At 39.9% G+C, this 72,089-nt stretch overlaps 1 protein-coding gene across 2 annotated transcripts; it reads right to left on the bottom strand.

The window, feature by feature from the left end:
• Positions 1–19,458: 19,458 nt before the first annotated feature.
• On the bottom strand, positions 19,459–64,781 carry NET1 (neuroepithelial cell transforming 1). Of its 2 annotated transcripts, XM_009245090.4 has the most exons (12): positions 64,509–64,781; positions 50,714–50,780; positions 48,225–48,284; positions 25,992–26,099; positions 25,415–25,582; positions 25,024–25,086; positions 24,599–24,695; positions 24,385–24,461; positions 23,423–23,680; positions 22,827–22,997; positions 21,644–21,830; positions 20,209–21,324 (listed from the first exon to the last, which is right to left on the bottom strand). In XM_009245090.4, the coding sequence occupies exons 1-12, from the start codon at positions 64,634–64,636 to the stop codon at positions 20,918–20,920; spliced, it is 1,791 nt and encodes a 596-aa protein (XP_009243365.3). In that variant the 5' UTR covers positions 64,637–64,781; the 3' UTR covers positions 20,209–20,917.
• Positions 64,782–72,089: the final 7,308 nt, after the last annotated feature.

Raw genomic sequence — 72,089 nt, 5'->3', positions numbered from 1 at the left:
TGCAGGAAGGCAAGTGATTTTCCCAAGGCTGGTCCTTTCTCTCTGCATCTTACCTGCCCGGGTATGCTTCCTGCATACAGAGGCCAGGAGCTTAGTGGCTGAGAGGTGACTCTGGCTCTGGTGGAGCCCTCTCTGCAGAGACTGCAGCGGGAGCAAGGACTGGCCCCCAGGGCGGGGTGGTGGGGGCCCTGCCCAGGCCCAGGGCAGTGGGTAGCTGAGTTTAGGGGTCCCCTGGGGACCACCGGGTGATACCTGCAGAAGATCACAGAGCCTCACAGGTTGGGACTTGAACCTGGGACTTTGGTGAGGTGCACGAGCTCCCCAGAGGGGTCCAAAGGACAGATGGATGAGGGAACAATGACTGTCCTTAGAGACTAAGGATCCTCAGATGGCAGGACTCGCTCACTGGACAGTTTTCCAGGCCTGTGCTTAGCTGAGTAAATTAACACATCTAAGGACAGAGCGTCTCTTTGTCAATGGGGCACGTGGATGAGGGGGCTACCTGAGATACGGACGTGGGAGAGGGAGAGCCTGCAGGCAGCTGCGCATGCCAATGTGCGGGGAGATGGCATCTTGGCTTAAATATTTCAGTCCCAGCGGCTGATACCTTCTCTCGTGGTCTTAGCTGAGCAGCTGAGAAACTTTTCTTAAATCCGTGTAAATTCCTTTCATTTTGGTTATGCTATTTACCATTTCCATGAACTTCAAACATTTCAGCACTGAAACACTTAAAAAACATCAGGTCATATGAGAAGGACCCAGAGAGAAGTGGTTATGGGTTAGTATAAATTCATTTTGCTAGAGGTTTTCAAAAATTCTTTGAGTATAAATTTATTCTTAAATTCAGATCTGGAACACGGACTTAAGATAAGCAGCCTCCCGGCCTTTCCTGGGAGAATTGCTCAGCACAGTTAAGTCAGTTAATCCCCATGACTTCACCCCGTGGGAGTCGGAGCTGGATCACAGCCGCTCTGAGCAGAGCATTGGGGTTGCAGCTTCTGACTGGGGGCTAATATTTGAAGCCCCCATTTGCTATCTCTGTCCATGGCACCTTGACATGTAATCCTCATGTCCCCATCCCAGTCACTTGGCAAGGGACTGGGGTGCTCAGCTGCGGAGGGTTACTGCCCATCTCTTTGAGGTGTCTGCTAATGCCCTCCAAGCTTCCCAGAGTAGATTTCAAAAATACCCAGCCAGCAAGTTCAGGTCAGACCATTCCAGCCCGACCCTGAAACTCAGGGAAAACATCTCTCTGGCCATTTTCTTGGGATGCAGAAACAGAGGACAGGAGCTTATTTATTTCCTGCGCGTCCGTGTGAGGAGACCACCAAACAGGCTTTGTGTGAGCAACAAGGCTGTTTATTTCACCTGGGTGCAGGGGGGCTGAGTCCGAAAAGAGAGTCAGCAAAGGGAGATAGGGGTGGGGCCGTTTTATGGGATTTGGGTAGTTAAAGGAAAATTACAGTCAAAGGGGGGTTGTTCTCTGGCGGGCAGAGTGGGGGTCACAAGGTGCTCAGTAGGGGAGCTTTTGAGCCTGGAGAAGGAATTTCACAAGACAATGTCATCAGTTAAGGCAGGAACAGGCCATTTTCACTTCTTTTGTGGTGGAATATCAGTTGAGGTAGGAACCGGCCATCTGGATGTGTACGTGCAGGTCACAGGGGATATGATGGCTTAGCTTGGGCTCAGAGGCCTGACATTCCTGTTTTCTTATATTAATAAGGAAAATAAAACGAAATAGTGGTAAAGTGTTGGGACGGCAAAAATTTTTGGGGATGGTATGGAGAGAGAATGGGTGATGTTTCTCAGGGCTGCTTCGAGCGGGATTAGGGGCGGCGTGGGAACCTAAAGTAGCAAAGATTAAGCTGAAGGAAGATTTTGTGGTAAGGGGTGATATTGTGGAGTTGTTAGAAGAAACATTTGTCATTTAGAATTATTGGTGATGGCCTGGATACGGTTTTGTATGAATTGAAAAACGGAATAAGAGAAGGAGAAAAACAGGTATTAAAGGTCTAAGGATTGGGAGGACCTAGGACATTTAATTAGAGAGTGCCTAAGGAGATTCAGCATAGTCCTGCCAGCAAAGATTATTTATTTAGTTTAAGAGTTAAGAGTGGCAGTTTGGGGATAGCACCAGGAGATACCAGCTGTGATGGCTTGGAGAAACAGTGTAAACTGGCAGTGTAAACAAGAGCAGGGCATGTATGAGTAGTTGAGAACGGAGAATAGGAGTATGACTAGACGGAAGATAGTAGGGATAATAAGTTTTTGGGGCGCAGTCCAAGTTGGTCTGGTGTCTGGAATGAGACTGAGGCCTAATAAAAACGAGTGTCCATACAGGAGCTCAAATGGGCTGTACCCTGTAACATTCCAAGGACAGGCCTGAATTCTGAGAAGGGAAAGTGGTAAAAGTATTGTCCAGTCCTTTATAAGTTGGTGGCTGAGCTTGGTGAGGTGTGTTTTTAAAAGACTATTAGTCTGTTCTACCTTTCCTGAAGACTGAGAACCGTGAGGGATATAAAGGTTTCACTGAATACTAAGAGCCTGAAAAAATGCTTGGCTGATGTGACTAATAAAGGCCGGTCTGCTATCGGACTGTATAGAGGTGGGAAGGCTAAACCGAGAATTATGTCTGACAGAAGGGAAGAAATGACTGCGGTGGCCTTCTCAGACCCTGTAGGAAAGGCCTCTACCCATCCAGTGAAAGTGTCTACCCAGACTAAGAGGTATTTTAGTTATCTGACTCGGGGCATGTTGAGTAAAGCTAATTTGCCAGTCCTGGGTGGGGGCAAATCCTCGCACTTGATGTGTAGGGAAGGGAGGGGGCCTGAATAATCCCTGAGGAGTAGTAGACTAGCAGATGGAACACTGAGAAGTTATTTCCTTGAGGATAGATTTCCACGATGGAAAGGAAATGAGAGGTTCTAAGAGGTGGCCTAGTGGCTTGTACTATAGCATAGCCTGCCTTTGCTGGTGTGTGGTGATTAGGCCTGGTGAAACTGCCATCAATAAACCAAGTGTGATCAGGGTGAGGAACAGGAAAGAAGGAAATATGGGGAAATGGGGTGAATATCAGGTGGATCAGAGAGATACAGTCATGAGGGTCAGGTGTGGTATCAGGAATAATGTGGGAGGCCGGATTGAAGTCCGGGCCAGGAACAATGGTAATTGTGGGAGACTCAACAAAGAGTGAGTACAGCTAAAGGAGCCGGGGAGCAGAAAGTATGTGTCAGGTCTGAGGAAGAAAATAGATTTTGGAAGTTATGAGAACTGTAGAGAGTGAGTTGAGCATACTTTGTGATCTTAAGGGCCTCTAAAGTATTAGGGCAGTGGCAGCCGCTGCACGGAGACATGATGGCCAGCCTAAAACAGTAAGATCAAGTTGTTTGGACAAAAAGGCTACAGGACGCGATCCCGGTCCTTGTGTAAGAATTCTGACTGCACAGCACTGCACTTCGGCTGTGTGTAGTGAAAAGGGTTGGGATGAGTCAGGGAGAGCTAGAGTGGGGTCAGTCTCTAAAGCTGTCTTCAAAGAACGGAAAGAGGATTGGGGAAAGGATTTAGGATCTATGGGGTCAGCTAGGTTTCTTTTTGTGAGTTTATATAATGGTTTTGTTAGGATGGCAAAACCAGGTTATCTAAAGTCGAAAGTATCTAACCATGCTTAGGAAGGAAAGGAGTTGTTGTTTTGTAGAAGGTGTTGGGGTTTGAGAGATCAGCTGGACATGATTGGCAGGGAGAGTACGTGTGTTTTTATGAGAATTACACTGAGATAGGTAACAGATGAGGAAGAAACTTTGGCTTGACTGAAGTAATGGGGGATGTCTGTGAAGATTTGCAGCAGTACAGCCCAGGTAATTTGCTGAGCCTGATGGGTGTCAGGGTCAGTCCAAGTGAAAGCGAAGAGAGGCTGGGATGAAGGGTGCAAAGGAATAGTAAAGAAAGCATGTTTGAGATCTAGAACAGAATAATGGGTTGTGGAGGGAGGTATTGAGGATAGGAGAGTATATGGGTTTGGCACCATAGGGTGGATAGGCAAAACAATTTGGTTGATAAGGCACAGATCTTGAACTAACCTGTAAGGCTTGTCTGGTTCTAGGAGAGGTAAAATGGGGGAATTATAAGGAGAGTGTATAGGGTTTAAAAGGCCATGCTGTAGCAGGCGAGTGATAACAGGCTTTAATCCTTTTAAAGCGTGCTGTGGGATGCGATATTGGCGTTGAGTGGGGTAAGGGTGATTAGGTTTTAATGAGATGGTAAGGGGTGCATGATCGGTCACCAAGGAGGGAGTAGAGGTATCTTATACTTGTGGGTTAAGGTTGGGGGATACAAGAGGAGACGCAAAGGAGGCTTTGGATTGGGAAGAAGGGCAGCAATGAGATGTAGCTGTAGTCCAGGAAGAGTCAGGGAAGCAGATAATTTAGTTAAAGTGTCTCGGCCTAATAAGGGAACTGGGCAGGTGGGGATAACTAAAAAGGAGTGCTTAAAAGAGTATTGTCTAAGTTGGCACCAGAGTTGGGGAGTTTTAAGGGGTTTAGAAGCCTGGCCGTCAATACCCACAACAGTTACGGAAGCAAGGGAAACAGGCCTTTGAAAAGAAGGTAATGTGGAGTGGGTAGCCTCTGTATTGACTAAGAAGGGGACGGACTTACCCTCCACTCTGAGAGTTACCTAGAGTGTCTGTGATGGTCCTGTAGGCTTCTGAGGTGATTGGGCAATATCGGTCTTCAGCTGCTAAGCCAAGAAGATCTGGGAAGAAGTCAGTCAGAGAGCCTTGGGCCAGAGTTCCAGGGGCTCTGGGAGTGGTTGCCAGGTGAGTTGAACAGTCTGATTTTCAGTGGGCTCCTGCACAGATGGGACGTGGCTTAGGAGGAATCCCAGGCTGCGGGCATTCCTTGGCCTGGTGGCCAGATTTCTGGCACTTGTAGCAAGCTCCTGGGGGAGGTGGGCCTGGAGGAATACCTAGCCACTGCTGTTTAGGCGTTTGGAAGTTCTTGTGTGCTGGAGATGTGGCTGGGGTTTGTCTCACAGTGGAGGTAAGGAATTGCAACTCAGAAATATGTTGCTACTTGACTGCCTCTACTCTATTATTGTACACCTTGAAGGCGAGGTTAATTAAGTCCTGTTGTGGGGCTTGAGGGCCGGAATTTAATTTTTGGAGCTTTATTTAATGTCGGGAGCAGATTGGGTAATAAAATGTGTATTGAGAATAAGATGGCCTTTTGACCTTTTAGGGTCTAGAGCTATAAAGTGTCTCAGGATTGCTGCTAAAGGGGCCATGAACTGGGCTGGGCTTTTTATATTTAATGAAAAAGAGCCTAAACACTAACTGATTTGGGAGAGGTGGGATAAAGAAAAAGGAGCATTAACCTTGACTATGCCTTTAGCTCCAGCCACCTTTTTAAGAGGAAATTGCTGGGCAGGTGGGGGAGGGCTAGTCACGGAAAGAAACTGTAAGCCGGACCAGGTGTGAGGAGGGGAGGTGATAAAAGGATTATAGGGTGGAGGAGCAGAGGCTGAGGAAGAATTGGGACCTAGTTTGGCCTGGCTAGCAGGAGAGAGGTCAGATGGGTCTATAGAAAAGGAAGATTAGAAAGACTCAGCGATGCTTGGGGTTGGGACTGAAAGAAGGAAGATTTGCGATGAGTTGCACTGGGAACAGAGACTAGGGAGGGACCAATGTGTAAAAGAATGCCTGGACGTCAGGCACCTCAGACCATTTGCCCATTTTAGGACAAGAATTATTTAGATTTTGTAGGATGGAAAAAATGAAAGTGCCGTTTTCTGGCTATTTAGAGCCATTGTCAAGTTTGTATTGGGCCTAAGTGGTGTTGCAGAAGAAAATAAGACACTTAGATTTTAGGTCAGGCGAGAGTTGAAGAGGTTTTAAGTTCTTAAGAACACAGGCTAAGGGAGAAGGAGGAGGAATGGAGGGTGGAAGGTTGCCTATAGTGAAGGAGGCAAATTTAAAGAAAAGGGAGAGTAGAGACACGGAGGGAAGGGGTTTGGGGGTTCTTACCCTCTAGAAAAGCAGGAAAGGGGTCAGGGCATGGAAATAAGTGGTTGGGGCACAGAGATAAGAGGTTGGAGCACAGAAATAAGGGGTTGGGGCACAAAGATAGGGGGTCAGGGCACAGAAATAAGGGATCGGGATGCAGAGATAAGAGGTTGGGGCACAGAAATAAGGGATTGGGGGTTCTTGCCCCCTAGAAAAGTGGGACTTGCCACTAAGGGTGAAGGAGAAGGGGTTGAGGGGTTCTTGTCCCTGCCCCAGAAAAGTGGAGAAGGGGTAGAGACACAAAGAGAAGGAGTTGGGGTTCTTGCCCCTCCCCCGGAAAAGTGGGACTTGCCGCTAAGGGTGAAGGACCAAGGCAGGCATCCCCGTGTGGTCAGACACCTCTGAAACGTGGGTGAATTATCAGAGAGGCATCACTGCAATGATTAAACACCAAGGGAAGGCTGCCTTCCCGGTCCGTGACCAGCGCCGGAGTTTTGGGTCCACGGATAAAACATGTCTCCTTTGTCTCTACCAAGGAAGAGATTGAAGTGTGGTGCCAAGACTGAAAAGAGAAAGAGGTTGGGGGATAGTGAGGGAGGTTGGAGAAGAGAGTAAAAAGAGGCCGCTTACTGATTTGAAATTGGTGAGATGTTTCTTGGGCTGGTCGGTCTGAGGACCTGGGGTTGTAGGTGGATCTTTCTCATGGAGCAAAGAGCAGGAGGACAGGGGATTGATCTCCCAAGGGAGGTCCCCCGATCCGAGTCACGGCACCGAATTTCATGCATGTTCATGTAAAGAGACCACCAAACAGGCTTTGTGTGAGCAACAAGGCTGTTTATTTCACCTGGGTGCAGGCGGGCTGAGTCTGAAAAGAGAGTCAGCAAAGGGAGACGAGGTGGGGCCGTTTTATAGGATTTGGGTGGTTAAAGGAAAATTACAGTCAAAGGGGGGCTGTTCTCTGGCGGGCAGAGTGGGGGTCACAAGGTGCTCAGTGGGGGAGCTTTTGAGCCAGGATGAGCCAGGAGAAGGAATTTCACAAGACAATGTCATCAGTTAAGGCAGGAACAGGCCATTTTCACTTCTTTTGTGGTGGAATATCAGTTAAGGCAGGAACCGGCCATCTGGATGTGTATGTGCAGGTCACAGGGGATATGATGGCTTAGCTTCGGCTCAGAGGCCTGACAACTTATATTAATGAAAATAAAGTTAGTAAATGGAAGCAATGCAGCATCATGGGGAATGCATGGAATTAAAACTGGGAAAAATGTGTGATGATCACAGGCTCCTTCCAGCCACCGTGCTGCCAACGTTTGCACCAAACACTCATGGGTCCTCCCTGGCACAGGCTTGGTGGGACCCACTCACCACTGTCCACTAACACATGCCCTGGCTCCCAGCCGCGTTAGGCACAGGCAGAGGAGGGTGTTCTGGCAGGCGGTGGCTGTCGTTGTGGACCCTGCAGATGGGGGTGCTAGTTTCCTGGACTGTCCTCTTGGGCTTTGTCACTGCAGCCACTGACGCAACTCTGGGCCTTCCAAGTAAGGCAGCACCAAGCAGGGCCCTAGAAGGGCCAGAGATGCTGCTGCTCTGTCACCTCCAGGGAGCTTGCTTCTCCCTTCTAGAGCAAACACACGGCTAAACCACGGAGGAGTTTCTCGCTGGAGGCTGGCGATCTGGGGCCTTGCAGATCAGTGGCAGGAGAAAGCCCAGGAGGGCCTCCATGAGGGGGACCCTACCTGTCTGCCCCCGGCCCAGTGGTTGCCCACGCATGCTGAACTGGGATCTGAAGCAGAGTGATTGGTAGCAGGATGGGCCAGGGGCGCTAGGCCTGGGCTATCCCCCCAGTATCCTGGCTGCCTGCTTTCCTGGCTGAGAGCCCTGTCTCTGGCCGCTCTGTCCTGATCCGTCCTGGGACTCTAGGCTTGAATGGCATGGTAGGGCCTGGCAGTGACTCCACCCTAAGCCTCTTTCTTCTCCTCCTCTCCTCCCTTGTGGGCATGGGCCGGGCCGCCTGTCCCACTCCATTGGTCTCAGCACCTGGAAGGCTCAGCATCTGGACTGCCTGTGGGACCAGGTGGAGCTGTGTGCCCCCCCTGGCTCTGCCGCCCACCGGGCAACCTTGAGCACATCCCTGAAGCCTCAAACCTTCAGTCATCATGAGGATTAAATAAAATAGTGGGTTGTGTTTAAAGTGCCTGGAAAAGTCCTCTCCTGAGACCTGGACGTTGGGCCTCTGCTCCTGGTGGTCCTCACTGTGAAGGCTGCAGGAGCCTCTCCAGCCCTCCCACATCTCCTGAGGCCAGGGCCTGCTGGGGCACGAAGTCATGCCAGCCAGAGCATCCACCCCACTTTTAGAATGTGTTTCTGGCGGGGGTTGAGGGGAGCTGGAATTCCCTTCCTGGGTTTGCTTCTGACTGTGGGACTAGCTGTGTGGGGTGTAGGGTACATGGGCAGACATGGGGTTGAGGGCAGGGCATGTGCGAGGCCTCTCCATGCAGGACAGAGCCGGGCTGGGAGGAAGGGATGGACTGTGGGCTGCTGGCCTCTACTTACGATTCTTTTCCTGCACCTTGCAGACAGCAGGAGCAGGGCTGGGTGAGACAGTGGGTGTGCATCAGTGGTGGCTCTCACTGTGTTTCTATTGAACCATGATGCTCATGCATCTGACAAAGCCTATACTGTTGTTATGCATGGGGATTAGGATGATCAGAAGCATTCTGGTGTGAGAGAGATGAGGGGGAAGGAAGAAGAGACAGAGGAAGGAGGAGGGAGGGAGTGGAAGGAGAAAGGAGTAAAAGCTACTGAGCCCCACACTGTTCATTGTATGGCTAGGGTGGCAGTGTGACCAACACTGAGCTGGAGGGAGGAACTGTGCTTGTCCCCACGTCCGCAGCCACCCAGGAGCTGTTGCTAGAGATGCATTGATTCCCTCCTGGGTCTGTTTCCCCTGCCATGAAATGAAGCAAGGTTGAGTAAGACGGGGACGTTCAAGGTCAGCTTATTTGCTGGTGTCCCCTGGGACGTGGGATCCAGGGACAGAGGGCAGCCGGCCTCAGGCCTCAGACTGCAAGCAATGCCTGATGAGTGTTTATGTGGCCTGCTTGGCCTGCTCCTCTGTTTTGGGCCTCAGGGGATGAGGTCTTGGTGCCTCTTCTTGAGATTTGCTGCTTCTTTATTCTCTCTGGTTTGGGCCAAATTCGAGAGCTCTGATGAGCTCCTTCTGGCCTGGCTTTCCCAGTGGTGCACACCATGGTGACAACCCAGCCAACTTTCAGGACTTGGAGTCCTTACCCATTGCTGCACAACAGACTACATGAAAATCGAGGCTTCAAAGCACAATAAACAGGCATTCCCTGCATTTCTCTGGGGGCTGCTCAGCTGGATGGCTGTCTCAGCATCTCCCATGAGGCTGTAGCCAGAGAGCAGCAGGTGGGGCTGCATCATCTGAAGGCTCGACCGGGGCTCCCTCCTGCAGCAGGCAGTGGGTGCTGGCTGTCTGCAGGAGGCCTCAGTTTCTCCTGTCTTGGACCTCTCTGCAGGGGAGCTCAAGTGTCCTTATGAATACTGGCTTTCTCCAGAGCTGGAGGTCCTGGACAGGGTAAGCAGGGGCAGAAGTGTCTCTTATGGTGTACCTCTGAAGTCACATTCTATCACTTTTGTCTTACTCTGTTGGCCTTGCTCTAAGGTACTGGCCCCGACACCTTGTGGGAAGGGTGTGAATCCTGGGAGGTGAGGTCCTCTGAGGCCTCCTGGAAGGCTGGCTCCTGGAATGCTGGGTCTGAGAGGCTCTGAGTCCCTGAGCAGCTTGTTCACTGAGCCATGGACTCTGGCTCATGCAGAGCTGAAATCAGTCAGTCTTTACAGTTCACTCAGCAAACAAGTTTGAACACATTCTGTGTCACACAAAGTGGTAGTTTAGGGGGACACACAGACCAATAGACTTGGAGACTTGTAGAGAGGGCAACACCCAACCTGGGAAGTGTTCGATGTTGGGGACAGGAACCTAAGACTGGAGCATGGGGTGGGGCCCAGCAAGTAAAGAATGGGCTTCCCCAGGGACTCAGCGAAGGCTGCCTGGGAAACGGAAGGCTCAGCTGCATGTGGAGGGGTACAGGGGATCCTGGCAGAGGGCGTTGGGGAGGGGGAGGCACAGCCCTCCAGGCAGGGGGACCACAGTGAGCAAAGGCAGAGCCGGCCTGGCTGGTCAGAAGACTCAAGGTGCTGGGCACTGCCGGAGTTAGGGTGTCATTTCTCCAGTATGCCCAGATTCCAGAACCTTCCAAAACAACAAAAAATTTCTCCTGCTTTGTAAAACTCCTGTTAAGTCAATGGTTAACTTGTTTGTTACTGCAACCAAGAAGCTCATTAGAAAGTTCTGGAGAGACTCAGCCCTGGAGGACCTAGGTATAATGTTGGGCCAGCCAGAATGAAAGAAATAGTTTCCATCATGGAAAAGATTGTCTCATGCTCCTTCGCTGCAGGCGAACATAGCTTCGTGGCTTTCGGGCCCCCTCCCCACTTGCTCTCAGCTAGGGTGTGCATGCATCTGTATTTATAGGCCCATGTGTCATTTTCCTTTGTTTTGGAAGAGTGTATTACCCACAGGGATCAGTGGAGGCTGCAAAAAACCTGAGGGACTCACGGGCCTGCCGGGGCTGGAAAGTTTAAAGGCTGCTTTGAGCTTTCAGCTCCATCTGCCACCCCATAAAATGCACATCTATGCGCATTTGATGGATGGAAAATAACACACCATCTATTCATTTGTACGCATGGTGTGTGAGCTGCCGAGGCCTCTCCCTGTGGTCTGTCTGTTTCAGAGCTGCCTGTCTTGGATTATATATTCCTAGTGGGCAGAGACATTCTGCTAATCCTATCCCTCCTGCCTGGTGCACAGAGAGGCACGCATGAGGTTTTGCAATGTGATAGAAAACAGGAGAGGCCTGCAGCCTATGTCAGCCCCATTGATGTCTTGTTCCCCTTTATCAGAGTTGCCCTGGGAGGCCCTGGCCCTCCCGGCCTCCCCCTCTCCCCTTGACAGTCCCTCCTGGCTTCTTTCCTTCCCTTCCCCCACCTTGGGTAGGGAGCAGAGGGCTGAGCTCACACCTGGAAATCGCCCAAGACAAAGAGAACCTGCCTAAGAGTCTGCTTAAGGGGTGGGGACAGCGAGGCCTGTGATTGTAGTTGGCAAAGGTAAGTGATGTCAGACAGCAGACGTTTCTCCAGCCCTGCAGCAGTTTCCAGGCGTGGAGGGAGGCCTGGCGCCAACTTCTCAAGTCACATTCAATGAACAGCTGTGGTTTGAACTGTGGAGAGTGGGGCCTGCAGGGGAGAGAGAAATGCACCAGCCAAAGGCTGCAGCCCGGCTCTCCTGATCTCATCGCTCAGCCCTGCTGGGGAGGAGTCTGGGGCTGCAGCTCTGGGCGACTTCATAGTGGACGGAGAGAGGAGAGGGCTGTGTTTCTGACTGCAGCAGGCGGCCTGCTTCCTCTTTGCCTTGAGGCTGAGAAGAGGAGATAAAAAGACAAGGGGAATCTGTCCCCAGGTTGGTTGACTCCAGGTTACCTGGAGCAGAGCCCAGGGACACCCACAGACTTGCCTGGGGGAAGGATGGCGAGGCTGTAAGTTCCCTCATCGCCCAGATCAGGGTGCTGCTGCTGAAGGCTGTGATTTAGGAAGACACCAGTCCTTGCCTTTTACCTGGTTCTTTTGCAACCCCGCTCCCCGCCCACCCCAGTGAAAGGTTCACCTGCACAGGCTAGGGTGGCCTGGGGTTGGGCCCTGAGGCTCCTGGGCCTCTGGATGTAGAATTTTCCTAAGTAGTTATTGTCTGAGAGTCAGAGGTTGCAGCCCAGACCTCCAGATGAAAACAGCCTGGGCTGCTTTGCTAAGCATTTAAATTCAGCGTTTGTAGAATTTGCATGGTATCATTCCAGTTTTGATCTCCATAGGTATGACTTGAAGGAAGTGTACTAATGCCATCTATTTTTCTGGGTCTGGATACTTTTTAATCGACTTTATGTTTTAAAGAAGTTTTATGTTCATAGTTAAATTGAGCGCTAAGTACAGAGTTCTCAAGCCTCCTCCGCCATCAGCATCCCCACCAGATGGTGTGTTTGTTACAATCGGTGAACCTATATGGACACGTGATTGTCACCCAGAGTCCACAGTTCACCTGAAGGCTCGTTCTTGGTGTTGTACATCATGTGGGTTTGGACAAATGTCTAATGACATAGATCCACCATGATAGCATCATACTGATCGTACTGAATTGTTTCACTGCCCTAAAAATCCTCTGTGCTCTGCCTACTCATCCCTTTCTTCCCCCAACCCCTGGCGACTACTGAGCTTTGCACTGTCTCCATAGTTTTGCCTTTATCAGAATGTCCCATAGTTGGAGTCTTATAGGAAGTAAGCTTTTCAGATGGGCTTCTTTTGCTTAGTCATATGCATTGAGTGTTCTCTGTTTTTGCACAGCTTGATAGCCCATTTCTTTTCAGTGCTGAATCGTATTCCATTGTCTGCATGTTCCACAGTTTGTTCATCCATTCACTACTGTCTTAGTCTGTTTGTGCTGCTATAACGAAATATTGGAGACTGGGTAATTTATAAAGAAAAAAAATTTATGTATCATTGTTCTGGAGGCAGGAAAGTCCAAAATGAAGTTGTTGGCAGATTTGATGTCTGGGGAGGGCTGCTGTCTTGTTTTCCAAGATGGTGCCTTGTTGCTGCATCCTCTGGGGGAGGTGGACACTTTGTCCTCACATGGCAGAAGAAATGGAAAGGAAAGAACCTTCTCACTCTCTCCAGCCTTTTTATAAGGGCTCTAATCCCACCTGTGAGGGCTCTGGCCTCATCACTTAATCACCTCCTAAAGGCCCCACTTCTTACTACTAACACATTGACCATTAAGTTCCAACATAGACATTTTCATGGACACATTCAGACCATACAGAGCACCTGCTGAAGAACATCTTGGTTCCTTCCAAGTTATGGCAATTATGAATAAAGCTGCTGTAAACATCTGTGTGCAGGTTTCTGTGTGGATATAGGTTTTCAACTCATTTGGGCAAATACCAAGGAGCAAGATTGCTGGATTGTAGGGTAAGAGCATGTTTAGTTTTTTAAAGAAGCTGCCAAACTGGCTTCCATTTTGCATTCCTACCAGCAGTGAATGAGTGTTCCTGTTGCTCCACATCCTTGCCAGCACTTGATGTTGTCAGTGTTTTGGAACTTGACATTCTAATTGGTATGTAGTGCTATCTCATTGTCGTTTTAATTTGCAATTCCCTAATGACATATGATGTAGAACATCTTTTCATTTGCCTATTTGCCATTCGTATATGTTCTTCTTCTTTTTTTTTTTTTGGTTTGTTTTGAGACAGAGTTTCACTTTGTCACCTAGGCTAGAATGCAGTAGTGCAATCTCAGCTCACTGCAACCTGTGCCTCAGCCTTCTGAGTAGCTGGGATTAGAGGTCTGTGCCACCATGCCTGGCTAATTTTTGTATTTTTAGCAAAGAAGGGGTTTCACCATGTTGGCCAGGCTGGTCTCAAACTCCTGGCCTCAAGTGATCCACTGCCTTGACCTCCCAAAGTATTGGGATTACAGGCGTGACCCATTGCACCAAGCCTGTATATCTTCTTCGGTGAGATGTCTGTTCAGGTCTTTTGTTCGTTTTTTAATTGTCATTTTCTTATTGTTGAGTTTTAAGAGTTCTTTGCATATTGTGGATAACTGCCCTTCATCAGGTGTGTCTTTTGCAAATATTTTCTCATAATCCGTGGCTTGTGTTCTCATTCTCGAGGTAACTTCTTTTTTATACTTTCCTGAATTTTCCTAATTTTCCATGACAAAAATATATAATTTTAGCATCAGAAGAAATATGTTTAAAGCTCTAATATTTTACTAAATTGATATTTTATCATTATCTAATTTTTGCTTTAGAAAGATCATTTGGCTGCTATATGGAGGATGGATTGAAGAATGGTGAGAGTTTGGGGACCAGTTAAAGGCTAATGCTGTTCTTCAGGCAAGAGCTTTCTGCAGCTAATACTGTTCGGAACAATGAAGGCAGTGGGAAGCGGTAGAGTTCTGAATGCGTCACAGAGGTGACACAGCCTATGGATGGAGTGGTCAGGGAGCATGAGTGAAGTAGAGGAATCAAGAATGGGTGGAGTGGTGCCACTTACTAAGATGTGGAAGACTGGGGGTGAAGAGGATTCAGGATGGAAAAGCTAGAGTCCTCTCAGGTCCTGTTAAGCATGAAGCACATTAGACTTGAAGAGGACATGTCAAGTAGGATCTGGGTAGCAAGTCAGGAGCTCAGAGGGGTGGTCAGAACTGGAGATGTAAATTTGGAAGTTGTCAGGTATTGGTTACGTTCAAGCCATGGGATGGATCAAACTCCCCAGTAGATAAAACAAGATGTCTGGGAACTGAGCCATGGCTGTCCAACATTTAGAGGTCTGGAAGAACAGAAGTCCAAAGGGAGAAGAGGCAAGGGCGGTAGGAGATGAGGAGAGTGTGCTGGCACCCGAGAGTGGAGGAGAAGGTGTTCCAGGTGCTGCTGAGGTTGAATCTGATGAATTACCCCTGGAAGCTGCTGGCTGCTGGAGATGGGAGCTGGGGTTGAGGGTGGCTTAGAGGAAGGTGGGGGTGGGGGTGGCCTAGAGGAAGCTGGGGAGTCAGCGTGCAAAGGGAGCAGGGTCGTCTGGGCAGGAGTGCAGTCGTGTGAGCTGATGATGGAGGGGGAAGGAGGTGCAGGTTTAGGAGGCCGACCCTGGATACTGGTACTTGGGGGAGAATCAGAGGTGGGGAGCATGCATGGTGAAGAGCTGCTTTGCCCTGGGAGGGGGCCGCTGAGCCGAGCATTTAGAGCATGGCCTGGGAGTTTGGGGTAGGGTAGAATGGGGCAGGGGGGCCACATCTCAGGCTGGAGGGAGGGCAGGCTGGACAGGAGAGGAAAAGCCGGTGCCTGGTGGGACAAGGTGAAGGAGGGGAGGAAGAAGAACAAATACAGGGGCACTCAGATGCATTTAATTTCAGCTTTGCCACAGGCTGGCTGCCTGATCTTGGGCAATTCACTTGATGTTTGTAGATTTCAGGTTCCTCAGCTGGCAAAGGGGATCAGACTAAGTGATCCATGTGGGTTTCCAGGTCTAACTTGATACATCTGTCCCTGCTTGTCCTGCCCAGTGAAAGAGGAAAACAAAAGGCTATCCACCCGCCCCCAGCAGCAGCTGTTGAAGAATCTCGATTCTATGGGAGATTATCAGATTCCTATGAATCTAGCTAATTTTGCCTTACTTTCTGGTCTACTCAACAGCAAACATTTCCAGGTATTGTAACGCTATCTCCTTTCTTAGAAGACAGTAATGCAGCTAGTGCACTGGCCGTTGGTGACATTCTCAGGGCCAGGCTGGGTGGATTGCTTCCTGGGGGGCCGAGGAGCTTCCTCAGTGTCTTCTCATTGCCTCAGCTCACACGGAGTGTGGCAGCCACGTTTGTGTGGCAGAGAAAAAGGTGTTGGCAAAGGAAACAAATCATGGTAGAGAGATACAAGGAGGAGAGGAGAGGGAGAAAAGGGGCTGTATTAATGAAGCCAGAATCCAGATTAGCCTAATATGACTGCCAAGTTGTAATGGAGAGAACAGCAAGTGTGAAATTCAGGCAAAAGGTCTGAGTTTCTGTGAGATAGTAGACAGCAAATGCAGTATTTTGAAAAGCAGAGGCTGAGGGTTTGGGGGAAGTTAAGAGGCTGAGGAGCTGGAAGCATTATAGATACCTGGAATTCCACAAGTTCTGTTCTTCCTTTTCGTTTTTTAAAGCAGTGGTTTCTTCGCATGTCACCCAGGCTTAGTGTAGTGCTAGTCACAGGCAGGGTCATGGCTCACTGCAGCCTCAAACTCCTGGGCTCAAGCGATCCTCCCATCTCAAGTCTCCTGGGTAGCTGGGGCTACAGGTGTGTGCCACCACACTTTCTTTTTAACTTCTGCTTTTTTGTAAAGAATCTCCAATATACACACACATGTGTGTAAAGAGTATGATAAATTCCCTGTGTGTCTGATCCAGCTTCAGTGAGTCCCAACTTATGGCCAATCTTGTTTCATTTTTGTCCCAACCATTCTCCTGCCTCGTAATTTCAAAGAAAATCCCAATTGTCATTCAATTTTACCCATAAACATTTCAGTAAATGCTTCTATGACTCTAATCAAAGTGCTATTGTTAAACACAAAAATCTAACAGTAACTACTTGACTTTAAACATACACTCAGTGCTGGATATTTTCTTATTTAAAAAGTTTGATTTAGCTCTAAATGAGGGCCATGCATTGCAATTGTCTCTTAAGACACAGATTCCCCTCCATCTCTCCTTTTTCCAGTTTCTATTTCATTGAAGAAATTCTACTTGTCTTAGTTTCCTGGAGATCAGATTCACGTGTGACCTTGGCAGGACTTAGCTGGGATGCAGGTCCCTCGGGAGATAGTGGCTTGTGTGTTCTGTGCCCTTGATGATCCTTCAATGCATCAGGGCTATGAGATGGTGATACTCTACCATTTATTAGCTGCGCTACTGCTCCGCAGAGAATCTCCCCTTTGTTAGCTGTTTGGTTGCTCTGATAGTCTGTAGATGAAATGGTAGGATAAATGCCTGATTCTTTTCCTTTATTTACAGTTTTCAAAGCCCTACATTGGTTCCCTGAGATACTCCAAAGGAAATCAAAATTTTTATTTTGTAAAGAATCATTATGTAGCTATGGGCTTAAATGTGTCTGATGTTTCAATCCATGGTAGTTATTATCCTAATGAGCTCTAATCATCTCAAGCACTTTTAAATTAATGCCCCACTTGTCATGAGACACCTGTGCATCTCTGTACAGGACCGTGTCATTCCAGGTTTAGGAAGGGCACCTGCTTTCACTCAAGTCTGCATTCATCCGTCTCACAAGCAGCCCATCTTCTAAGAAAACAGGCATATTTCTTGATTGAACAGGTCTTAGAAGAGAGAAGTATTCTGAAGCTAAGGCTATGTGGTATCAAACTGAAAGTACTTTACAAAAGCATACTTGATACTTTTATATTATCCCGAAGAAACATATTCAGCACGGTCGAATGTGTCACAAGTGTGACTTAGCAGACCAGAGAGAAGTGTGAAAGATTGATGTTTTTGACTCTTCTTTATATAACAAATGTGATGTCAGTGCACGGAGAACCCAAAAGAACAAAGTGAATCCGTGTTCCCCAGCAGGTTCCCTGGAGTCCTGTCAGGACAGACAAGAGGATCTCAACTTGGCATCCGCAGGGTGGTCTGGGGAATATCCCTGAAGTTCCAGTCATGTGGATGTGGATGTACATACATTTTCCTGGGGAGAGGGTCCAGAGCTTTCATTAGAATCTCAAATATGCATGCTGTAAGTGTAAGTACCACTTGACTCGAATAACTGTCCATCCGGGAGAAGTCTTTGGTCTTGCAGTTGGTCCTGGGGATTGCTGAGTGCAGAAAAAATTAAAACTTCTCTGGGTCTAGGGAGATTTATTTTTGAGGACATTCCTCCCACCGGAGTTAGATTCCATGGACAAAGGGGTATTACTCTTTTATCAGTGTTCTCTCATGCCAATTTTAAAAAGCCCATTTGGGCCGGGCACAATGGCTCATGCCTGTAATCTCAGCACTTTGGGAGGCAGAGGTTGGCTTATCACCTAAGGTCAGGAGTTCAAGACCAGCCTGGCCAACATGGTGAAACCCTGTCTCTACTGAAAATACAAAATTACCCAGGCGTGGTGGCACGCGCCTGTAATTTCAGCTACTTGGGAGGCTGAGGCAGGAGCATCAGTTGAACCCAGGAGGCGGAGGTTGCAGTGAGCTGAGTTTGCGCCATCGCACTGCAGCCTGGGAAACAAAAAGCAAAACTCCGTCTCAGAAAAAAAAAAAAAAAAAAAAAGCCTGTTTGAAGGCTGAGATATCATCTACTTTGAACCCCCAGGACTCCTAAGTGTATACTTCTTAGCCAGTTTCAGCTCTAGGGACAGGCAGGAATTTCAAGTGAGGAATATGATGAAGACCAACTGTAACATTGCCACTTTAGGTCTTTCTGCCTCTGTCATCAATATTTACAGATGAGGGCCTTAACTAGGCATTTTCTGATGCTTGTAAAATTAATTACTAGCATTATAGCCATATATATTTGAAACAAATATCATGCTGTCTGCATACTGAGAAAAGCATTAAATACAAAGCAGACCCAGCTACCACAAAAGTCGCTGAACACATCTGATGAGTCAGTTGTGTCCTGATAGATCCCAGGGTGATTTATCTGTGATCCACGGATGGCTAATAAGATGACCTGGTTTCCCTTACCACTGTGCGTACACACATCCTGAGATGGACCATGAAGTTTAAGAAGATTTTCAGGGCAGAGACTATTCTTCGCTGAAAATATGTAAGCACACCCACTGGAGAAAGGTAAAAAGGCAGGGAAATTTAGACTCTCTTCAGCTCTGACTCGGAACAGGTTAAGGCAAAAACTAGGAATATGGTGGATACATGTTGACTTATTATATATCAGTTACCCAAAGGGGGCTGATATATAATAGATGAGTGAATACTCAATGCTGATCCAAGGAATTCACAGCACCGGAATTGCTAGGAGGGATGCTTGCAAACAGAAACAATCAGCCCTCTACTCCAACGCCCCACAATCTGGATGCAGTAACATGGTGTATATGGGGTTGCAGTGGGTATGTTAGGGGGTGAGGCCCAGTTACTTTATTTTTAAGCACCTCTAGTGATGGTGATACCCAAAGAGGTTTGAGAACTAATGTGCTAAATCACTGAATGCTCTCAAACACAGGTGCTATTTCTGAAGAACATTCATTTAATATATTTACTTAGAATCTGGGTCTTATTTTTACCCTTGAGGGAACCAAAGGAAGATACAGTTTTAAATAAAACATCATTCCATTAACAACACTTGAACTACTACTTGCTTCTTAAACTTCAGAAGCTGATCAAGGTAACTCTGGAATAACTATTCTATACAACACCTCTGGAAATGATTAGAAATCTTGCTTTCTGGTGTTGCAGATCACAATCATTGGTGTAATATACACTTATGAATGTGAATTTCCAAAGACAAGAACCTGAGGTACTTATATTAAAATTAAAATCTGAAATTAATCAGGATCCTTTGCCACGACCCTTACTATCCTATCCAGAAAGTAACAGGTGTTCAGTTATTTTCAATACAATTGCTGTGTCTGATTACACCATGTTCTTAAAAGATTTCCTAACACAAGACTTATCTACCTTTCACTGATTCATCAATGAATTTCAAAGGTTGAACTACAATTTTTACTAACTTTTATGAGGCTTACCACTACCTCCTTTGCCACACCAGCATATTTTGCCAAATGCCCCCAATATAGCCACCAGGCAAGAAACCTTCAGGGTGATTATGTGTGTGCTTTTTTTTTTTTTTAATAGTATCATTCATTTGTACAGAGAAATCATTTGGATGGATCTATTTACAGTCTTTTCTGATTATCATTTCCACTGGCCAAATATATTTCACAGAATAGTCAACACTGACTTGAACTGATCACCATTATAATCGGGCTTTTACTCCTCCTCCCCCCTTTCAAAGAAGATGATCCCATTTTAACAGAAACATTTTGTAATGAAAGATTCACCAGTCTTTTTCCATCTTATGAATAAATCCACCAAAATTTATCTAATATGGTCAAATTTTTAACACATTTCATTATTTCTTTTCAAACTCATTATTTGCAGGTATTGCAAACCAAGGCAAATAAGTCCACGTCCCCTCGAGCCTTCTACAACTTACTACACGCCCTCAAGTTGAGCTTCTCCTATCTCCTTTCACACTTGTGAAATGTCTGGCACAACCAGACATTTTACTTGAAGACAAAACTACTCTCTTTTCCTCTCTTTTTCTTTTATCTCACTACCAATCACCTTCCCTCTTGCATTTCAGACAACACTAAAACTTTCAACAAAATCTTTGAAGTGGTTTTCTTTCAGTAGTCTAGAATACATCAAGTCATTTCATGGGTCTTTACCCTGAAATGCTACACTTTAAAAATGGCAATTTTCTTAATTGGCTCAAAAACAGTATGGCTTGGTTTCACTTGGTAAAATTAATGTGATTAAAAAAAAAAATATATATATATATATATACACACACACACACATACACACACATTTTTAATCAGGAAGAAAAATAAAGACATGCCAATTTGAAAAGGCATCAAAGTAAAAAAATAAAAGCAAATGCTAAAAACTACTTTACAATAAAAAAATTAAATAATCGGCAGGTTAAATGAATGTAAAATGAGGAATGTACAGTGAAAAACAAACTAATATAAAGCATTCCAGTTGATAAAAACCTCCTCAGGCTTATGGTTTGTTTTCCAAGGAAATCATGTTTCAAGGTAAAGTTTGAAATACTCCAGACATACATTCCATGTAGGTTTTGGGTGCCAATGTTAAAATTTCAAATTTTGCATGCAAGGCTTATCAAAGAAACACTGGCAGAATTCCAGTATTTGCAAAATTCTAAGTTTTGGTGAATATTGTAAATATTACAATTGGTATTAGAAAGCCATGATGAATCCAGAATTAAGAGAAAACCCATTTCATAAATATTTTGTTTGATTAAAAAATACCAGGCTTACCATGTTCTAAATAATTCAAGAAAATATCTTAAAAAAAAAAAAGGACTGCAATTTAACAGTAATCTGTATATCTTTAGCTGCCATTAAAAAAAGAAAAAAGAACAACCAAAAACAATGAAAATGTTACAACTGGTATAAAGTAACCCTATGATGCTCCTCTTACGAGAAAACAAAACTGTACACATTTATAAACAGTCTCTCCACCAGTTAACACACAGAGCCTTCTCTACACCAAAGTCTCTTTCCGTTTGCCACCAGACCGGGCTTTGTCCCTTGCTCTTCGGATGCCAGGCTGTGTCTGGTTTGTCTTTAAGCTCTTGCTGTCCTCTGCCATCTGCATGCCAGAGCCACATTTGTAAGCGTTTTCATCGACTTCTACCTGAGTAACACTGGAAACTGTGGATGCCCTCCTCTGGGCTGTGAGTTTCCTCGCAGAGGGGTGGTTCCCCTCACACTCTTCGTGTAGCTCTGGCAGGCCCTGCAGCTCAGGCGGACTGCCTGCCGACTGGAAGGGCGCAATGGCCGCTCGAATACAGTTGAACCACTGCTGCTTATGGAACACGTCATTGGCTTGCAGAGTGTGAGACTGGCCCGGGGAGGGGTCATGGAAGCCAATTCTAAAGATATTTTTAGCTGAAAAAAAAAAATTTGGAAAAAAAAAAGAAGAAATTAGGCTACAAAAAGGTTTATTCTAGACAAAGTGGTCATACAATCTTCACATGACTGTCAATTTATGGCAATTTATTTATGTCAATGTGAATACATTAAGCCTATGCATTAGTTCTTAGATACACCTGCGGGTGTTCGAGCTGGGAAGGCCTGGGCAACTCAATGGATGTAACAAGTGTAGGACAATGGAGCCATTTCATCTCTAGAATTCTTAAAGGCAAAACTAAATTCACTTCAGTTCTGAGCTTCTATTTCTTTAAATTATTTAAGGCCTACATTTTACCTTTCTCTGAGTTGCTGAAAGCTCCTCGAAAGGAGCCTCCCATTCTCACATCTCCATCCTGCAGGTCTTCTAGGACCAGCTCCTGGACTGGGATTGGCTGCCGGTAAACCTGGTAAGAGTGCCGTTCGTTCCGTGTGACGGGCCGAGTCAGAACCAAGATGTCTTGAAACAGGAAAATGTAAAGTTTCTGGAGAAATGGGAAACAAATTCTTTCTAAATATGAAACTTGTGTTTTTAAGTGACTGAAATATATTGCTAAAATAACTTGACATTATTAATTTCATCAGATTTATTTTTCGAAGACCTCTCTAAGTGACAAATCCAGTAATCCATAAAGATGGTGATTTCAAGGCTAAGCATGTTCTATTTGGAAAGTTTTTCCAATCTCAGAATAAATAAAACGTTTCTTATTGGTACGTAATATCAGATTAAGCAGCCGCTAAGTGAATGCTCTGCATCACAAAGACCTATTAGTAGTAACATGACTTGAAACACTAGTGTTGTATACCACAGTTTTCTCACACGAAGAAGGGATTAAAAATGCAAGCTGGTAAAATGTTAATGGTTCTATTTTGTCCCACACAAATTTATATCTTTATAAATTTTCCCCTCATGAGGGAAAAATCAGACATGTCAGATTTCAAATTTTTTTAAACACAACTCCAACTTATAAATTGGGCTTTTGAAAATGCATGATGAAACAAAAATACCATTCTGTGACTGCACTTAGTTCTAGCAGGTACTTTTATAATTAGCATTTAAAAAATAAATTTGCATTCATTCAGTCTGCTTCAGAAATTTATTATGTAGTGCAAAAAACCACTTTCATAAGCATAAGATAAACTCTTAAAAGTTTTTTTTGAAGGATGCTTTTTTATTAAACATTATGGAACTAATACTGTATTTAGACAGGAACCCCTGGCCAAACAAGTTGATTTATGCTTCGAAACTAAAATATAAAGTATTACTGATTCTTCACTGAGACATTTAAGGCATCTTCTTTATTCTGTAGTCACAGAAACCAAATGTTGGCTTTATGAAGCTGGTAATATAAAATTAAAATTGGCAACCTTCTTTTACTATGTCATGACTTTACCTTTACAAGCCTGCTTCATAATAAACGTGTAAAAGTTAAAGAGGCAGGAGGGAAGGCTGCTCTGCCACGGCAGCAAAAGTCACCTACATGTCCACTCTTGCTCCGCAGCTCCCCATGGCACAGCAGCACTTTGCTAGCTTCGATTCTGGGGTCCCTCTGCTTTTCATCCAGGTACTCCAGCTTGTTGATGTAATACTGGCACTCGGATTCACCTTTCTTCAAGTTGATATCAGAGAGGACTCCCTGTATTATCAATATCTGAAAGTGATAAATAAAATTGACAGAGCAGCTTCAGTTTATTAACTCATTCTGCTTCCTGCAGAGCAAAAATGTCATACGGAATGGAAGAACTTTAAAGCTTGAAGGGACTCTAGAAATCAGTTAATTCTGCCAGTCTGTTCATTTTATAGATCAAGAAACAGTCCTAGCCAAATTGAGTGATTTGTTCAAAGGTGACAAGGTGACATCAGATGAGAATCCTGTCCCTTAAGATACAAAATGTGTGAAGTCCAGCATATACATCTCCTTATTGCTTGGTGCACAGCGTACTAACGCACTGGGTACTTAAAACAACAAAACAATTCACTATGCTGATGTGAATCAGCATCTTCAGAAGATAATGTTCTAAAGCAGCCTAATGTATAAACTTAAAAAACAAAACAATCACTTAAGGGACTACTTACAGCATCCTCCAGAAGCTGAACATCAGGGTGCTCTTTTGGAGTGTGTTTAAGAATTTCTTTTAACAGTAAAGGGTATTTGACTAGGCGACTTCGAGGGATATCTAGGAAACTCCAAAGATCTAGTTTTCGACTGAAGGGAGACTCGAGACATCGCTGGAGGAAGTCTTGGACTCTTGGATCCTGTTTCTTTTGATCAAGAAGAGCTTTGGCTGCCAGCTGGTTACTACAGTAGCCTCTGTAGGCATTCAAGCGCGGTAACTGAAGAGTAATAAAAGAAAAGGTGTGATGTGTTCCTGTTATAACCGAGTGCATTAACAAGCCTGCAAACATGAAACACAAAATGTACAGCTATTCTTGAGAGTTTTAACAAGCTGTGGACATTTTCTGGCAGATAATAATGGAAGCTGAATAGCATTTTAGCAATCATCAAAATGCTCTTCAAATTTTCATAATTTGGCTAAATCCAAGTGAAGACTCATGACTTCTACCCCCCTCCAACCTCAGACACTGGCAGTCTGTGCTCCCAGGACACTTGAGTGTCCTCCATTTGCCACCAGCCCTGAGACTGTTGATGTGCTTGGCTATTCCTTCACTAGGCTATAAAGGCAGAGACTGCCTTTCATCACTGACTCCCAGCGACTCCTCCTCAAACAGTGCCCAGCATCTGGCACGCACTTAAACATACGTGACAGAATGCAGCGGATAATCACACATGATGTGGGAATTCATCCAAGCACGAACGTATTTGTAACACAAATGAACCTATAGCATTAATGAAGCTGTTTTTTTTTTTTTTTTAAGCAGACTGTAACTTCTTATGTCACTGTAAATTTGTTTAGTTTTAATGCCTTATGTGTTTGTAGAACAGAGTTATGGGATCAAATCTGTCTCATATTCATCAGAAACTGCAAGATGGCACATCTGTAAGAAACTATATCTGGGGTCAACAACTCACTACATACCCAGCTCACGAGAATGTGACCAATCTGCTCCACTGTTCCGTCGGGCTTGGTTGCTTCTCCTATTCTTGTCAACAAATCTGAAGTGATAAAAAAGCATAAACACCATTAACAGGTTTATTTAAAAAATAGGTCAGCACTACATTAGAAGTTTAGACTGAAAATTACATGCACTGCTGCTCTTTAGATTTAATGACAATTAAGTGGCACATCTAACCTTCATGCAGAGGTATGTAAGAGTCCAGATCACCAAATATATGTGTGAGTTCCTCTTCTGACATGATGGACAACTTTAACATGGGGTCATGGTAGGCCTGTCAGAGGGAGAAATGTATCACAGAGGGATCACGGGAGGAAAACATGAGGGATCTATACTTGGAAACAAAGAGAATTAATTACATAAAAGCTAGCGTGGATTCTGTTTGCTACACATAAAATAAATTAGTATGTATTAATGCCCAAATAAACTCTCTTACTAATACTTGTATTTGAGGATGTGTCTAGACCTCATCTAAAAAAAATGTATTCGCCAGTAGATATTTTCTATTCTTCTACTTCTAAAGGTTAAGAAAACTATCCTTTAGATTTTGTGAAATGTAATTTTTAAAAACTAGGGCATCTGATAAGAAGTTATTTACTGACCTTTCTTGCAAGTTTGAGATCCTCAATTAAATCCTGTTCACCTCGGGACATTTCATATATTGCCTAAAAACATCCAGCAAACATCAGAGGTCATTCCTTCCAGAAAGGAAAATTATATACAACTGATAATTACATTATTTGAGGTTTTGAACGGCATTTTAAAAAGTAACTCAGTCTGAAAATTGTAATTCAGAATGGAATCTCAAAAGGTTGCCATATATTTGGTAATTTTACCCTATTAGAGTTGTTTAATTTGACCACCATCCATCATTAGGTTTTGTTTGCCATGTATTAGGAATTGTTGCTCAAACACAAAAATCCAAGTAAATTTTGCCACGGGCATCAATTTGCTGTTCTTTTGAGAAAACATGTGCGCTGAGCGCCAGCATACCTCCTGCCGTCTGATCTCCCTGGTGGTGAGAGACTCCTTCATGGTGATGTCCAGCATCTCTGACCACAGTGCACTGCTCCTTCTCTTGGCGGGTGTCGGGACTGTTGACCTGCTAGAAAACTTCTGGGCAGAGGCTGGGGATCTGTGGTCACCACGAAGGGTAAATGACTTAAAAAAGAAAAGGTGAACAAAAGAGAAAATAAGATTTGGAAGAAACAGAATTATTCCCATTTTCTTTTTTTTTTTAAAGTGAAGAAAGACAAAGTTCTGAGAATTTCTCAATGCAGAAAACAATAATTTATCCAAGTTTCCACCTACCAATCTTAAATATTTATCAGCTAAAATTACATTTTTGGGAATAAAAACTAGCCAAGACTATGCATTGATATAAGAATGCGAATTAATACAATGAGGTTACACATTGTTCTGGAACAATATTCCTTACTAGCATATTCTAAAAAGAAAACTATGTTTAAGTATAATAATACAAACCTGTTTGTACAGCTCAAAGACAACTACAAATTCCAGGCTTCTATAAAGTCCCCTGACTACATTACTCTTCCTCCTCTCTTTTTACCTGTATTGTTTGACCAAAACGTCTGACAGCTCCATTTCTTACAGGAGAGATTAAATTTGCCAAGGACGTGACACGAGCCAGAGGTCGAACTCTTTTATTGCTGGGTTCCTATAAAAACAAACCAGATGACACTAAATATATGTCTAGGTGCAATGATTTCATACGAACTTGGACAAAGTAAAGCCCTCTCACAAAACAATTTTTGTACATTATAAAATACAGAAACATGAAAATAAGAGTTGTTCTTCATTGTCAAAACAATAAGAACTCTATTGAGTAGCAGTAACTTTTCAAAAAATAAGTGTGTAAGAAAGGCCAGTCAAATATTTCCATTAGGGGAAAAAATTAAAATTCAAACAAGGAAATTACATCCTAAAATCCAATAGAACTTTTTAGTTTAAGGCAGGGAATAACTTTTTTTTTAAAAAAGACTTATTATTATGAAAATTTCGGAACATACATGAAAGTGGAGAATGGCATAATGGATCCCATGTGTCTATCAAGCGGCCTCCATAGTGTCTGGTATAACAATTTGTTTCATTTTTGTCCCTACTTAAATATTTTAAAGCAAATCTCAGACATTGTATCATTTCATTCTTAACTACTTCCGTTAGAAAATAAGACCTTTCAATAAACATGTCTGACACTGGAATGGGCTGAAAAATATTGAAGCCAAGGCAGGGAGGAGTTAAAAGAGCACCCAGGCTCTGAAATCTGACTGGGCACAAATCCCGGCTCTACCACTTGCTAGGGCACACCCTTGGCGTCAGTTTTCTCATCTATAAAATGGGGCTAAAAGTAGCACTTCTCTTATGAAGTGGTTGTGAAGATTAAATGAATAATAGGGCTTGAAACAGTGCCTGGCACATACTAAGTTTGAGCTACTGCTAACAGATTTTAGGAATATTTCCATTTACTACATAAACACTGGGATTCATAAATAAATTAGATCCTCTCTCAAACAGTAATTTATTAACTTAAAGGAAAGGTATACACAAATTGAGAAGAAATAGTTATGATTCTACATGTTATTGCTTTTAAATAATAATATAGCAAACACATCACTTATTCAAGGATTTTGAAACTTTACAAAAATTGCATTATTCTAATTTTATCGCTAGAAAAATGGAGGCATATCAGTAGGTGACTCACACAGTTACTGAAATGAAGAATGCCAGATCATAAAACTAGCAGGTCTATTCTTTATAATGTCTATGGAGCATAACTGTTTGTATTTTGTGCTTCTGACAACTGTGGCATACTTGACAAAATTTTGATGAGAATCCAGGAGGACATATAATTTAAAATTATATTAAAATTATCACTGAAAAATAAGACATCATTTAAAAATAACAGAAGAAGCAACTTTTTCTAAAAATTCTTTGACATGACTAAAGTAATATAAAAAGGAAGGGGTGTAGAAAATGAGTAAAAATAATGCCTTTAAACAACTGAAGACTATATTGACCATTTTTGGTTTGGGTAAAAAAAAATTTTTTTTAAATATTTAAGAATAAACTGACAGGAAAAGTTAACATTATTTGGAAAGAAATGTAAATAATTTGAATATCCAAAGAAACAATTAGACTCATTAAAGCTCCTAAATGTATACATATGTATCAGAAAGGAATGTGAACTATTAAGGAAACTTGGTAGATAATCAAAGAGAATTTAGAAATTTGAAGGCTTTAAGAGGCAGAGTTGTAGATCAACCCCTCATACCAAATAATTAACTCCAAAGTAAAACTTTGAATATAAATGAACTGCAAAAGAAACCTTCGCGATATGTAATAAGATGGCACACGCTGTGCTTCTGAGGACATGTGTGGATGCCTCCCCCACGTACATCTGTGCTGACTGACTGACACACGCATGTGCAGGGGCCAGCAAAGGCATTCCTTTCCATTTAGTAAAGACAGCACAAAGAGTCTCATGTTGGACTGAAGATAGAATTACCTCACAGAGTAAGAAATGCTGACATTTCACTGGAACAAAGCAGTTGTCAGAAAGTTCTGTTCTGCTTTTTGGGAACAGAGGTTAACTCCTCTTCCTTGTTTCATGCATTAACAAATTTGACTTCCCAGAAAATATAATATTTAATTTCAACTTAAAAGGTCTTTGGAAAGGTGCTTTTCCCAGTGAATATGAAAGGAAAATTTAGTTAGCAGGAAATAAATTTTTGATATCTATTTTATCACATAAAATCAAATTAATGATAAAAATTTATTATCTTTATAGGACCAGTTACTGTACAACTACTAACCTCCTGGTAACTCAAAATTATGTGATATTTTAAAACTACAGAATTCAGATTTAGATAAGTGAATGTAAATATATCTAAAGCATACTTCTGAAATGAACACGGGTTTTGTTGATGTGGTCTCTTTAGGGTGGCAGCATATTATGCCAAGTGGTATTTGGTGGTTAAATATGTTCCACAGTCCTTCAAAAACCCAACTATAATCTCACTTCTCCACAAAGGAAATGCTGCTCTTCAGAGTTTATCAAATCTAGGATGTCTTGGGAAGTATGATGCTTACTCAGGAAATACAGGTTGGGAGAGGGAGAGAAAGGAGGAGGGCACTTTGCACTTTTTCACATGTTTTTGGGGACTGAATGGTGGGTAACTTTCCTGCCTCACTCAAAGGACATACATGAAGAATGCCAAATACAAAACAAACTTTTAGTATATATATTTTAAAAGTATGAACAATTTTAATGACTAAAATAACGAAAAGTGTGATTGTGAAATGTAAAGGTATAATGCTGCTACTAATTTCAGGATACATATACTATTTGAAAGCAGACTCATACATGAAACTTCTGTGGAAAAGTGACATGGTTTAGGCATTCACAGGCCACCTAAAAGGTTGGGACAAAAATTTGTGTCTTTCGGAATACAGGTTAGAAATTGGCCCATGTGAGCCGAAACCAAAAGTAGTTTTCTTTAGAGGTCCACATGAACTATCTTAATAATCTTGATTTGACTATTAAGAACCTAAATATTTGCAGTCACAAAACAGATTCCTAATACAATATTTAGATAGGCCAGACACAGCATTTGGAGGTGATGAAGGGTGAGTGGAATAGGCGCTTTCTATCTCACCACCACCAAATGGAACGCACCCATAGTTCCACTGCTAGGATTGTTTATTTTTACTTTGGAGTCCTGGAAACATGTTATGGCAAATTCAAGAAGCTTAAAGAACAGATATGAATACTGGAACCATACTCTCCTCAAAAAAAAAAAAAAAAAAAAAAAATCCAAAAATCCATGGGAATAAACAAAAAATGCCAACAAGCTTTAGACGCTCAATGAATTTTCTGCTGCAGGGAACCTTTCACCAGGGCTAAAGTTCACTTGGAGGGAAAAAAAGTCCAACACTCTCTAACATAAGTTTATGTTGTTAATTTAGGTTAATTTTTAATCAGACTAGGTTAGCTAGGCAGTCACATGCATTATTATAGGCAATCTGCCCACAGATCAGGGTATTAATTAATGTTAGTAATCCACTTGTAGTTAGATTTTATGCCTTAAAAATTTCTCGACATCTATAAACAGAAAATTGTTGAGAATAAGTTAAAGTATTTTTCAGGTTATGCCTTATACCTAACTGCAACAACATGGAAAAATCCTGTTGAGAAGTCAGCATTTTGTAGAAAGGCTTTTTCTTCTGATGATGCCAGTTAGAGAACATATTTTAGGAGGGTCTCTTCTATAACCAATCATATCAAGACACTGAATAAAAAAGACAGTATGCGCCTGGGTCTATTCCTTTGGGTTATAATAGTTAAGTAATCTCTTCTACTTAGCAAAAACTTTAAAATCAAAAGCAAATAAAAGTTATTTTTAAAAAGATAAAAATGAGTTATGATCACATGGGATGAATTCCTTTTCTAGAAATACTCAAATTATTTAGAGCTGTGTCACTAGATCTAAAACCCTGACAACATTCCTAGTGCTTGTAACTTAGAAATAAAGGTAAGGGGGAAACACAGCCCATGCCTGATACTAAACAAAGGCCAGTTTCTATGGGCCCAACAGATGATAAGCTGCAGGATTCACACTAGTGACTGTGGATGACTGTTCTACTCAAAGGAAATGCTTATACATTTTGAGAAAACTGACACATAGGCAAAGACCAAAACCAAGAACAAAAACCAAAGCCAAACCACACCAAATAAAAGTGTACTTCCTTAAGACGGCAGCTATTTTAACTACCAAAAGGTGTGTGTATGTGTACACATGACAAGCAACTTTGCTGGGGTATTCAGTAAGCTTTACATATTTAAAATGCACAATTAGATAAGTTTTGACGTGTGTACAGAGACGGAAACCATTACCACAATCAAGAGATACACAGTTAACTGAATGCAGGAACACTATTCCTAGCATATAAGTGACAATGTAGTATATATTAAAGTATATAGTATAAACAGAATATCACACAATATTAAATTAAGATTACATAAAATGGCATAATTTGATTTATATTGATAAATGTTCATAAAGACTAAAAAAAAATAACTTCAGACAAAGCAAGGAGGGTAAAAATAATGAGTCATTGGTTTAAATATTCGAACATGCCTCTTTCCTTCTGAAGAAAAAAGTGGCATACAATGAACTCATCAGATGGAAGAAAAATGCACACCAGGTCAGACTAAACATTAGTCGCAATTTGTTCACTAGCACTGATTTACAAGAACGGGATTCTTTTCCTCTTGCTCCATTAAGGTAGTTTCTAAGACTGGATGATATAAATTCAAGTTAAAAAAACAATTATATTAAGCATCAGAAACGTGACAAATGTAACCAGAGTAACATATACATTTAAAATCTTTTCCTTTTGTATAAAAGCTGTGTACTCAAGCTATGCTATGTATAAACTATTTAAACTTAGACCACAGTCCCTAAACACATTTCAAGCTTACACATAAATCAAGAACATACATTGTAATAATAAGATCAAAAGTTTAAAATTATACTGTTAATAACTTGTTAAAAATCTTAAAAGCTCCGTGGAGTTAGAAAACATTCCTTTTGCCTAATGTTTCTCTTAAAGTCTTACCTCTTGTTCTCTGAAGGACTGGTTATTGACATCTAGGACTCGTATGGTCCTTTTAATAGGTAGGAGACCTCCAGTCTCATCATGTGCCACCATGCTTCCCAAGTACTCCCTCAAACCTTTCCAATCAATCCACACCGAGTCAGCGCTGTAGCGACGCTACGCAGAGGCAAACGGGCTTTTCTTCCCAGAGCTCGGCCACCCTCGGCAGCCACGTGCCCATGCCTTTCCCCGCGGTGGAGCAGAGGCTTCTGAGAGCCGCAGGCAGCAAGCACAGACCCCAGGGCTCGGGGGCGGGGCCACAGCCAACCGGGCCCTGGGGGCGGGGTCCACCACCACGTGACTTCAGTTAACTGAGAGCTGGGCACACCTAGGCCTCTCAGCTTTCGCCCGGGAGGAGAGTGAAGCTGGGTTCAAGTAGGACAGAAACTTCTCTTCCTGATTTAAAATGCATTCCCGAAGGAAAACAAATTGTTACGTTATCTACTCTGGTGCTTAGTCACAGACAGGCAGACTTTTCCTATAAAACCCTATTGCCTGGGAATAAGTTTATTATGGACAACTTGACAACTCAAATAAGGAAATAGAAATTCTTATTCAATAGGGCTGAATCAACGTATATAATGAAGAAAAGACTAATTTTCCAGGAAACCTGCTTTTATTTTACAGAAGTGCAAGCATATTCACAATTATAAAATAGATGATCTAAGTCTTTAAATAGTTCCCACCACTTTTTCTTAAGACTAGCAGGGTAAATACAGCAGGTGCACTTCTGTTACCTCTCTTCCAGAAGAAAATCTCCCATGAGGTTACGGGTAAACTGGGCTACTTCAGATTTCAAAATCAGTATTCTTAGAGGTAGATATTTTTTCTGTATCTTTTTAAAAACTTGATTATCTGTGTACTAGATATTTTATAACAAAGGTGATTTGTTCTCTATATTGTATACATAGTATATAATTGTGTATATATTATAATAAGTATAAATAACAGGGTCCTTCTCTAAACTGAATTAACTGATCTTGATATAGCTTGAACAGGGTCAAAAGACTGCTTAAAAAGTCTTGCATTTTACAGGTGAAGAAATGAGGCTCACAGAGGTGAAGTGCCAATAGTGACAGTGACCAGTGACAGTCTCCAAATTTCTAGCCTAAGTCTTTTCCTCTAAGGAACAACACTACTTTTGTTGGCTTGGCAGGCCTGCTGTGAAGCAGATTTCCTTTTAAACACAAAATTCGTTATTCTATTTGGAATGGTAAAATTTTACACTATAAACTACTGTAATATGATGGTAGTATGTTGGAAAAATATTTCTATTCTGAGGATTTATAGAATCAGAGAAATCTATTATATAAAAGTCACTATTCTAGATACTTGGGTAATCAAAAAAAATAGGCTTCATATCTGCTAAAGAGACCATTGTGTAAAGGCAGGCCACATGAAGAGATAACAGAAGACAGCTTTTGCAAATTCAAAACTAAGGTGTGTAGCCAATAAGTGCTACAGGAGTTCTGGAAGAGAAACCACTTCAGGTAGTTTTCTAAGCTAAGACATGGCTGGGAACAATGCCAGGAAGAGGTTTAAGATGTTATGTCTGTGGGGCCTTGAATGTAATATTTTTCATAGATTTGAACAAGAGAAAATTTCAAGGAGGATGAGGGAGTGAGCCCACACTGTGAGGTCACAGGCTGTGTGTAAAGATGGAACAGATGGATGTACTCAACAGATGAGAGATAATGAGAGCTATGTTGTAAAAAGATATATGTAACTGGTGTTTAAGATGGTTGAAAGATGACTGAAAACATAATGCAAAAATCACAATCGGGCAACAAGAACTTTGCCTAAAGTAGGACCAGTAGGGAAAAAGGAAAAGGATATAAGCAAGAAGTCAAAGATGCCTAAAATTCTTTAAATAGGAGGGGTAACTGTTAGTGCAAATCAAGAAATAAGAAGGAACAAGCTTTGAAAGAAAATTCTAAGTTACATTTTAGATATACTGAGTGTGAGGCGGTGGAAGAACATGCAAATGAAAATATTCTGCTGGTAGTTGGAAATGTTGGACAAAAACCTGAAAAAGAGGCTGGAGGCTAGACTTAGACTGGAGAGTCAGATACAGAGATAAAAATCGAAGCTATGGGAATGAATGAGATGCCTGGGAGAGAAAATTTGGACAAAAAGAACATGGTCCAAGGATCTAACTTTGGAGGAAAGCCAAAGGAAGGAGAATTCTGCAAAAGGAATAGTTAGAAGGAAAGAAACAAAGCAAAAGCCAAGGGAAGAAAAAAATGTTAATTACAGCAAAGAGGTTAAGGAGGGTAAGAAAAAAGCCATGGATTTAGTGATTACAAGTTTAATGAGGATCTCAAGTGTGCTATTTCAGTGGAGTAAAGACAGAGGCAAATTACAGGGGTTGAAGAATGAATACAGAAGAATAGTGGGCGCAGACTATTTATAAAGACAATCTATAAAAAGTAATTGCCTAAGGTTTGCAGGAGAGTTGCTACTTCTTGCAGGAAGGACCACCACTGCCCTTCTGTAGCTGTGTGTGTTTTATATACGAGATGTGGTAATAATTCATCTTTCTGCTTTGAGTTTATTTTTTAAAGTAATGGAGATTGGCTCTGTTTCATCATCTACTCTATTGTCCAGTCTGTCCTGGGCAGTATGTGTGATGTGGTTGGCCTAAAGAGTGGATGACTGTAGAAGATATTTCCATATAGCATGAAAGTAGAAGCACCTGAGCGATTGTGGACTCCTAATTTTACTCTTAATTTTAAGAACAGTGATCTGCCTACATTCTCAGAGCTAATATGAACAGCCTAGGCTAGAACCCAGCAGTCTGGTTCAGTTAGCTTCATCAGTTAAAATACGGCGTAAATAAGGCCAATACTTTACGGCCACATAGTTTCTAAGGGAATAAAGGATTACGTGCAGTGGGAGTTAGGAAAGAAGCAGCTGGGAGTTCTCCTGGGATTCTTACCCAATGTCTTTCTTGAAACTGTTTTTCCACTTAGTTCCAACAGAAATGAGCCAAGATAATGAGGAGAAGGGGTATCTTTCATTCTCTCCTTCAGCTGGGGACCCAAGAGGTAAAGGTAGAAGTCTTTATATGTAAAAACAGAAATAGAAAACAAATAGGGTATACTGATGACAGCCATGTTCACAAAAGCCCCAGCTCACCAACACTAAAATCTTAGTTTCATTTTGAATGTGCAGGTTTGGGGTCTAAATGTAGACAGCATCTAAAAAAGGAATGATGAACATGTGGAAGTTCAACTAGACTCAAGAATCTTGAGTCTTGTCACAATGCTGCATAAAACCAGAGGACTAAACAGGCCCTCTGAGATCATTCACCCATCCTCTTCAGTTTTCTCATAAGGAAACTTAATGGATGGTGGTGAAAAATAGAAGAAAAATTTAAGGTCTTACTCTCTGCTAGAGTTCTATACGTTATCTTATTTAATCAACTCTATGAAGTACTTATTATTTCAATTACTTTGTGCTAGAGCTTTATACATGTTATCTTAATCAACTCTATGAAGTACTTATTATCTCCATTTTAGAGATGGAGGAAACTAGGACTGACCAAGTTTAGGAAACTTGTCCAAAGGTACCTTGTTAATCAGTGGCTTAACAGACCTAATGACTCCGGTCTGCTCAGCTGTTGTGACACTGTCCAGATTAAGATAACCCAGGTAAAACCTTTAGCACATGTTCTGAGACACACTAGGTGCTCAGTATATGTTAGCTGACCTAAGTTAACAGTAGACCTAAGTTTAAAACCAAAGTCTCCTGAGTCCCAGGCTAGTAGTGTTCACTAAATTGCCAATACTTTTATAGAGGAGGAAACCATAAAAACGGTTGAGAGATTAGCTGCCTTATAGCCTTTTTATAACAAGACATGGGGTAGGTAAAAAGATAATAAAATAGTTCCAGTTGTTTAAGTTTAGAGGAGTATTTTTTCTTTCTTTCTTTTTTTTTTTTTTAAAGACAGGGTCTTGCTCTGTTGTCCAGGCTGGAGTGCCACGGCACAATCTCAGCTCACTGCAACCTCTGCCTCCTGGGTTCAAGTGATTCTCATGCCTCAGCCTCCCGAGTGTGCCATCATGCCTGGCTAATTTTTGTAATGTTAGTAGAGACGGGGTTTCACCATGTTGGCCAGGCTGGTCTCGAATTCCTGGTCTCAAGTGATCCGCCTGCCTCGGCCTCCCAAAGTGCTGGAATTACAGGCATGAGCCACCCTGCCTGGCCAACAGCAGCTATTTATATAACTCTACAAATGGCGTAACTGAGGCACAGATTGGTTAGCGTCTTTTCTTTGTGTAGAACATCTAGAATTTATAAATGTAACTGAGTTATGTAAAGGTAAAGAGAAAGATAATGTTTCTCTTATGTATAGAAAAGGAGTGTTAGGTTACTTGTTCTCTCCCTTTCAAGTGAAAAACTGCTTGGAATTTAGAAATAAATTAGAGCTTAGGAATAATCACTACTTTTTTTGGTCTAGGCATTATTATTTACTTTTACCTGGAACAATAACAACCAGTTGGAAATTAGACTAGGGAAGCCATACTACAGGCAAAGAGAAAACAAAATCTAAGCTCTCTGCTGCCCTCTACATGAGATATTGTGAAATGCAATTGTCAACCTGTTTTTCAACTTTGTAATTATATTTGTAAGGACATTACATAGATGACTACATAAACAATCTCTTAATTTGTGGAAAAATATGACCAGTAAAAGCTCTATTTTCAGTCTTTGTACAGCCTTCATGTCTTATATTACTAAATTAAACATATATTTTAAAATGATACAAGTATATGAAAAAGATTCCACAATTCACAAGAAATATTTTAAGAACTTTTTCTAAATATAAGAAAACTACATTCCATTTTAAAACTCTAGAATTCAAGATTACAAGCATATACTCTGTATCTCACTAAAAATAGGTTAGTTAAAAATAAAATTTAAAATCTTACTAAAAAGGAAGTATTAATTGAAAAGTGGAACTTTTGAAAAACCATAGTTCCAAAATATCTAGTAATAACTTAAAAACAAAAAGAGTTACATTTGAATTGGATAAGTATGAAAGAAATTAGTAATGAAGTTATATGTGCTTTGACTCTCCAAGTTTAGTACTAAGAATTTGGTTTGGGGAAAAAACATCAGTTCAGACCAATTAAGTATTATTAGACACACTTTAAACAAAATAGTCTCATAGGCTAATAAGTTTGGTATTGTCAAAACAATGGTTCTTTTGTGCGATGACAACACAAATAGCCAATCAAATGGGGTATCAGCACTGTTAGTGGTGACTTTTTATCTCAGGTAACGAATAACTTCCAGTATAACGTAAGACCACTTATTCTTCTGTAACAAGCTGTTGAATGGGATTCCTCCCATTTTCCCCTGAACTTCAGCTTAAGGCCCCAAACTAAAGACAAAACGAAATTGTGTTTTGTGCCCAGCCTCCTGTTTTCTCAGCCCAATTTGACATTGCCATAGCAACTGGCTCCCCACAGGAGTGACCCCACAGTCCCTTGCCTCAGCTGCACTGGGTATCTCTTGCTTTCCACCCTGGGCTTCTTGGATGCTGCTGTGTGGCACATGCGCACGTGTAGCCACGAGTGTGTGGGATGGACACCCGAAAGGCCACTTGTTGACTAACGGAGCACAGGAGCTGCAGGATAAAAGCTCCCCTCTTCAGTCCCTTGAGAGGAGAAGTCTGTGGTGTGTTTTACACAGCTCTTCAGAGGGTTCCAGCGAGATCTACCCCACTGCCCACGGTAGTGACAGCTTAATTAGACACTGCATGGGCCTCCTTTTACTTCTCCAGCTTGTTCCCTGGGATCATACCTCAAGAAAGACACCTGTCAATGAGTCCTCGTTTTAGGCTTTGATTTCTGGAGGGAGAACCCAGGCTAAAATATGGACACTGAGATTGGTCCTAGAGATCAGAAACACAGGATGGGACTCTGAAACAGACTCACTCACTAGTAAAATGGTGATAAGGACTACAGGTATGAATAGGGATGAGACACAGAGTAGTGAGGCAATGCCTTACGTAGTAGTGGTGGCAAATGAACAAGAGAGGGTCAGTGGTAATTGTAATGATTGTAGTGTTGACTGGCTTTGGTTAATTGCTTTAAAAGATTTGAAAAAGCAGCTGACAGAACTTTCATAATGTTCTCAGCACCACGGTGGGAATAGCTAAGTGGGAGTCCCTGAAATTTCACCCCTTAAACCTGGGCCAAGATGGTAAGTCAGAAGCAGTATTGCACACCAGGAGAAAATGCAGAGATCAGCCATCAGAGTTACAGACTGCACAAGTGATAGTCTCCACTAGATCCTCATTCTGTTTATCTGAGTGCCTCTTACAATAATGAGGTGGACTGTGGTAAATGACAGTGGACCACTGTAAACTTAAGTGGTAGTTCTAACCTCAACTGTTGTGCAAGATGTAGAGTCTACTGGAGCAGACCAACAAATCATCTAGCATTTGTTACATGGTTATGGTTATGGTTACTGATCTGGCCTATGTGTTCTTTTCAATCCCCATTAGTAAGAAGGGTCAAAAGTAGTTAGCTTTTAGGTGGGAAGGACAGCAGCCTGTGACTGCTCACATCCTGAAGCTGTTCACTTTCTGTTTTCTGTCACGAAGTCAGCAAGGACCGGATATTCCACAGAACATCATACAGGCCCACTATATTAATGACATTATACCAAAAAGACCTGGTGAATAGGAAGTGGAAAGTATTTTGGATATCCCAGTAAATCAAACGCATGCCACAAAAATTCAGGGGTTGCCATGTTGGAAAAGTTTTAATAGATCCAACAGCCTGAGGCTTTCTGGGATCTCCCCTCTACAGGAAAGGACAGGTGTTGCACCTTGCATCTCCTAGGCACAGTGCTAGCAGGACTCTTCATCTTTTGGAGGGAGTATCTGCTATATTTGGGAATACTGCTGTGATAGTTTTGAGTAGGTCTCAGAGCAACAGAGGTCTCTGTAGCAGGTCCCCTAGGCTGTGGTGCAAACTGCCCTGCTGTTCAGGCCATAGGACCTGGTATATCACATCAAGGTTGGGGTATTTATGGTAGACAAAGATGCTATGTGATGCTCTGGCAAGGCCAGGAAGAGAACTGCAATGCAGAGCCTTAGGGCTCCAGAGCAAAGCTCTGCTTTCCATGGCAGAAAATGACTCCGGTTTGAAAAGCAGCCCCAGGTGTGGGGCAGACCTAGTTAGAGTGAGGCCCTGGCTATGGGACATCATTTAACTGTGCTATCAGAGGTGCCCAAAACAAACAGGGTCACATCAACTGAGTCAGAAGGCTGGGAGGTACAGCAGCAATCCGTTATACAAAGGAAATGGTCCATTTGTGATTGGCTTAAGGAAGACCAAAGGGCATCAGTATATAACATGAACAGATGGCCCAGACTGCCATGTAACCTAGTACATTACACTAGTACTTCTCTTTCAACTCTTCATTTAGGGGTAGAGTAGGTCTCTAAAACCACTAAGAGAAAAATTTGGCCCTCATTCACACATGAATTAGCTTCATATGTTGGTATGAGCAGAAAATGGACCACTATTGCATTGCATCCCATTCAGGGGTAATCCTAAAGAGAGCGGCAAAGGAGAACACTCCAGTGTCAGTAATGCACTTGGTTGTTCAATCTGTGTGAAGGGAGAAATGGCATGACATACAGATATACACAGGTTCCTGAGCAGTGGCAAATGGGTTGGCTGATTGGTCAGGAGCTTGGAAGGAACCAAGATTGAAAAGGCAGAAATCAATTTTGGAGAAGAGGCATATGGATGGGCCTATGAGAATGGCCACAAAGTGGAAGGACCCTTGTCTCTCATGTTAATGCTTACCGAAGACTCTAAGGTGCTAGTGATTTACGTTGTGGATTCCAGTGCTGGTGCAATAGACCCATGAGCACAGGAGCCATGATGGCAGGCATGAAGCCTCAGTGTACTCCAGCAGCAGGGGCGCTCTTTTACCAAGGCTGGTTTAGTCACTGCCACTGGTGAATGCCTAACCTGCCAGCAGCTGAGAAATGGTGTTGGTCTATAGTTTTCTTTTCTTGTAGTGTTGGCTTTGGTTATCAGGATAATACTGATCTCTTAGAATGGCTTAGAAAGTATTCCATTTTCTTTGATTTTCTGAAAGAGTATGAGAAGGATTAATGTTAATTCTTTTCTAAATGTTTGGTAGAATTTACCAGTAAAGCCATCTCATTCAGAGCTTTTCTTTGTTGAGAGGTTTTTGATTACAGAGTCAATCTTTTTACTAGTTATAGGTTTAGTCAGATTTTCTCTCCATGATTCAGTCTTGGTAGATTGTGTGTTTCTAGGAATTTGTCCATTTCATCTAGATTATCCATTTTTTGGCATACAATTATTCACAGTACTTTTATTAATACTATCCTTTTTATTTCCGTACAATATGGTAGTAATAGCCCCACTTTCATTTCTCATTTTACTAAGTTGAGTCTTCTTTTTTTCTTAGTCTACCTAAAGGTTTGTTAAATTTGTTAATCTTTCCAAAGAACCAAATTTTGGCTTTACTCTATTGTTTTTTGATTCTATATTTTATTTATCTCCACCATTCTTAATGAATTTCCTTCCATCTGCCAGCTTTGGGTTAAGACTGCATTTCTTTTTATTACCTCCTTCAGGAATAAAGTTAGGGTACTGATTTGAGATATTTCTTACTTTTTAATGTAAAGTGTTTACACCTGTAAGTTTCTCTCTCAGCAATGCTTTTGTTGCATTCCATAAGTTTTAGCATGTTGTGTTTTCATTTCCATTTGAACGTATTTTCTAATTTCCTTTGTGATTTGTTTTGACTCATTGATTGTTCAATAATGTGTTGTTTAATTTCCACATACTTATAAATTTTTTAGATTTCCTTTCGTTACTGCTTTTTAGTTTCACTCTGTGTGTTAAAAAAAAAAAATGGTCTGTATGATTTCAGTCTTTATAAATGTATTAAGACTTGTTTTGCAGCCTGACATACCGTCTATCCTGGAATGTTCTACATGCACTTGAGAAAAATGTATAATCTACTGTTGTTGGGTGAAGGGCTCTGTATGTCTGTTAGGTCCATTTGGTCTGAGTGTTGTTTAAGTCTTCTACTTCCTTATTGATTTCCTGTCAGGTTATCTATCCCAATTGTTGGCTAAAAAAAAAAAAAAAAAAAAAACTAGGGAAAATACAGAGTTGAAAAGGGTACTCGGGTATGAATATTATCATAAACCGATAGAAAAGTATCAATTTGTCAAACATTTTGGAAGACAAATAGACAATATTAACAAAACTAAAACTTGCAACCCACTTCTAAACATCTATAATAGAGACACAAACATGATCCCTCCTTGTGCACAAGAAGGTAAAATACAGCACTGTTTTTAATATGAAAAAAATTAGAAATATACAAAAATAGTCATTCTTAAAAGACTGGTTAAATAGATTATGGTACTTTAACACACTATGGAATACAATATAGCAACCAAGAAGAATTAGGGAGCCTGCTTTATATGTACCAATAAAACAAATTAAAAAAAGCAAGCTATAGCATATATACAGGATAATCACATATCTGTAGTCATTACACATACTGCATGAAAATAGATAAATAAAAAGAAAACAACCTGGACAAACATCAAATAATAACTGGATACTTCAGAGGCTGAAGGCAGTAGAAGAGGTCTTTAAAAAAACGGTTTCAATTTTTTGCCAGAACAATGTATTCCTATATTAAAAAGGAGACATAAGTATTTAAATACATTGCAGTCTAGGAATGATTAAGCTTAAAGATAAATAGCGCTGTATTGCTCAATGGCTTCTCAGAGCACTAATCAACAATAATTGTTTTGTATTTAACTTTTATATTTTTGGCCAAGAACACCATTTTCTTATATCAACAACTGAACCAGCAGTTGGCTTTCTTTTTTGGACCTCTGTCACAGCAAAACAATGTTTTGTTATCTTATAAGGCAACCAGTAGAAATCATAGCTAAATCAAAGTGCAGGTGGAGGGCAACAGTAAGCTAGGTAAGTCACTAGGTTTCACATGCCAGCTAGCTTCACACTATTCAAATCTGTGCCTTGCAACATGATCAAATTACCTGTCATGGTTCTAAGAGGTTGTTTCTCAAAAGTGGTATTTGGAATGTTAAATCAGAAACTGCCAAGACATTATTATAATTATAAACAATCACAATGCTTTTAAAATTATTTATCATTTATATGTTATTTATTAGGACTGAAACACTTATTATTATATTTAATCTAAAAATGGCAGAGTATACCAGTACTCAAAATACAACCCCCAGGCTGGGCACGGTGGCTTGCGCCTGTTATCTCAGCACTTTGGGAGGCCGAGGCGGGTGGATTATGTGAGGTCAGGAGTTCGATACCACTCTGACCACCAGGGTGAAACCCTATCTACTAAAAACACAAAATTAGCCCACTACTTGGGAAGCTGAGGCAGGAAAATCACTTGAACCTGGGAGGCAGAGGCTGCAGTGAGCAGTGAGCCGAGATTGAGCCATTGCATTCCAGCCTGGGCAACAAGAGCAAAACTCCATGTAAAACACACACACACACACACACACACACACACACACACACACACACATATCTCCTTTTAACTTCTAGGAAAATGGAAAACTGAGATCCTAAATTTGAAGCTTCAGAAAAAGAACATACTTTAAAACATTTTAGAAGTGTTCTAGTTTGTGTTATAATCATTAACTATCAGAGTTAAAGAAATTAAGTCACAAAAATATGCTCAGTATACTCATGCCAGTGTTATTTCACATTAACAAAGTCAACAGCCACTTTTGACTCTTCCTATCAAAATAAAAAGGAAAGGTTGTAGTTGCTAACATACATAGCTGAGAAACACATTTGGAAAACTAATACTGTGTTCTTTTAAAAATGAATAATTGTATATATAATACAGAAGCAAGTCAGCCAAGACAAGGCTGAAATTTTACCTAGAGAAAACAATCACAGCTTCAAGACAAAATAGCTAATGATCCATAACATGAAAATTCAACTGACATCAGAATTAAATTCTTCATATAAGATATCCAAAGTCCAAATACGTAATACAATGATCATGTTACATGCTTACGTAAGTCCAAGGTCTTATGTCATTCATTTGACCTGTATTATTAATATTTCATTCATTAATTCAATATTTATGGAGTATCCATTTTATCTATCTATCTATCTATCTATCTATCTCAGGCACGGAGGCAAATAAAGTAGAATGGCTCCTAGCAACAGGCATCAAATAATTGTACTAACATTATGTTTAGCTTATTACATAAAAACTGTTGTATTTAGATGTAAGTCCAAGCAATAATCAGGGGGAGGGAGGAATAACTTTAAGAATGTCCCATTCTAGTTTTTAACTCTGGCTATACATGAGAATCACCTGGTATCTTTAAAAAAGAAAAAGAAAAATCAATGTTCCTAGGTCCCAATGTCACTTATCCTCATTTCCTCCCCTATTCCTCCATTCATATATGGAATTGGTCTGGAATAGGTCTCATAGCACACTTCTGCTACACAAGCCACCCTCAGGTGACTCTGATCCGCAGCCAGGGTTGAGTATCTCTGTTTTAGCCAATCATTATTTTCAAAGTATAAATACAGCTTAATGCTACTGGGATCATCAGAACTTCAAGCCTTTTGTTTGATTCACTATTTGTTACTGAGCAGGCTTTTCTACAGCTCTGAAAAAGTAAAAGTTAACTCTGTAGAAAACTCATGGCAATGCAAATAAATTTTGTAGGTAGAGATGCAGATGAGGGTATTAATATTTTATATATAATTTGGTAATCTCAGTCCACAATTCTTTCCTTCAGTGATTAGTGTATGTCAGTGTTTCCTAGTCCTTTGATCAGCTTTTCTATAATGTTGGTTAACTCATTAATAAGTTAATTCTTTGACAGGTCTTTACTTTTAAAGAAAAAAAAAAAAAGAGCAACTAGCATAACCAAAGGGAAAAAAAAAAAAAAAAAAAGAAAACTCACAAATAAAATCCACAACAAAGAGAAAGATTCCCCTTCAACCTCAAAATATGAGCAGAGTGACAAACCAGACGGTTATGAGGCCCACAAAGTATCAGCATTTGTGCATGATGAGGCAGAGGGAAGGCACGGGGCTTTTCTGATGGCCCTGGGAATAGGAGAATCCCTTCAACCTCCCCTGAAGCCTCAATGGCATACTAGTCTCAGAATAGCAGCCTCATCTGGGAAAGGCTCTGAAGGATCTTGTTCTCAGGCTGCGAGCAAGAACAATGCCATGCGAATAGGTGCTGGAGCAGTCTGGGCCATGTAAACTCTTGACACTGATACTTCTTTTAGAAAAACTCCTAGGAGTAGACTCCAGACTGAGAAGAACAGGGCAACAGAAGCAAAGACAAGAAAAATTCCAAATAAAAGAGAAAGGGAGCAGAAAAGATCTCAGAAAGGATGAAACCATACTTTGAAAAATCACCTTGTGAACACAACACAAGAGGGAGCTCTAGAGTTATGAAGCTGAAAAGGCTATCCTGGCCTATTCCTCTCACCATACAGAAAACTTACTGCACTGAAAAATGAGCAACAGAAGTATTAAGAATTCCACTTAAAACTATTATAAGGAAACAGAAACTGGAGTAGAATCATGTCTCTACAGCGTGAAGTAAATTAAGAAAATTACAGAAGCTCTGAAGAAACATAAGACTCAGAAATTAGGTGACTGGAGAAGGAACTGAAATGAGAGGTGATAGAACTAAGAATTAAAAATAAAAAAATTATTTCAGAATGAAAAGTACAATGCTTAATGCATTAGGGAAAAAAGGAGGATGGCTTTAAAAATAAAAAGATAAAAAGTTTTGAGAAAAAGTAATAAATAGAAAAGATTTTAAAAGATGAAGATCCAACATAATATAAATGGTACAGAGGGGAAACAAAATACAATACATACCAAAAGGTATAATTCAAGAAAAAAAAAGTTCCTAAAACAAAAGATGACCTGAAACTACACATTTATTATGACTTTGAACAGACATAGTTTATGCCAGAACACAATGGAGTAAAATATTAAATATACTCAATGAAAGAAAAGGTGAGCCATGGGTTTCACATCCATCCAAATGAACCTTCAAGTATAAAGGTTGCAAACAAACTGAAAAGAACATGCAACATGCGAGTACTTGGGGAATACCATGAACACTGCCTGAGAATCTACTCAACTCCAGGGCAGGGGTCAGCAAACTTTTTCTGTGAAGGGCCAGAGTCAATACTTTTGGCTTTATAGGTCCTATGGTTCCTGTCACAACTGCTCAGCCCAGATACTGCAGTGTTTACGAAGGCAGCTATAAACAAAACATAGAGAGATCAGTCACATATGGCTTTGTGGGTCATGGTTGCTGACCCTTGTACTAGAGAATGAGCTTCAGAAACCAAAACAAACAAACAAACAAAAAAACTAGAAAGGACTCAACATGAGGACTGGTGCTGAGAATTAAATATATATTTACCAGTAGAACTAAGACTACCTGATGGTTATCAGGGTCTACAGTATAGCTTGTAATGGCTAAAAGCTCTGACAAACTATTTTTAAAAATGGGAGGAAAGTGGTGAATGTACATGAAAAGTAAAATAAGCTCACTTACTGCCTTAAATGCATTAACTACAAGTCAAGCAATAGTACTTCAAATCAGAAGAGAAAGAGGGTAGGGAGAAGTGCTAGTTAACTAAATGCTCATAGGAATTAACTCATTTATAGTAGCCCAAAAGGCATTACATAAGGTATCAGTATAAAGAACCAGTAGAACAAAAACACAAACCTACCTAAATATCAAAAGACATACCAAAGCAAAGAGCAAACATACAAACAAAACATTATGAAAGACAGTAGGCTACATACAGTTCATCCAATAAAGTGGAATACTATATATATATAGTTGCTTATATATTTTAAAAGTGGAAGGATAAACCATAAAATAAAATAAAAAAAAAAAAGATTTCATCTGAAAGAGTGAGTAGGGTAGAAGAGTCAGGAATAGGAACAAGAATCCTCTGTAGAGTGACTTCAAAATTCTACATAATTCTGTCACACAATTATAAGATAAAAAAGCAGTAATTCTTAAACAATAAAATTTTTTTTAAAAACCAAATGAGCTGTTGGTGTAATTACACACAGAAGTGAGTGTAATAATTTAAAAACACAGTAATTTGACTGTACATCCCTATGTTATAACCTATAGGTTTAAAAAAAGCTGAAAAATGCAAGAAAACATAAAACGTTTTCAGTAATCATTAATAGTAATGCAAGCCGTTGTCTTTGAACTGTAGTATAAATCAAATGTGTAATTAAATCAGTGTCTCTGGACTTTTGCTGAAGTTGAAGGAACTCTACATAGTAAGACTGATAAGATTAAGTTAAATCCCTTTATCTTTGAATTTGAAATTTCAATATAAATTCATATTTTGTTTTTTTTAAACTATATTTATCTCCTAGCTCTATTCATTAAAAAGGCCTATCAACAATGACCAATCCAGTAGAATGGAGTATTCCCAATGCCCAGATTTTAGCCTCTACCATTTCCCAAAACAACCAGACTCCTTTTAGAAATGACTGATTCCAGGCATAGAGCAAAAAAATAGGACCTGCAATAATTTGTCATCCTAGAAGGCAAGGAGGCTATTAAGCCACTAGATGTGAGATAAAGGTCATGTCAAAAAGACACAGGAACCATCCTGAAACAGCATCCAACAGCCAAAGACAGATATGTGTGATGCATCAGTAAGAATAACTGAAATGAGGTCAGGCGCGGTGGCTCATGCCTGTAATCCCAGCACTTTGGGAGGCCGAGGTAGGAGCACTGCTTGAGACTAGGAATTTGAGGCCTTCCTGGACAATATAGTGAGACCCTGTCTTTTCTACAAAACAAAATTTTAAAAAAACTGAATCCATGTAAAACAAGTATTTATATGCATGAGTTCATAATATTAAGAAGAAAAAAAATCATTACTTTCAGAGAATGCTAATGAATAGAACTCATTATTGTTGAAAACTGACAAAGGAAAAGAATCAAGCACTTGTTCTGCTTTTATTATAAATCAGAACTTCAGAGTAATCATATGGCTGACAAGGGGAATTTCCTCTTTACAGAAGTATTCCAGTTAATAAACAGAGGTCTGATAAAGACATGTCATCACTTTGCAACCACCAAGAAAAAAATGCATGTAGGCAATGAGCATCCATTTTGAAAGCATCACAGAAAGGCGTTACATACTTTTTGAGGTAAGTACATGGCCCAAAAAACCCACACTGGATCAGCTCTCTAGGTCTAATTACCAACTTATCAGAAATACAGGGAATAGAGGAACATAGTCAATGATACCATGGGGATGCAATCATAAATATTCAGGCTACAAAAAGATCTATAGGAAAATCCTGCGTGATATGTTTCTTCAAAAACAAAAAAATTCCAAGAAAATAGTTAGAGGGGAAACCAATGAACTAAAAGAGACTTAAGAGATATAGTTAATCATAATGTATGTGTCTTATTTGAACTACAGACAAAATGAACCCCAAACCAAAAAAAGCCTAAACAAACAAAAAACCCCACAAAAACACACAAACAAGATCAAGAAAATGCATGAATTCTGAACTGAATCTGATATTAAGGAATTATTTGTACTGTTTTGTAGAAAGTGTATTTTATTATGTATTTAAAAAGTTCTTATCTAAGGTCTGGCATGGTGACTCACACCTGTAATCCCAGCACTTTGTGGGGCCGAGTCTGGAATTCAAGACCAGCCTGGACAACATGGCAAAACCCCATCCCTACTAAAAATACAAAAATTAGCCAGGCATGGTGGCACACACCTGTAGTCTCAGCTACTCAGGAGGCTGAGGCAAGAGAATCGCTTGAACCCAGGAGGCGGAGGTTGCAGGGGGCCGAGATTGTGCCACTGCACTCCAGCCTGGGAGTCGGAGCGAGACTAAAAAAAAAAAAAAAAAAAAAAATTTTTATCTAAGACAATAAAGATAATAAATGGAATATTTACAGATGAAAGGACATGACATCTAGGATTTACTTCAAAATAATTCATATATTGATAATTGCTAAAGCTTAGTTGAAGACCATGTATTTTACTGTGGCAAACTACAAATACTATTTCTGTATTTGATTTGATTTGAAACATACCTAAAAAATAATCAAGGTTGTCATTTCATACTTTTTTCTTTTTTTGAATACAAGATATTTTAAATGCAACTAAAACTGTTTTGCAAAATGCCTAAAACTTAAAACACATAATTCTTCTATGAAGACACTGTGTACTAAAAATAAGAAAAAAACTGACTTGCTGGATTTGTTAAAATGTTGATGAGCAGATTATAAAAATTTAATTTTTAGAAAATATCTTGTCTTTAAAAAGAAACAGCAGCTGCTGCTGTTAAACATAATATGAAACATTTTTAAAAATCGCATTTAAAAATGTACAACTCTTTTATAACCTTAAAAAAAGACTCTCCAAAACCAAGATGCTACAGTAAAATTTACTAACTGGCAAAAATGATGTTAGTAATTCCAAAGATACTAGGTTTTTGGACTTAAGTACAATTGCATATAAGAAAACTTCCAGTATTTTAAAGTGTGCGCTGAGTGTTAGTTTATTCTATGTCACATACTTGAAGCCTTGAAGCCCATGGGCCACATATGACTTACAGATAAGTTATTTTGCTTGCATGTATTTTTTAAGAAAAACTGACTCAACATTTAAAATTCAGGAGATTTCACATAAAAATCCAGGTTTTGACAGTCCTACATGTGACAATGGGCTACAACCTGGGGCTCTCCTTTTCACCACCGGCCTTCTCTTACCTCGTTCCTTCGCACAGATTACAGCCTGTCTCCTTAGGCATAGCCTAACATTTTGAGAGTGGTTTCTCCCTCATTCTTAACAAAGAAGTAGAATAGCAAAAAAGACGGTGTCTATGAGCTAATATTATTCACTTTTGCACTTACAAAATGCAAAAACAAAAAAACAAAAAACCCCAAACCAGCATTTGTTATTCTTGTAGCACAGAAATAAAATGCTATCTGCATATTTTTAAACGCTTTTCTTTAACAGGGCAGCAGGGCTTACCTTCAGATCAAGGCTGCTAAGGCTTACAACATCATCATCCTTCTCTCTGCGTTTTCTTTTCTAAAAGAAAAATAGAGATTTCATTCTCATATAAAAGGAATGCATATTACATCACAAAACAAAGACTCTACAAAACTAGGAAAATCAATTTTAAAAAGTTAAGCCTTTGGCTATAGTCACAAGAAAATTACTTTGAGGCCAGGCGTGGTGGCTCACGTCTGTAATTTCAGCACTTTAGGAGGCTGAGGCGGGTGGATCGTCTGAGGTCAGGAGTTCGAGACCAGCCTGGCCAACGTGGCGAAACCCTGTCTCTACTAAAAATACAAAAAAAAAAAAAAATTAGCTGCGCGTGGTGACACATGCCTGTAGTCCCAGCTACTCAAGAGGCTGAGGCAGGAGAATCGTTTGAACCTGGGAGGCAGAGGCTGCAGTGAGCCGAGATTGCGCCACTGCACTCCAGCCTGGGTGACAGAGCAGGACTCCCTCTCAAAAAAAAAAAAAAAAAAAGAAAATTATTTTGAGGAGGGACGTTCATGAATTGTCTTTGGAATAGATACTGTCTAAACAGTCTCCCCTGACTAAGTCATCACTGCTGTGAAGTGGCTACCCTATTAAAACACTACTTAAGTTTTTCAGAACAGAACTCTTATGTAAATCAAGGGCTGTCTGTACTTGTTAGAGAAAAAGTAAAAACTTTTAAAATATAAAATCAGCTAGTTTTTTTTGAAAAGGAACACATTATTTATCTTGGGGGCAAGGTCTTCATTAGAAAAAAAAATCCTTTTCTCATGGCCCAAAGTAATTAAGATTTGTTGCCTGAAGCAGGATTGATTAACTAGAAGGTGAACAGCCATGTCCCTGGAGTACTTTCCACTTACCATTTATCACTTTCATTCAGCCCTTCTGGCACCAGTAGTGGCAAAACTGTGTAACATAGCTACCATTTCTGGTACTTAATCAATAGTGAATAAGCACCCATGAGTAACACTTCATTCTCCCATATCTCAAAATAACTTTTCAGGTTACCTACACAGCTTAGTTCTTGGGAACTCTTAAAAAGTGACTAGTTAGGGTTCTCTTCAACTTCCTGGCCCCACAGTGAGGAGAAACTGCTGGGAATTGAATCAAAATTGAACAAGATAGGGCCAATAGAGAAGAAAAAAAAAAAAAAGGAAAGGCAAAGTCCAGATAGAAGTGGAGAAAGTAACAGAGCCAGGCGGTCTCAAAAAGCAAGCTACCATAAAAACAACACGAAGGAGGGTTGTGAAGTCAGAAAAGCTATCTGAACCAAGATTTTGTGTACAAGTTGAAAACTAAATTCACACTAAAATGAACAGAAAATTCTCAAAGTCAAATTCTACACAATATCATTCTACGAAAAAAGAAAACAAGGAACAGAATCTATCCTCTAGGAAATGACTGCACACCAGGAGGAAATGCTCAAAGAAGCAGAGCAAAATTATAACACATTTGAATTGAGCTAAAAGACATTAGGAAAATGATCTAAGACATGAATGAACAATATATATCAGAATGGAGGTGTTGGAACTCAAGAAATATTTTACTGATCCCAAGGTCATACTCAGAAGATACAGAAAATTATGAATAATATGATCCCAGGTTTGAAAAGCCAACTAACCAAAAATCCTGCTTGTGTATTTATCTGTGAGCCTGTTTGTGTATATTAATGATATGAGCAAAATATAGAAGGATACATATGGTACTGTTGACATGGTTAGAGCAGAGCCTGGGAATGGACTAATATGGAGAAGGAGAAGAAGGGGGGAGGAAACTGCCTAGCAAAATAAGACTGTACTAAGGGGAAAAAAGCACATATATGATCATACTTATGCATTTATATGAAATTGTATTTTGAATCACTTTTGCTATTTTTCCTAGATAAGCATAAGAATCATGATCTATTTGTACATACTTTATTTATACATGTATTATGAGCTAACGAGTTTTAAGTACAAAAAGAATCAATCTCCTGTTGTCACTTCACACAAAATTAAATGCCTCTGTAAAGTCCTGCTATAAAAATAATAGAGTCCCTCTATGCTGAGATGATTAATAGCAGAAAATCATTCATTATATATATTAAATATATATACACAATGTGCAATCAAGCATTTTTATATTTTCAACCAAGAAAAAAAGGCAATAGAGGATGTATACAAATAATTTCATGTTTCATAATATATTATCAGATTTAACATTGAAAGGAATAAGAGAAAGGATGGCATAAAGTTAAAGATTAATAGATGTGAGTACTTTGCAAAATATGTTTTATATTTACTTGAAACAAAAAAGTTATTACAGCTTGTTAGTAGAAAAGGACTAAATTAGGCTGCCAAAGATGGTTACAGGAATTCTGTTCCTCAAGACACTCAGAAGTACAGACCGCTGAGCTGTGTAACAGACTGAGACACAACCGGGGAATTAATTCTATCTAATGTCTTGAAATAAAAACCCAGGTATCTACTCACCAAAGTGAAGTCCCAGTTGGGGCCAGGTGTTAAGAATGTGAAGGAGCTGCCTCTTCGAAGGGAACATCTATTAATGGAAAATTCAAACAATAAATAAAGAGACTGACTTTAGCATAATAGAGCATCAAACAGATAAAAAGCTATACTTTTCATACCTTCAAAACTGTTTAAAGTGGCCTGATTGTCATTCAATCTTAGTAATATGAGAGATGGTCTATATATATACATAAAAAAAACAAACAAACAGGGTACAGGTTTTGGTCATTCTCAGCATCTTTAGAGTGAAAAGGCCTATATAAAATTAGTGAACAGATTATTTTAAAAAATAATTTGCCAAACCCAACAGAGTTTACCTTAGGAACATACATATAGTTCAAAAACATGAAATATATTAATAGGTTAAATAAAAAACAGCAAACAAACTTCCTAAGTGCAAAAAACTTAGCAACATATTCATGTATAGTATTTTAAAAAACAAAAATAAAAGGATACTCTTAACAAAACCTAACTTCACATTACCTGCATTTCATGTAAATCCCTAATTTTTTAAAACTGCAATTTAACAAACAAAATACAAAGCTATGAATAACTACATTTGAGACAAAGATCTCAAGATTAAAATGTGATTAGAATTTTGTTCTTTACTATTAAGTGAAAGATTTTTCTGTTTTTTTTTCCATTCAATGTAAACACATAAAGCAACAAAGTCTTATGACAAAATCTGTCTTCACCTTTCTAAAATATAAGCCGCTTTATAAAGTATAAACCTCTGTGTTTATAAAATATGTAGAAATTACAAAAACATAGCTAGCACAAGAGATAAAAGCAGTTTATAAAGTATATTTATTATTAATCACTTCAGATGTAAACAAATGTAGAATGAACACAGATTTTTTTTTTTTCCTTGTGGAAATAAATGAAGATCAACCAAAAGAGAAAAGCAAAGGCTATTTATTCAGTGCTTGCTACAACAAGGGAGTCATCTATTGTCATTTGCATCTTGACAGAGACTAAAAGACAGGTAGACGAGTGTGAAGTTTCATAATGGAAAAAAGAGAAGGCTCAGGTATGGCCTGATGGAGGCTGTTGGCCTGGGGAGCCATAGGCAGGCTAACTAGAAGTGGGGGCATCCTACTGTGATTGGTTAGGGGTATATTTGGCTTTCATAGGTTGGTTATGAATTGGAAGTGCGACAAAAATTAGGAAGCTGGCAGTTATTAATGAAGTCCTGGACATCTTAGGTCAATTGTTATGGTAGTTATTATTTGGCTTCTTGGATTGTCAAGTCATTGTCTGTCTATACATGTGATCCTTAAGCTTCACAGTCTTTGTTCATCAAGCTATAGAAACACCACTGATGAGTGTCTTTCCTGCAAAAATGTACTAGCTTAAATCAAATCAAGGGCTTCTGGAGTTTTCTAAGCTAAATATGAAGGAGAAATTTTTTTGTTGTTGTTTTTGTTTTTTTCCGACAAGGAACACAAAGGAAACTGGCTATAAGGTAAAGAGGAGGTCTGGAAAGCTTCACAGATGAATTAACACTTAAGTAATACAAAGTATTACTGAATCTGAAAGAAAAATAGCAATTAACAAAGCATTAAGGTGGAGTGAAATTAGTTACATTCTGGAAACTGCAAGTAGTTCCTCACATTTGAGTAAAGAAATAAGGAAGGGCTAAAGCATCATGAAAAGCCTCACTTACTGCACTCAGAGAGAATGGCCTTGATCTTGAGTATGTGTGGCAGCCATTGAATCTTAAGTAACGTGAACAATGGACTGTAAGAAGGGAAGACTGCTCAGATGGGAGGCAGCTCTAATATTGCTTACAAAAGATGATTGGGGCTCTGGCAGCAGTAACAAGATTAGAGAGGAGAAGCTGATTTGAGAGAGGGTTCGATGTCAAAATTGCCAGGAAAGACTTTCCCCTTTTCCTCCCTAAACCTGTTCAGTTATTACCAAGGTTCTTGACCTGGGGAAAATATGCCACTAACAGAAATTACATGCAAAGATCTTAAGATACTTAAAACAAACATTTCCTAAATAATTATTTGGAGAAGATCAAAACACAGTAAGACTACTCATGGAGCTCAAACTAGTTTTGAGGGCCTCTTTAGTGGCACAAAACAATCTAAGAAGCTGCTTATTCCATCTTTTCTTGCTACTGCAGAAAAGTCAAGCAATAACAAAGAAAATGGTATTTTTTTCTTGAGAAAACCCTGGAACAAAGTATTTAAACAAAAAAAGTCATCTGAAATAAATTATAATTCGTATCAAGAAATACATAGGATGACTATCATAAACAAATGGTAAAATATTATGGGAAAGACAGGACCTCTCTGTCATGAGTCCACAGATCACACTTAAAAATACTGCTCTAGGAATTAATACTCTTAGTGTATTAAGTGCTACTGTATGCTACATGGTTAGCAGGAGCCATCAGTGGGCACTGGTTTAAGAAAAAGCAATTATGATTTCTCAGGTTATTTTAAATCTAATACAAATCTACATTACAAAGTGGCATTAACTATGGCACTTAAAATATTCAGTAAATACTTCCTTTCAGGTATAAGTATTAGGGAGTATTACAAAACCAAAGCTACTAATTTCTTTATTCCCTAGAAATGACCACACTAACCTCAGAATGCATTTGCCATCTAAAAGCTGGAAAGAAAAATGGTTCTTAAGAATTTTTAAAAGGTTAACTGGAAAAATATTTCCAATCATATGATAAAATTCTTTCCAGCAGTATCTGTAACCAGCTTTACAGTAATGCTATTTTTTCCCACTTCAATAACAAGCTTCTATTTATTTTGAATACCCATGGAAAAAAGGAACCCAAAAAAACAAATTGTGCCCACAAAGTATGTGAGACAGTGCCAACTCTCACAAATCTTGGAAAGACATATACTCATTTTTCACAAGGGTCAGACTCAAAATGTAATAGCTATTTTAAATCCTTGTGGGGAAAAAAATGATTTCATAAAACATTAAGATTGCAAGTTGTTTTTCCAGAAGATACACAGAATAACCTCCTAAAAAGCAGGGCTTAAAGGATGAAATGTAGAGCGAAAAGTGGCAGTCCACCTTTTCAAGAATTTTTGTCCATATATCCAATGTATTTTTCCATATATCCAAATAATTACAACATTTAAGGAATAAAATAAACTAATACATTAAGGAATTAGCTTAGTGTATTAAATTAAGTTCCCGATTTGACTCCTGTAGATTTTCCTTGGCCTTTAATGTATTTCCTTTCATATCATTTGGTATGTTTTTGAACAATGTATTTACACTAAATTAGGTTTAGTCTAAAGAAATCATAATTAAAATGATAAAGCTGCCGTTCAAAAGAAAAGCATCTTGTTAATTCATTCTTAAGCGAAATTATGTTTTCAGAGATTCTGATTTGTGTCACCACCTCCTCCATCATGCCAGATAAGACCTGACCTGAAATTATAAATATTTTCAAAAAACGTATTGAAAATTACTATTACCAACAGGAAAAAAGCATTCTTAAAAGCGTAATTTACCCTCAAGATGCATTCATCATAAAAAAAAAAAGGATGTAGAATGAAAACGAGTTTCAGAAAAAGATTTTAAAAAGGACAATGTTATCATTCATTGGGTGCCTACTATGTGACAAGCACTGTACATATACTCTTACCCTAAAAATAACATTTTTTCCAATTAAATAAAAAATGTAATCTGTAAATGCCAAACATATAAAAAGAATTATACCATACGTGTAAAAAGAATGGTATAATTTATCCTCTGCAGTTAACATTTTTTACATTTGGGTGTGCTAAGCAGCTGAGGTTCTCAATTTCTTTGCAAATCAGGCAAAAACAAACTAAATTATTACAGAAACAATTCATTTATTTGGGTCAAATATCTGATGTAGTAGACATCCACTACTGTTTTGACTGTTCAGCATCTTTGCTATTAAGGAGTTGTCTCTTCTTCCACTTCTGACAATCATGTAGACTATGTCTTCTATCATACTAGGGTTTTCTCATCTGCATGAGAGTCTCAACTAATACATACATCTTGGAATATCTTGTCTAGAACACAGTTGAGCATCTAGAAACCAGCAAACACCGCCCCCAAAGCACCCCAGACATTCTAATGTCCTGCATTAATTCTCAGGCCTTGTCCACAGCAGCAAATTCAGGGAAGAGGGAACAGGGCATGATGATAACAGCAAGTAACAGAAGGAAAGAGAAATTCTGAAGGCTTCCATCATTAAAAATCCAGTACTCTTTGGAAATAGTGTGGCAATTCCTTAAGATGTTAGTGGTAAGTTTACTGTAGGACCTGATAATTCCACCCCCAAGAATTTACCCAAGAGGAGTGAAAACGTATGTCTACACAAAGACTTTTTTTTTTTTGGAGACGGAGTTTTGCTGTGTCACCCAGGCTGGAGTGCAGTGGTACAATCTCGGCTCACTACAACCTCCGCCTCCTGGGTTCAAGCGATTCTCCTGCCTCAGTCTCCCAAGTAGCTAGGATTACAGGTGCACGCCACCATGCCCAGCTGAATTTTATATTTTTAGTAGAGACAGGCGATGTTGACCAGGCTGGTCTCGAACTCCTGACCTCAGGTGATCCACCCGCCTCGGCCTACACAAAGACTTACATGCAAATGTTCATAGCACCATTACCCATAAAAGCACCAAACTGGAAACAAATCAAATGTACAACAGCTGGTAAATGGAGTTAACGAAATGTCGTATATTCATATAATGGAATATGGTTTGGCAATAAAATGAAATACTGATGTAAGTGAAAGAAGGCAGATGCAGAAAGACTACACATTGTATGATTCCACTTCTTTGTCCTGCAAATAGAAATTTATAGAGCTAGAAAGCAGATCAGTGGCTGCCTAGGGCTGGGGTGGGAGCAGGGATATTTGGGGTGATGAAATGTTCTAACAATGGATTGTGGTAGTGACTGCACAACTCTATAAATTTACTGATAATTACTGAATTGTTCACCTACAGAGGGTGAATGTTATGATATACAAATCATATCTCAATAAACTATTTTAAAACGTAGTCAACTTATTTGGGAGCACATGGCCTTACAAGCTTCTGTGAGCATGCTTTTTATTTTTGGCAACTGCTACTACTACTAATAAAGATCCTGGGTTGTCAAGAATGGGTTTAAGACTATACCTTTAACTCTGGATATCCACTATACAAATCCATCAATTAATTTTACTGGAAAAACAAAATTCAAAGAGTAAGCCTTATCACTGTTGGTAGATCATAGGTCATACTATTATTTTTCTACCAATGGACAGCATTATTTCAAATCTGCAAAAAAGGAAAATATAAAATCCTTAAAACGATCAGTATGTATTTATATTTCTGCCATATGGGTGATATGTAAATTTCTATGGCTTTCCCTAAGGCCCTGAAAGACAGAAATAAAATTATTTAAACATTACTTGTGTCCAGTTTTCAGGACCTTAGACATAGGCACTATGAAGTGAGATTTAGAGACTAAGTAACCTGCCCAAGGTCCTTAAGAGCCAGAATTTGAACCTAGGAAGTCTGACTGCTTTTAATGCCTAAACTCTTTAAACATTACTCTTGTCTACGGGTTCTAGTCTAAAAGAATGTTAAAAGAATATACATTCTCAAAGGAGAAGACAGAAAATAATTAGGTAAATCAAAGCTGAGGCCAGAACAGACATGGTATCAAAAAAACTAGGCCAGAAAAGCAGGCCTCGTTCTGAGCTCTCAATCATGTAGTATAACCTAGGGTTCTTTAGAAAGACCCTTGCTGGCCGGGCACAGTGACTCACACTTGTAATCCCAGCACTTTGGGAGGTCAAGGTGGGCGGATCACGAGGTCAGGAGATCAAAACCATCCTGGCCAACATGGTGAAACCCCATCTCTACTAAAAATACAAAAATTAGCTGGGCATGGTGGCACATGCCTGTAATCCCAGTTACTCGGGAGGCTGAGGAAGGAGGATCAGTTGAATCAGGGAGTCGGAGGCTGCAGTGAGCCGAGATCGCACCCTGCACTTCAGCCTGGCGAGCCTGGCGACAGAGCAAGACTTCATCTCAAAATAAAATAAAATAAAATAAAAAAGAAAGACCTTTGCCTACTACCCAGAACTGGGAGGTGAGGAGAAAGAAGTTAAGAGGCCTGTCATATCATAGGCAATATCTATATAGAAAACATAACTGCTGCCCCAGAGAAACTTGCACAGGTGTATAGAGGAGATGTACCAACAAACAACCTAAAATCCCAAATACATCTTATACAACATACCAAATAAATTCCACCTGAATTATAAAAATTTTATAATATCTCACTGTACAGAATATCATAATGTATTTAGCTTCCTCCTCCTGTTTTTTCTAACCTTTCTACTACACAAATGTGCTAGGATATACTTTCTTGTACATACATCCATGTATGCTTGCCCATTACTTTAAGATAAATTTCTGTGGGTAGAACTGCTTGGTTTAAATATTTGCATTAAAATTTTGTTTTATTTGCTATATTTCCCTTCAAATACACATAATGGGAATGCCAGAAAGAGAGGAAAAGAGAAAAGAGCAGAAAAAAAAAATTTTCAAAGAAACAATGGTTGAAGCTTCTCCAAATTTATTGAAAAACAACCATCTACACATTTGGAAAAAGCTTAATAAACTTCAAGTAAGATAAACACAAAGATATCCACAGACAGACACATCATAGCAAAAATGGTAAAAGTTAAAGATAAGAAAATCTTAAAAGCAGCAAGAGAAAAAAAGACTTGTTATTTACAAGGAACCCCAAAAGATTCTGACTTCTTAACAGAAACAATGGAAGACAGAAGCAGTGTGATAACATATTCAAAGTGCTCAAAGAAAAAGAAAATTTCAGCAAAGAATCCTATACTATCAAAATTATCTTTCAAGAATGAAGGAGAAACAAAGACATTCCCATAAAAACAACAACAACAACAACAAAACAAAGAAAATAACAAACAAAGAGAATTTGTTGCTAGCAGACTTGCCTTACAAGAAATACCATAAGAAGAATTTCAGGCTGAAAGCAAGTAACCACAGACGGTAATCTGAGTTCACATACAAAACCCAAAAAAGCCTAGTAAAAGCAGTTTCAATGAAAAAAATCAGTAAAGAAATTCAAATGCTATAAATTAGAAAATTCTCACTTAATGCAAAAGAAAGCAATAAAGGAAGAATAGAGAAACAAAAGACATATACAACACAACAAAATGGCAGACATAAATCCAACTACATCAATAAATAACGTTAAATGTGATTGGAGTAAACAACCCAATCAAAAGAAACGGACAGCCAGACAGGATCAAAACCAACCAACCGACCAACCAGGATCCAACTATATGCTGTCTACAGGAGACATACTTTAGTTTCACAGATATAAACAGCTTGAAAATAAAGGGATAAACATGTATCATGCAAATAGCTAGACACAAGAAAGCTAGAGTAGCTATATTAACATCAAACAAAACAGACTTTCAAAGAAAAAAATGTTACCAAAGAGGGATATTTTATAATGATAAAAGGATTGATCCATCAGGAAGATATAATTACAAACATATGTGCATATAAAAACAGCACAATCTCAATAAATGTAAAAGGATAGAAATAATACATAATACAAAGTGTATTCTCCAGCTACAATGTAATGAAATTAGAAAAAATTTGTGAAAGTCACAATTATGTGGAAATTAAACAATGCATTCCTAAATAATTAATGGCTCAAAGAAGTCAAAGAGAAATCAGAATTTGAGATTAATGATAGTGAAGACACAATATATCAAAATTTATGAGATGCAGCTAAAGCAATGCTCAGAGGGAAATTTGTAGCTGTATCCCTATATTAAGAAAAAGATCTCAAATCAGTAACTTAATCTATAATCATGACACTGGAAACAAAAAGGGCCAACTAAACCTAAAGCAAGCAGACTAATCTGAGCAGATTACTCAGATTACTGAGCAGGAAGAAGGAAACAATAAGGATTAAAGTGAAAATAAAATAAAGAATAGAAGAACAAAGAAAATTAATGAAGCTAAAATCACATTCTTTGGAAAGATCAAGATTGACAAGGCTTTAGCTAGATTGACCATTATAAAAAGAAAGAAGACACAAATTACAAGAATCAGAAATAAAAGAGGGGACATTACTATTGACATTACATGAAAAGGATTATAAAGAAATACTATGAACAAGGGTACACCAACAAATCACATAACTTTGATGAAACAAATTCCTAAAGAGATACAACCTACTGAAACTGACTTAATAAGAAACAAACTATCAGAAGACACCTATAACAAGAGATGAGATTGAATTAATAATAATAATAATAAACTATCCACAGAGAAAAGTCTAGGCCTAGGTGGCTTTACACTGAATACTACCAAACATTGAAAGAATACCAATTCTTCACAAACTCTTTCAAAAAAAAACAAAACAGTAGGGAATACTTCTCAACTGATTTTATGAGGCCAGTATTATCCCAATACCAAAACCAGACAAGCATAGTACAAGATAATAAAACTACAGATCAATATCTCATGAATATATGTACAAAAATATTCAACAAAATATTAACAAAATGGATACAACAATATATAAAAAAAAGCTATACACAATGACCAAGCAGGACTTATACCAGGAAGGCAAAGTTGGTTTAACATCCCAAAAAATCAATTAATGTAACACATCAATAATAACAACAACCACATGATCATTTGAATAGACTAAAGAAAAAAAACCCTAAAACCTTTCATGATAAAAACCACTCAAAAACTAGAAATAGAATGGAACTTCCTCAACCTGATAAAGGACATCTACAAAGCTTACAACTAACATCATACTTAATGGTGAAAGATTGTATGCTTTCCCCTTAAGATCAGAAACAAGACAAGAATTTCCCGTCTCTCCACTTCTGTTCAGCGTTGTACAGGAGGCCCTACCCAGGGCAATTAGGAAAGAGAAAAAAGTAAAGGGCATCCAGAGATTGGAAAAAGAAGTAAAACCATTTTTATTTGCTGATGACACGACCCTGTACATAGTAAGTCCTAAAGAAACCACTAAAAAACTATTAGAACTAATGAGTTCAGCAAGGTAGCAGGATCCAAGATCAATATACAAAAATCAATTGTATGTATTCCTATACAATTGAAATTATTAAACTGAAAATAAAGTGATACAAAGCGGGGCAGGGAAGTGCTGGGTAGAGGAGAGCGTGGTCCCTTGCTAGGGCTCCATCCCCGGGCCTGGGCCCACGGACCTAAGTGAGGATAGGGATTTCTGTTTTCCTGACCAAATGTTGCATTTCCCAAGACCACCCTGGCCCACCACACCCCCATCCTGTGCCTATAAAAACCCCTGAGACCCTAGCAGGTAGACACACAGGCGGCTGGATGCCAAGAGGAACACATCGACATGGGAGTACACCAGCACGCTGGCAGGCCATCGTTTCGCAGAATGACGCAGAGCTTGGCCAGGGAGGTTGGAGGAGAACTGGGCAACCTGACACCAGGGGAAAACCATTTCCCTTCTGGCTCCCCCATCTGCTGAGAGCTACTTCCACTCTATAAAAGCTTGCAATCATTATCCAAGCCAACGTGTCATCTGATTGTTCCAGTACATCAAGGCAAGAACCCTGGGATACAGAAAGCCCCCGTCCTTGAAATAAGGCAGGGGTCTAACTGAGCTGACGAATACAAGCCGCCTACAGATGGCTAAACTAAAAGAGTACCCTGTAACACAAGCCCACTGAGGCTTCAGCTGTAAACATTCACCCATAGACATGGCCATGGGGTTGGAGCCCCACAGCCTGCCTATCTATGTGTTCCCCTAGAGGTTTGAACAGCAGGGCACCGAAGAAGCGAGCACACCCCCAGTGCACGCCCTGCGAGGGGGAAAAGGGAACTTTTCCCGTTTCAAAAGAAATGAATCCCATTTACAACTGCATCAAAAAGAACAAAATACTTAGGAATAAATTTAGCAAAACATGCAGAACTACACTCTGAAAACTACAAAACACCGTTGAAAATAATTAAAGATCTAAATAATTGGAAAAACATCCCTTGTCCATGGATCAGACTACTTAACTCTCTGTAGAGGGCAGTACTCCTGCAAATGATCTACAAGATTTAATGCAATCTCTATCAGAATCCCTGTGGACTCCTTTGTAAAAATTGATTAAGCTTATTCTAAAATTCACATAGAATTGCAGGAGACCCAGGATAGCCACAACAATCTTGGGAAAAAAAGAACAAAGTAGGAGGACTCACATATCCCAATTTCAAAACTTACTATACAAAGCAACGGTAATCAATACACCATGGTAATGGCATAGGGCTATTACATATAGCTCAAGAGAATAAAAGTCAAAGTCTAAAAGTAAACTCTCATGCTTATGGTCAACTGATTTTTGACAAGGGTGCTAAGACTACTCAGTGGGAGAAAGAACAGTCTTCAAAAAATGGTGCTGGGGTACCTGGATAGACACATGAAAAAGAATTAAGTTGGACCCTCATCTCACATTATATACAAAAACTAACTCAAAATGGACTAAAGACCTAAATGTAAAAGCTAAAACGATAAAATTCTCAGAAGAAAGCACTGGGGAAAGGATTCATAATAATGGATTTAGCAGTGATTTCTTGGATGTGACACCAAAACACAGGCAACAAAAGCAAAAATAGACTAGTAGGACTACAAACTAAAACATTTTTGTGCTTCGAAGAACATCATGAAAGTGAAAAGACAACCCACAGAATAAGAGAAAATATTTGCAAATTATCTATCTGATAAGGGACTTGTATCCAGAATAAAGAACTCTTAACAACTCAATAAAAAAGAAATTTAAAAATGAACAGGGCCAGGTGCGGTGGCTCACGCCTGTAATCTCAGCACTTTGGGAAGCCTAGGCGGGCAAATCACAAGGTCAAGAGTTCAAGACCAGCCTGGCCAACATGGTGAAACCCTGGCTCTACTAAAAATACAAAAAATTAGCCACACGTGGTGACACATGCCTGTAGTCCCAGCTACTCGGTAGGCCGAGGCAGGAGAATCACTTGAACCCGGGAGGTGGAGGTTGCAGTGAGCCGAGATCGCGCCACTGCACTCCAGCCCCGGTGACAGACTAAGACTCCATCTCAAAAAAAAAAAAAAAAAAAAAAAAAAAAGAGCAAAGGATGGCCCACTAAAAATGGCCACACACATTACATAAATCCATTCATATGCAATGTCCAGAACAGAGAAATTCCTACAGACCGACAGATGAGGTTTTGGGGCAGAAGGGGTAGGAGGGGAACAATAGCTAAAGGGTACAAATGCTCTTTCTGAGGTGATGTTCTAAGTAGTAGGATTTAAGTGGCCAAATTGTACTGTACGTATTTGTCTTTCAAATTAGTTTATACTAAGTTTTGCCTGCGGAACATTTTTCAATAGTCACATAATCATACACACAAATCTTTTTCCTTATGATTTCTGAATCTGATACAGTGCTTAGTTGCTTCTTGCCTCACAATTAATACTATCTTGTAATATTTTACGTATTCTTGTAGATGATCTTACATCTTTTCTGGAAAAGGAATATGTTATTTAATTCTCCATTTTCCCTCCATGGTTCTTCTAACTGTGTCTCACAATGTATCATTTCCTACCTCACACAAAAAATAGAGGCCTGGTGGGAAAGTCCTCAAATTCCTGCTCACAACACACCCCATTCTTCAAAACTATATACCATCCATAGCTTCTTGTTAGGCTAAATCCTCTACCTTGAATTTGGATTCTATCCTTTTCTGCCTTCTTGGATCCTTGTTCAACCATTTTTCTCCTCTACTGTCTGTTCAACCTCTCCCTCTATTTGTTAACTCAGCACAGCACATTAAGAGAATTTATTCTTTCTTAAGAGTCTATCCCACAAACTTGTGTTATTTCCCTCTATTCTTTCTTGTCTTCCTGTTGCAGTGAAACTTCTCTTCACCAATCCCATTGCCAGCTATCAGATTCGAACAATCATCATTTTTTCATTTAGACTACTGCAGACTGATTTCCTACCAATCCATCATCTAAACTTGGAAATTTTAATTTGGTATACACAGCTGGGTCCACAAATCTCCTGAAATGTTTATGTATATGTGCACATTTTTGGGGGATAGTTTTCATAAAATACGAAGAGTGAGATGACTCTAAAATGTTGCTTATTTTTTCTCATGGAAGACAAACTGATCTTTTAGAATGCAAATATGTCATGCCATTGGCTCATTTAAAGTCTTTCAGTATTTCCCCATTACCATGAAGATAAAACACAAACTCCGTCAAGGCATACAAGGTCTCTTCGTGATGTGGCTCTTACCTCTTTAGCATAATCTCTCATGAGTACCTCCTCCTTCTCCCCATATTGGTCTCTCCTCTACACAAATAGCACTGTTAATATAGTAATAAAATACAATATATACCCACAACTCATCAGACTCATTTGCTTCAGGGCTTTTCTACATGCTTCTCTGCCTGAAATCATCCATTTACATCTGCTCTCTAAACTGGTCCTTAAAGACTCAGGGATTACAATAGGAAATCATTTCCTATTCTCTCCAGTCAGGATTAAGTCTTCCTTTTAATCTACGGCATTCTGTGTATACCACTACAATAACTTTTATCACACATTATAATAATTATTAACCTACTTATCTTTCTTCCCCACTAGATTATAAATCTGGAATAGTAAGAACAGTATTTTTCCATTTCCATATTCCTAGTGTTGGCACTCACATTATTTTCTGAACAAATCGCACATTCTCTTCTCAACCTGTTGCAAAACACTCTAAGTTCGATATTGTAACCATTCTTGGAAACCATCTAAGATCAATACTCTCATTACCAAATTTAATTTTCATTCCTCATCTAGCTTAATCCTCATCTTATTTTACTTAATCCTCATGTTATTTGACCTATCAATAACATCTGACATAGCTCGCCACGGCCTCTTCCTTGAAATTCTTTCTTCATTTGGCCTCCTGGATACTGTTCTCACTTAGTTCCCTTCCTCCTAATTCACCAGCTATCCCGAGCTTCGCTTTGGGAAATTTCACTGCGCCAAACACGAGTCATACACTCTCATTTCAATGTACACTTCCACAAAAAGTAAAAGAAAAAACACGAAAATGGTTGTGATGAACTCTCTAATAGGCATCTCATAACATATCCCGAAGTCAACTTATCCCTTGGTCTTTTCTTTCTCAGGACATGGAAGCCCATTCTCGTGCTGCTCACCATGACAGTTTCGGTCTGAGCAAAGGCATTTGGGAACGCCAGCCTACAGCCAGTTGGGTGTGGAGAACAAAACCACTGTGGTTTTTCCTAAGTCTCCCCTGAGAAACAGTCAGGAGGCGAGGAGACTCGATAAACCCGCCCCTTTGCCACAGGCAGGGAAAATCGCAGTTTGGGGTCTCAGGACCGACCTCGGTCCAAGGCCAGGCACACTGTCACTCCAGCCTGTGCCACCCTCACTTCCAGCGGCCCCGGTACCCCCCCACCCCCCGCAGTCACCTCCCCCACCCCCCACTCACCTCCCAGCGGCCTTCGCTTCCCCCTGGCCCTCACCAAGCCCCCCACTCGCCGCCCCCCACATCCAGCTCCCGGCCAGCCCTCCCCTCCCCCCGGCCCTTGCCTCTCCAACACTCACCTCCCGTTCGGCCCTCCGCTCTCCCACACTCACCCTCCGTTCGGCTCTCCCCTCCCCAACACTCACCTCCCGTTCGGCCCTCCCCTCCCCCACACTCACCTCCCGTCCGGCTCCGGCCCGGAGGTGTCGGCCGAAGGCCCCGTCGCTCCCTCCGTGCTGAGCCCACAGGCACGGCGGCTTCGCCTCCGCGGCCGAGGCTGCTTCTGAGCGGCCAGCTCGGGCTCCATGGCACGGAGGAGGGGGTGGGGCGGTGGCCGGGTGCCCGGGAGACCGGCAGGGACGGGCACGATGCCCGCCAGCCTCTGCCAGGCAGAAAGCGCCTGTCAGCGGACTGCAGCCGCCACCGCCGTCATCCGGGGATTTGAAAATGGCGGCTGAGCAGGGATCAGCCAATCAGTGAGCGCGCAGCCGTTCCTAGGAGACGTGGAGTCCCGCCCCTCCGCCGTTCCCGGGATCTACTTGCCTAGGAAAGAGCCTAGGAAAATTTGCCCTTAACTCCTGAGCGCAACCCTGAGTCCCCAAGGCCCGGTACCTCCTTCGTTGTTCATTAGGACTTTCACTACAGGCCAAGGCGAATGGACTGGAAACATTTTCATTCACCAGATCTTTCTTAGCATTTGGGGAGAAGAGAGGTCCAAACTAATGACCTGTAAACAAGGCTTGTTTATTGGCCATATACACACTAAATTATTGTGCACGTGGCCAATATGAGATATATTTCCAATTACCAAAGGTTATGCAAGTGTGTTCCCCGGACTGTCTCTAGGAAACCAGCAAAATCTAATTATGAGCCCTCATGTCTTCCAATAAGGATGACACAGTCTCTCCCTAGCAAAACAGAATGAAGTGACTTCATCCTTTGCTTGTAAAAGTCAGCAAAAGACAATATAAAATAAAGGACCTCCTCAAGTAAAAAAAAAAATTGTTAAACAAATTACACTTTCTTTGATTTTAAGTATTGCTTTATGTGTGTCAAAGTCTTTAAAAATAGCTTCTCCTGACCGGGCGCTGTGGCTCACGCCTGTAATCCCAGCACTTTGGGAGGCTGAGGCAGGCGGATCACGAGATCAGGAGATCCAGACCATCTTGGCCAACATGGTGAAACCCCGTCGCTACTAAAATACAAAAATTAGCTGGGCGTGGTGGCGCATGCCTGTAATCCCAGCTACTCAGGAGGCTGAGGCAGGAGAATTAGTTGAACCACAGAGTCGGAGCTTGCATTGAGCCAAGATCGTGCCACTGCACTCCAGCCCAGTGACAGAGCGAGAATCCGTCTCCAAAAAAAAAAAAAAACAACTTTTCCTTTGCCACTATATTTCCACTTCTGGAAATTTATCCTAAAAAATAAAATTATATAAACATGAAGCTATTAATGACATTGTTTATAATAGAAACATTTAAGACAACCTAAATAAACAATGATTTACAGCTCATCCACTGAGAAGAATATTTTCAGCCAACAAAAATGAAGTGTGAAGTATGTAATAGTATACTGGTAATTTGAAATAAAAACATGAAGTATAGAGGTATATTCAGTGTATTCAAAGTTATGAATTACACAAAGGAAAAAGATAATGTCAATGTATTAAAATGTATTAAATGTATTAAAAAGTCAATGTATTAAAATGTCTCTAGGTAGTTAGACTTTAGGTATTCAAAATTTTTATTTTTATTTTTTGCATTTAATTTTTTAAAAAATAAGGACATATTGAATTTGCAGTACCTTTATAACATGAGGGAAAAATGTTTTAGTTTTAAAAAGAATAAGAAATTAGGGAGTAAGATTGAGAGGTGAAGCCAGCTGGACTTCCTGGGTCGAGTGGGGACTTGGAGAACTTTTCTGTCTAGCAAGAGGATTGTAAAACACACCAATCAGTGCTCTGTAGCTAGCAAAGGGATCCTAAAATGCACCAATCAGCACTCTGTAAAAATGCACCAATCAGTGCTCTGTAGCTAGCAAGAGGATTGTAAAATGCACCAATCAGCACTCTTTAAAAACACACCAATCAGTGCTCTGTAGCTAGCAAGAGGATTGTAAAATGCACCAATCAGTGCTCTGTAAAAAGCACCAGTCAGCAGGACCCTAAAAGTAGCCAATCGCACGGAGGATTGAAAAAAGGACACTCTGATAGGACAAAAATGGAACATGGGAGGGCACAAATAAGGGAATAAAACCTGGCCACCCCAGCCAGCAGGGCAACCCACTGGGGTCCCCTTCCACACTGTGGAAGCTTTGTTCTTTCGCTCTTTACAATAAATCTTGCTGCTGCTCACTCTTTGGGTCCGTGCCACCTTTAAGAGCTGTAACACTCACCACGAAGGTCCATAGCTTCATTCTTGAAGTCAGCGAGACCATGAACCCACCGGAAGGAACCAGCTCTGAACACAAGTTGACCTTGGTCAAGAACCACTTCTGTTCTACCTTCCCCATCCCTCCCCAAAAATTAAAGAAGAAAGTATTGCTTTGTAGCAGTTAGAGTGTAAGAATACAGAAATATTCTTAATATTTGGGGAGTTGGTCTCCACCAAGGCAGAGCTTCAGAGGATGCAGATGTTTAGATTATGAACAAAAATAAACCTGTAAGAGCAATTCTTCAAGTCAGATCCCAAGTAGGTCACACCTACACTTGTGTCCAGAAAACTCACACCCCTTTGGGATTTTCACAATTTACCTGAATTGACCAATCAGGGCTCACCTGATGTAACCAATCAGAACTCATCTGCTTTATCCAATCAGGGTTTAGCTGTATTACCCAATCTGAAGTGGCCAAGTCTGAATCTTTCATTTGCATAAACACATCTGATTGAAAACCTGGACAAGTACTTTTTCTATAAAAGCCAAACCCTCCCCTTTATTCTCTGGAATCACCTTTCTTTTACTCCGAAGGCTGTGTCTCCCTGGTTTGCAAACTGTTCACTAGAATAAAGTCTCCTTTCTCCAAACTTCGTTTTCAGAGAACTTTTGTTCACAAGATAGGACCATGTGAATCCTGACATTTGGTCTTTTTACCCACAGAAACAGCCATTTCATATTAATAGTTTCAACATACTTCAGTGAGATCCTCAGAATTCAGGGTCTGTCCTCAGCTTTGCAGGTCCTGAAACTGGTTTTGATTGTGTCATCAGAGGTGGTCAGTCCTTTGGTAACTTGTGATAACTACTCACAAAGTGATAGATACTGCAGGATGTCAATGTGGGGATTCCAGTGGTGGGGGTGGGCACTTCTTTCCAGTGACCTGAATACTATTGTTTTATGCAGAGCAACTGTTTCCAATTTTCATTCACTTGCGAACTTATGATTTTGTTCAATTATTCACAAAAATTTATTAAATTCCTGCTATAATATGCCAGGATCTGTGCTAGACATTAGGGAAATAAGGAATAGAAGACAAATTTTCATCAGAAAATGGCTGGGTACCATAGAAGAAGAACAAAGAAAAGTGACTGCTCTGAGGGTTGGTCATTGAAGACCTGGGAAAGGCTGGTGACATCTCTTGATCTTACAAGAGATCAACTTTCTGGTGTCTGAATGCCATTGTCCCCATATTCTATGTCTTACACTGTATAGAACAGTCCCAAAACCATGACAAATGTTCTCTGAATCCTTTCTCTTTCAGTTCCCCACAAATCATCCTTCTCCCTTAAAATATTCACCGGGATAGGATTTGAGGAAATTGTTTCGATTTCAGCTTTCATATATATAAAATCAGACTCTAGAACTCCCTCTCTGAGAGGATTTTCCTACTAACTTGACTGGAGCAAAGTGTAACCCAAACTTCTTCAATCATAGATTTGCAAAACAAATATTCTTTTGGGGAACTTCCTCAAAGATTATTTCCAAAACCTTCAGCCCTATGTGATGACACCAATCATTTTGCAGGTTGATATTAAATATATTCAACAATCAATAAATGAATGTAAATTATTATGTAAATCAATAATTTAAAAATCTATTTTCTTTCATTATCTAAGTAAATCAAACTATTTTTGCAAAACTGCTTACCAAGTTTTTTATATATATGTATATATTAGAGTACAAAGTGTTCATCAAAACACTCTATTAATTTCCAAATTATTTGATGATTTTGATGTGATATTTTGTTTGCCATTGCTATCACTAGCTAAATGATTCCCCCTTGGTCTGTAGGTTCCCATAGAAAAATGTAGCAAATTTGCAAACAATGACCTATCATTAGAAAACTAGTAGTCTTAATAACTAGAGAATTGCCCTTTGCATCAGCGTTTTTCTTTTTCGTCTGAATCTTCTCATAGCTTCTTGTGAACTAACAGATTACATTCAGGAGAATGAATGTACGTATATGTGCATATACATATAATTTATATATAGAATGTTATAATAAAGTCTGAAATTTTTCAAAATATATTTACTATATCTACTATTGATTAATTTATAAAACTGTTTATTAGACTGTAATTTTTAATTGGGTCAAACTCAATTGTTCCTGCCAAATGAAAGGGAGTATAGTCCAACAGCTAAGTATGTGGACTGCATTGATTGTCATTCTGACAAGCAGAAGTGTACTTATAGGCACAATAGGGCAGAATATTTGAAATCAGGTTTGTCATCCCTTAAACTCTATCACTGTGTGTGTATGTGTGATGTGGGGGGAGGTTGTTTCATTTTTTGCCTCAATCAATCAATCAATCAATCATCTGTGAATCATTTGTTTACCATGTCGGTTTACTCTTAGGTATTCCAATGAGGAAAATGGAAAATTCCAAAACCTAGCTGTTGAGCTTAGAGAAGGAGAATAAAATTTGAGATGAAATACATGTGGCCAGAGAAGGTGCTATTAATCCAAAGTAGACTGTAATTCATTTTTCTTAACACTTAGACTATCTTCCTAAAGACATTGCAGGTCTAACAGACTGATTTATATTAGCAGTAGGAAAGGAGAACAGAGGAGGAAGGAGAAAGGGGTTTCAGTGCAATGGTAGGGGGCAGAGAGAATGGCAGAGGACAGTGATCTGGCTGTGGTCGTGAGGCTGCCAACAGAGAATTACCAAAGAGAACTTCAGAAATGTCAGAATGTCAATCAGAATTATTGCTCAGAGTTGAACAATTTTTTTTTTTTAAAACAAATTTTCATGCTTAGAAGGTTTTGTTTGTCTCATTACTTGGCCAGTGAATTGACTGGCTCACAATGAAAAATACTTAAGAAATGAACTTTTTTTTTTTTTTTTTGAGATGGAGTTTTGCTCTTGTTGTCCAGGCTGGAGTGCAATGGCGTGACCTTGGTTCACTGCAACCTCCACCTCCAGGGTTCAAGTGATTCTCCTGCTTCAGCCTCCAGAGTAGCTGGGATTACAGGTGCCCACCACCACGCCTGGCTAATTTTTTGTATTTTTAGTAGAGATGGGGTTTCACCACATTGGCCAGGCTGGTCTTGAACTCCTGACCTCAGGTGATCTGCCCACCTTGGCCTCCCAAAGTGCTGGGATTACAGGCATGAGCCACTGTGCCTGGCCAAGAAAGGAACTTTGAACAAGGAAATCGTAACTATAAATACCACACTTTTATCACTCTGACATTTTTTCACTCTCAGAACCTAAAGGTGGCCACCAAGTATGTCAGAGTCAGTAGTGTGTGTGTGATTTATTTTAAGGAGTAAGTTAGTGTGATTGTGGGGCTGTAAAGTCTGGAATCAGTAGGGCAGGCTGGCAGACTGGCAGGCTGGAAACTCCTGAGTAACAGCTAAAGCTGAAACTAAAGGTGCCATCCTTAGGAGAAATTTCTTCCTCAGAGAAATCTCCATTTTGCTCTTATGGTCTTTCAACTGATTGGATGAGGACCACTCACATTATTGAGGATGGTGTCCTTTACTTAAAGTCAAAGTTTACTGGAGATGTTCACCACACCTCCACAATGCCTGCACAGCAATACCCAGACTAGTGTTAGATTGGATAACTGGGTGCCACAGCCTAGCCAAGTTGACACAAAAACTATCACCCCAGAAGGCCTCTTCAGACTTGAAATTCCAATTATTATCACTTGAGGAAACTTTTTTCTTTAAGACTTAGTCTTTCAAAGAAATAAGGAATTACTAAAAGATAAGATGCATTTCTTAAATTATACTACAAAAGAGATTTTTCTAGTTTCTTTCTAATTCCTACATAAATCTAAGTTAATCATAGCTCGATGTCAGACTGAAAATTTTTAAAAGTTAATGAAAGATACTGAGTACATCAGTGGACTAGAAATGAGATACTCACATTATCTCATCTTGTTTCAAACTGAAAATATCTGGGACCAGTGGGAGAAAATTTGATACAGCAACAAAATAAATATCATTCTGATTTTATAAAATGGAACTGGCTTATTTTTTCTTTTTATTATATGGAACTACCAGGATACTAAACATCTGGGGAGTTATCGACAGAGACAGATAGGATTGACTTTATGAAGATCAAAATGAGAGAAAGTATAATTTATAATAAGTTCAGGAGAAAACTGCTGAAGAACACTATGGTTTCTTAATTTTCTCAAAGTTGTAAGGAAGAATTGGTAGAAACCAAGATTCCTGAGTAACAGAAATTTTGTCTTGATTACTGAATAATAAAATTGTTACTATGCTAACAAAACATGTCATTAATTCAAAAGAAGATCAGGAAGAAGAGAGAACTTAGAAAATGGAGACAAACAGAAAGCACAAAATAAAATAGTACTCTATATCTAAACCCAACTATATTAGTTATTATATCAAATGTAATGAGCTGAATTCTCCAATTCAAATACAAAAATAGAAAAAAAATTCAGTTATATCATGCATACAAAGAACACATCCAAAATATGAGAATATGGAAAGGTTTTAAGTTTCTAAGAATGTAAAAAGATGGGAAAATACATCATTCAAATGTGAACCAAAAAACCGTATTAAAGTAGTAATATTAATATTTGATCATAAAAACTTTAAGGTAGGCCAAGGTGGGCAGATCACGAGGTCAGGAGTTCAAGACCAGCCTGGCCAACATGGTGAAACCCTGTCTCTATCAAAAATACAAAAAAATTAGCTAGGAATAGTGGCACGTGCCGGTAATCCCAGCTACTTGGGAGGCTGAGGCAGAGGAATCGCTTGAACCTGGGAGGTGGAGGTTGCAGTGAGCTGAGATCGCACCACTGCACTCCAACCTGGATGACAGAGCAAGACTTCATCTCAAAAAAAAACAAAAAACAAAAAACAAAAAACTTTAAGGTAAAAATCATTAATGTATATAAGGAGGGTAATTTAAAAATAAAAAATTGTTAAAGTTTTTGAAAATATAATAATTTAAAATTTATGTGCTCTTCATAACATGGCCTCAAAATTGACAGAAAAAGAAATAATGGGTAAATTCACAATTATAATGGAAATTTTTAACACATCTTTTGAAATAATTGATACGCAAAATTTGGACTACACAATAAATCCATTTGATTTAATAGATTGATTGAATGATTGGTCTATCTAAAATATTGCATCCAACAAATGCAGAATGCACATTCTTTTCAACACTCATGGAATATTTTCAAAAATTGACCATATAGTAGAATATAAAGGAAGTTTTAGCAAATATATAAGGAGAGAAATCAGTTAAGATGTGTTATCTGATCTTAGTGCAATTAATAAAAAATAATAACATAAGTATATATTATGTATAATAATATAAAAGTTCAAAAGA

The sequence above is a fragment of the Pongo abelii genome, chromosome 8, assembly GCF_028885655.2.
Source record: "Pongo abelii isolate AG06213 chromosome 8, NHGRI_mPonAbe1-v2.0_pri, whole genome shotgun sequence".
In the NCBI taxonomy this organism is placed as follows: Eukaryota; Metazoa; Chordata; class Mammalia; order Primates; family Hominidae; genus Pongo; species Pongo abelii.
This window is presented reverse-complemented; position numbering and strand designations above follow the sequence as displayed.

What these genes read in the sequence shown, in the direction of transcription:
- NET1 (XM_009245090.4), bottom strand. Translation starts at nt 64,636, where the DNA reads ATGGAGCCCGAGCTGGCCGCTCAGAAGCAGCCTCGGCCGCGGAGGCGA. An exon ending in GGGCCGGAGCCGGACGGGAG is followed by an intron (nt 50,781 to 64,508) that starts GTGAGTGTGGGG and finishes TTCCATTAATAG; the next exon opens with ATGTTCCCTTCGAAGAGGCA. An exon ending in GGGAGATCAGACGGCAGGAG is followed by an intron (nt 25,087 to 25,414) that starts GTATGCTGGCGC and finishes GGATGTTTTTAG; the next exon opens with GCAATATATGAAATGTCCCG.